Here is a 72,089-nt window from a genome sequence, read left to right as displayed (position 1 = left end):
GCCTCAGATATGGATGAATACCTGCGCAAGCAGTTCCTCCGAGGGGCCATTCTCACGCATCACATAGTGACTATGATTAGGTGCTCACTAATGGAGGGGCCTCCCCCTACATTCATGGACATCTTGGGGCTAGTCAAGGGACATGAAGCCTATACCAAGCTGCATACGTCCACAAAGGTCAAAGAACAGTTTACGAGTGACATTCAGGGAGACTCCGCTCGCCGGGTCAAGAAACCTGTCAAAGAAGAAGAGGAGCCACCCAAGTCGCCCTCAATGAAAGGCCGAACTTCGGGGAAATCTTACCCCACTTACCCAAGACGATTTGATCCCAAGGATATCGTCTGCTATGGCTGTGGACAGAAGGGCCATTTCTCCAGAGAGTGCCCCGAAGGAGTCAACCAAGAAAAAAAACTCCAAGTAAAGGAAGCTCGGCTAGGTCCATGATCTGCCGAATACAGACAGCAGAAGCCAAGCTATCCGAGGCCACCCCTGCGCCTCCTGAAGCTCCTACTGACCTAAGCCCCGACGATGGAACTCCACCAGGGGATGCTTACAGTCAGGAAGGCCCATCTGCCATCGTGCGTGTGGTATTAGAAGGGATCTCTTCCTCTGCTCTACTGGACACCGGATCCTAAGTGATCATAATATACAGACAATTCTATGACCAACACCTCAAACACTGTCCCCTGCGGTCAGCGGGACATATGAAGGTGAGGGGATTAAGTAACGAAGATTACCCCATCGATCGGATTGTGAGAGTTCAACTGGAGATACTCCAACTGAACACCGGCAAGAAGCATCCCATGCATGTGGAAGCAATGGTATGTCCGAAGCCACAAGGACAGTGTCAGTACCCGATCATCTTGGGAACGAATACTGATATAGTGCGAGCTGTAATCAGAGCATAATTGAAAGAGACCAATGAATTACCAATGGCCAATCCACTCCTTGACCCTGTACTACGGGAGGAGTGCAACCTGGTATATGCCTTAGAGCAGTATGGGGACCTCCACAATCGTCAACACGGACTGACGACCATTTTACCAGGGGGAGTGCAACTTATGGCCATCTGGTGCTGTTATCCTGATCAAGATGAGACTGAGAATCTTTTCTCTCTGGAGAGTATACCTGAGGAAGAGGTTCAGAGAGGGTATAGGGTAATACCCGAAGTGAGAGAGTGGACGACTAAAATTCCTCTACGAACCTACGTATATGTTCAGAATATCTCCCCATTCCCGATGGACTTTGATGCAGGACGAAGTTTGGGCCGCATATCCGGTCAGCCCTGTGGAAACAGTGCCACAGGTGAACGCCGCTGCAGTGGATAAGCAGTTAGTCAATCTGGATTTCAACTTCGGAGACTCGACGCTGCCAACTGAGTGGAAGGGTCGACTGACAGCCCAGTTGAATGAATGAAGGATGGTGTTTTCCACCAGTGAGATGGATGTGGGTTGCAGTCGCAGTGCCCAACACACCATTAGGTTGAGTGACACCACTCCGCTCCATGAACGCTCTCGTCGCATCGCCCCCAGGAATGAGGACGATGTAAGGAACGTCCTGAAAGAAATGGAGACCGCTGGGATTTTGACAGAGTTTCGAAGTCCTTATGCATCACCCATATTGGTGGTAAGGAAGAAGAACGGATCCATAAGACTGTGTGTCGATTATCGAACCCTGAATAATCAGACGGTACCCGACCAATACAACCTTCCTCGCATTGAAGAGATTCTGAATGCTCTAACCGGGAGCCAATGGTTCAGTGTTCTCGACTTACGATTTGGGTACTACCAGGTACCTATGAGTGCAGAGGACCAGAAAAAGACTGCCTTCGTCTGCCCCCTGGGTTTCTATCAATTTACACGTATGCCCCAAGGTATATGTGGGGCACCTGCTACCTTCCAGCGACTGATGGAGTAAACTATCGGAGACATGAACCCTCAGGAGTGTCTAGTCTACCTGGACGACATCATTGTCTTCAGGAAGACCCTGGAGGAGCACGAAGAGAGGCTGCTTAAGGTGATAGACCGTTTTGAAAATGAAGGATTGAAGTTGTCCCTCGACAAGTGTCGGTTCTGTCACACCTCGTGACTTACGTGGGACACATCGTGTCTGCTCAAGGAATTGCCACCGATCCGGCCAAAGTAGAAGCGGTAGTGAACTGGCTTAGTCCCGAGAATGTCACGGAACTGCGATCATTCCTGGGCTTCTGTGGGTATTACAGTCGCTTTGTGGAAGGGTACTCCAGTTGAGCTAAACCCCTGAACAATCTTTTGAAGATATATCCCAAAGATACAGGAAGGAAGGCCACGTCGGCCCGTCAACCGTTTGGCGATAAGTGGACATCCGAGTGTGAATAGGCCTTCCTGAATTTGAAGAAAAGCCTGACCGAAGCACCGGTGCTTGCATATGCCGATCCAGAACAACCATACGTTCTGCATGTAGATGCCAGTCTCAATGGACTGGGCGCCGTTTTACATCAGAAGCACCCCGAGGGTCTTCGGACCGTAGCCTACGTAAGCCGCAGTCTGAAACCCAGTGAACAAAAATACACTGTACACAAGTTAGAGTCCCTGCCTCTCAAATGGGCGAGCACGGAAAAATTCCATGATTATCTTTACGGTGTTACGTTTGAGTTAAGGATGGATAGCCATCCCCTCACGTACATTAATGCCTCTGCCAAATTGGATGCAGCAGGGCACCGATGGCTGGCTACTTTATGTAATTACAGATTCTCTCTGAAGTATAAGCAGGGGGCTTTGAACATTGGAGCTGACGCTCTATCCCGACGACCAGGACTAAGTGCTACTCCCAATTATGATGAGTGGGAAGAAATCCCGGGGCCAGGGATGCGAGCAATGTGTAGCATAGCTGCAAGATCAAGTGGCCTTCTCAGAACTACGGGTTGCAGATTTCTTAGGATGCCGGTCGCAGGCTATCCCATCCATCTACTGCGATCCCAAGGAAATGAATATAACTCACAACAAGGTAATACGATGGAAAGACCTAGTGGACTACCAAATGAGAGATCCGGTAATCAGCATCATTCGGCATCATGCTCCCAGAGAACTGATCGCGTTGCTAATGCGTGAGGTGGACAATTTGAAATTGACAATTGCTTGTTCTATAGGGTAGTACAATATCATGACTACCCTGATAGGCGACAATTGGTTCTACCCCAAAACTTAAGATATATGGTATTGAAGTCTCTACATGATGAACATGGGCATCTCGGTGTAGAGAAGACCTTTGGGTTGGTCAGAGACAACTTCTTCTGGCCCAAAATGCGAGAAGCGGTAGAACAACACTGCCGCCCTTGTTCCCAGTGTATACAACGCAAGGCCTTGCCTACAAGAGCAGTGCCGATGGGCAACCTAAAGAGTTCTGGCCCAATGGACCTAGTGTGTATGGACTTTCTGTGCATTGAGCCCGATAGCCGAGGAATATGTAACGTGCTGGTCATCACGGACCATTACACCCGGTATACTCAGGCGTTCCCCACGAAAGACCAGAAAGCCATCACAGTGGCAAAAATACTATGGGAAAAGTACTTCGTTCACTACGGTCTTCCAAACCGGCTTCACAGACCAAGGTCGAGATTTTGAGAGCACTCTGATCCGGGAATTGCTCAAAATGCTGAATATTGATAAATCGCGGACGACTCCGTACCATCCTGATGGAGACGCTTTGCCAGAACTATTTAATATGACCTTGTTGGACATGCTCGGAACCCTGAAGGGTGAGTAGAAAGCTGAATGTAGTCAACACGTGGTGGCCTTGGTACACGCGTACAACTGTACCCGCCATGAGTCAACTGGATTCTCCCCATACTTCCTTATGTTTGGGCGAGAGGCGAGACTGCCAGTAGATGTACGTCTTCGAGTGTCAACAATGCTACGCATTCACAATGCTACCCATTTCAAATATGTGCAAAGACTTAAGGACAGTTTGCAACAAGCTTACCAACAGGCTGAGAAGTCTGCAGCTAAACTGAATGCCGGCAACAAAAGACGATACGACCATAAAGTCAAATATCGGGAGCTACGTCCTGGGGACGCTGTGTTGCTTCGTAATCTGGGAGTTCCAGGAAAACTTAAATTGGCGGAACGATGGAGAGATGGTGTATATGAGGTAGAGTCACAGATGCCTGGCCTCCCGGTCTATCGCATCAAAGACACCGAAGGCCGGGTAAAGGTTTGGCATCGTAATCATCTTCTCCCCATTCCACAGGTGGGAGACGAAGAAGCAGAAATACTGGCCTTACCGCTGAACGGTGAGTCCGATTTCTCAGAGATTGGTCAAGAGACTGTAAATAATTACTGTACACCATCTCTGAAACTCCTGAAGCCCCTATGGAAGGACCCTCTCAAAGGGACTATTCCACTGAAGGGGCATCTCCCGGAGGAGCTATGGGTAAAGGGCCCCGTAGGCCAACGCCTACTAAGGTGGCACAAACAGGCCAGCCTTTGGATCCAACAGAGCCTGTGCTTTGTGCCAAACAGAGACTGTTCAGTGACATTTCTCTCCTCAAGGGGAGAGGCTGAGCCTCATGGCTGTACCTATTACTCCCCAGAGGGAGTTGCTGAAGAACAGCTCCATAGGAGCCAAAGAGTAAGGTACCCTCCAAACCGGGTAACCTATGACCAAATTGGGGCACCCCATTATGAGGCTTAGCAGTGGGCTCGCAGCAAAGTGTATTCCGGCATTGTGATGTTCAATGAAATGTACAATCTGATATAAAGCTGATAAGTGAAAGATCGTATTTGATTGCTGCATTTTTATGATACAATGATGTTGTGCCATTTTCATTATATAACTGCTGTATATAGTTACCTAAGTCATGTGTCCCAAGCGAGAGTGTTGGGGTTTTTACCAGGGGGAGGATGTAGCCAGGTCCCCCTCTGCTTTGTGGTCCCCCCCCCCAGGTACTCACCGCGGCGGTCGGGAGCAGAGCGGCCACTAGCGGGGAGGTGCGGGGACGTGTGCGTTCAGGGCGCGCACCTTCAGTAGCGGGTGGGCGGTTTCTAGGTGCGGCGTACCGATGGCGATCATGAGCAGGGATTCCAGGTGGCACCCATTGCAGGGCGCCACCATCTTAGATTGCCTGGCGCATGCGCAGTTAGGGCAGAAGTGCGGAGGCCCTCGAACAGGTCGCGCATGCACAGTTAGAAGCACACGAAACCCACCAATGAGGAGCAGGCTCTGAGCAGGGACTACAAGTCCCATGAGCCTAGGCCACCCCACCTGACGCCAGGGAACCAATAGGGGGTTAGGCTCCTCTTAAGCAGTGAAAGAGGAAGCCGTCATAGAGCCCACTCAGGCAGTCGGCGCCAGGAGAGGCTAAGGGGAAGGAGGTGAGGGTGCAGGGGTCAGTGACCCACTGCACTAGGCCAGCAGCCCCCTAGGCCCCAGTTAGCCCTGAGCCACACAGTAGTTTGAAGTGCTTCAGGGACAGGCCCCAGGTTAGGGAACCTGCCCCATTATATATTACAGTGCTAGTTAGGGACACAGCGGATGCTGCGCTCCCCATCCAGAGGCTTGGGATCAAGCCTACTCCGCAGAGAGAGCGGAACTGTACCAAGGGTGGATGGCCCTGACCGATCGTCTCACTGGAGGAACCGGACGTCGCCAGGAAGGTCGTCGGATCCTTTGCGAAGATCCGTTAAACGCCCAGGTGCCGTCGCACTGGGCAGGTATCGTTACGCACGTGCACCACACGAGTACTCGCACATAGTGGCTGCGCTGACCACGGGACAAGGGGGGTTATAATGTGGACATGGTGTGGGGGTACACGGTGGTGGGAGCGGGGTTACGTTATACTTTATCCCAGTGCTAGCATTGAATGTGATTTGTATAGAGTATAAGTTATGTGCACATGTTTAGTAAAGCCAGTCCTGTTTTACATCAGTGTGCTTATCGTGATTGTTTCCTGTGAGGGCCTCCTCCCACTCCGTTGGGATCCCTCCCAGGTGGAGGCGTTGCACCACGAGATAGTTATATGTATGTACCCCAGGCTCCCCGAGCGGAGGCTTAGGCTCCTGAGAGCTACACAGGTAATATACAGTACCAGTAGCGTCTGTATTCACAGGGAATACCCGTTACATGTATATAACTTTTTATAGCTATTCTGAGAATGAATAGAGCGGCAATAGAAATGTACTGTACATTATTTTTACATAATTGCTTCATATATATTGTACAATAAATGCTGCTTCTTCCTGCACTGCTTTTCCTGCAGCTACTGTCCAATAGCTGCAACGTTTCCAGTCCAACAGAATATCAAAATTAGCCTATTATCTCTGAATTTATATTTATAGCAGAGTCACTAAATACTGCACCGACACACTTTATTCGAGCAAATACCCAGTATGTACCTGGCAGATACCTGGAATGCGCCGCTCCTCACCTCTGACAAGCCCCGTTGCGTTTGCCTTCCCAGCCTGGGTTCATGCCTGGCTGACGGGCGGCTGATCTGTTAAATGATAATGATTAGGATTTAATAGGCTGCAATGCTTCGCGTGTCTACCAGATGGCATAAATTCATGAATTGTAATGCAGTATATATATATATATATACTGTGCAGTATTGCAGCCAGCGGGAATAAAATGCTTCAATCCCTGCCTGGAAAATAACCCAATGCACTCGGGCAGAAAACAGTCACAAACCTCAATACACCCGGGTATAGCCGAATTCGTGGGACTAGCAAAGCTCGAATAAAGTGTGTCGCCAGTGTAGCAGTAAGCAAGCAATCTCAAACATGTCATACAGACTTCACCTCTCAGTTTGAGATTTCCACTGCAACTGAGATCTCAAAAGTATGCTACTACTGATCAAGAAGCTTAAATTATGATTATGCTTATTCATGGAAATCTGTGTGAATGCATTTGTATACAGTATCAGGAGACGCAAAGTCTGTTGGTAAAACTGCTGACTCACATTTGCAGGTGACTGCAATAAATAATACTGTAAGTGTGCACTGCGGTCCCTTGTGGCTGAAAAACTTAATGAATAGCTCAATAAGTTCCCCTTGAATATACTGTACAGTACTTTCCACCCTGGCAGCAAAATGAACTAACATCAGTATCATGTTTAAGGAGTTAAATCTAAATTACTGACACACTGGAGTTGTTCATTATACTGCAAAAGTGCAGATCAAAGTGCTATCACATGGAAAGTTGCAAGAAAATGTCAGTGCTATAATTCCCACGATCGCCACTATTATAGTTTAAAGAATAGCCCCCCAGACACGCTTCAGTATTTTTTAATACGTTTTTAAAGTTTGTTTTGAAACAAGCCGAGACATGGAAGGGATTTGATTTCCCCTACGCACTCACTTTTGAGTGATATTACTACAAATTTAAAGAGCAGGAGTTTTCACAGAAAAAGCGCCTCTTCTCTCCTCACTCCTCACCTTCTCTTTATCTGCTAATCATCCCTCTGATGGGGACAGGGTGGGCTAAAGGCCAAGTAAACACTTTAATGCCAAAAGAAACAGTGGAAACAGATTTCAAAAAGCATCTGTCGCACCCAAAATCAAGTATATGTTTTTCCCTCTGTAGAAATGTGAAAAAATATCCAAAACGCATTTGCAAACATCTGTTTATTATTTCCCTTCATTGTGAAACATTTCTCAAGCCTGGAAATCCTAAAAATTAGAGACGGGCCTCGGATTTCAGCGGATCAATTTGAAAAGGGGCGATTCACATTTTGCGGGTTTTTTTATTACTATTACCAATACACTCCTCGGATTCCACAACCCGTGGAGGGATTTGTAAAATCTAGCCACAGATTTAGAAATACGGTGGCGGATAGTTAAAACTCCATCAACAGATTGCAGAATCCGTGGATTGGATTGTACAAATCCATCTACGGGAGGTACAGATGCAGAAGCCGTTATTTTAAGGCATCACTGCGCCATTTCCGTGTGTGCTGCTGTACTCCACGTGGCATGAACACGGCCAATCGCCCCAGGCACGTGAGTATATCACGGTTGCTTTGTTTGAATTTTATAGATTGTGTGCAATTTATATGCAATGAAATTAATGAATTGTAATGTGTACAGTACTGTGCTACTGTGTTACTGTGTCAATTTCAGGTGTTTAAGCCAGAACACTAAAATGCCATTTTATGCACTCGCGTCTTAAGGCGGTACGGTTGGAAGTAATCCCACGCCATCACATGGGTATTCCGAGGTATAAACCGCGTGATTTCATAAAATTAGGGCCGCTGCATCTGTATCCAATGGCGGTTTTTGATGAATCCGTGCGGATTGAAACCGCCTGAATATGTTTGCGGATTTTACACTGTGAAACTAATTTTGGAGGTTACATCTGAGAAAATCGAGAAACTGATTTGGGCGGATTCGCCCATCTCTACTAATAATGTTGCCTAATTGGCAATTTTTCAGATAAATATTGCTAGACATATGTCAGCATATACATTTATACAGAATGTAACAGCAAAATGTAGTGTAAATGAAAGAATGGAGGGGCTAGCAAGGGCCAGGGGTTATGTGAGTTTCAACATTTGCTTTTGAGTCTTGAGTACTACAGTATTAGGTGATACCTTTTTATATTTGGACTATCAATTGATATTACTGTATAAGTCACGCTTTGGAGAGTTCTCTCTCTTCCTTGGGACGGCAATACTGATTTACAAAGATTCCATGAGTTTAACACAGATGTAAAAAAACAAGATAAATATCAAGACAGAAGATGTGGAGAATTCAAGGCAAAGGTCATGGTAAATAAACAGACAGGACAATAAATGGTTGAAAGGAATTGTGAGAAATGTAAAAAATGTGGAGAGCATGCAATTACTTAAATAAACCCCACAAATAATGTTGCTTCCGGCTTCAGGGTAGCTCACAGTGAACAAATTGTTTCTGCTGCTGGAATCTTGTGCCTTGTCACTGTACCAAAAACAGTAAGACTTCATACATTTGTACTTTGTCTCTCTGTCACAACTTGGCACCATTGTCTCTGGGATGGTGTTGGATGTGGTGAAGAATGAGGAGATTCCACAAGCAGGGAGATGGGTGGAGAAGCAACAGAGTCACTTCTCACAGCAGGGATGGACGTGTATCTCACCTGGGCCTGGTGTGCTATGGTTCATGGGTAGCAGGCGACAGATGGGTTCTTCAGCGTGGGATGGTGGTGGCTCTTTCACAATGACCTGTAAAAGGATCATCATGTCATCGCTGATGCAGCCTCTCGCAAAATTCACAGTGCTTGTTCTGAAAATGTTTCTGAAGAGCACTCATCCACAGATGTACTCCACTCTTACCCGAATGCTCTGCTACACAAAAAAGCATGCAGAGGACCATCTCAGAGAAGCTCACTGAGTCATGGCTGGAAAACTGGAAGTATATCCACACCATTCTGGTGGCTCCTCTGGTCGGGCCATTGCATCCCTGTGATGCCTGCGAGCTAAGGGAGAAGTCTGGAATGCCAGGAGGGCAAGCCTGGGGACTTACACCATGAATTTGACAAGAGGCCTCACCACATCTATGGTGCTTCTCGCTAAGCACATCAGAAGAGCCATCATCACCAACACCAATTTCCACCTCAGCTTTTCCAAATTCTACTGGGGCACTCCCTGGACCACACAGTCTTACAGCAATTGCAACCTCCTAACTCCTTCAAGGCCTCCCTGCTACCCAACCCACTTCTCCTGTCTGCTTTTCCACCTCCTGAATCCCCACATCCCAACAACATGACGTTTCCTGTACCCAAGAAAGAGGTGCAGAAGTGGCTGTAGTGGTGCTGGCATAGCCGACTGAGGTAATGCAGCTAAAACCAGATCCATGAACACAGATTCAAAACATGTAATGGTGTTCCACAACATACTACAACTGGACCCTGCTCAGACAAACCCAATACAAAACAGCCAAAAGAAGATCTAAAATCAATTCTACTACCTGCTTCCTCTAAAACAGAGCTACTTTCAACAACAACCTGTGCCCCTGACAAAGACTGAGCAGGAGCAGACGGTTCTTGCGGAACGCTCACAACTGTTATTGAAATAGCTAAAGTAGCGTCTCCATGCAGATCATACATACTGCTTTTTTTAATTTTCTATCAGCTATCGTGCTTTAAAAATTTAAGCACGATACCAGGGTGGAAAAAAAAAACTTGCTCGATACAGCAGTTTTGTGATCGGCCTTAACAAAATGCTCTTCACTTGTTAGTGAATCCCGCCTCTGGCTTAATTTTTTAAGTATGATCACAAAATGTCTATGCAAACGCAAAAGCTCACTGCGTAGTGCATAGCCCACCCATATATCTAATTCCGCATTAAGCCCATCTGGTATTAATGTTTTCAATTTAAAAATCCAAAATGTTTCCCTTTGTGAGAGAATTTTGACAATGTCTTCACCTCTCCAATTATTATGTACCCATTCGATCACCCTGTATTTAGACTATGCTATAAGTGTTCATAAAAAAACTTGACGGGCCACTTAAATTGCCTGTTTTTTTAGTGTTGCTATCACGGTATTCAGAAAGCATCTATTACCTGCGATAGCAAATTTCCCAAAACGGGCAAGAAGCCAGTGGTGAGATTATCGCCTCTCTGAAAAGGCCTTATGTTTTGAATGTGAGAGGAGAATGTGAGAGAGGAGTTAAGTGTGACCCCTAGGCAGCGTTATTGCACTACTGGGTGAAGGACAGAACTTACAACAGTAATGTGGAAGGAGGTAGTGGGGCCATGTTTGGGATGAAATATGAGGAGCTCTGTTTTTGCCATGTTAAGGTTAAGTCGGCGGAGGGCCATCCAGGATGATATCGCAGAGAGACATTCAGAAACTTTAGTCCGGACAGCAGGTGTACGGTCAGGGGTTGAAAAGTAAATTTGTGTGTCATCAGCCTAGAGGTGATATTTGAACCGAAGAGATGTGGTTAGGTCACCTTGAGAGAGTGTGTACAGAGAAAAGAGAGGTCCCAGAACAGAGCCCTGGGGTACCTCCACAGAGAGATCAATAGAGGAGGAGGTGTTAGAAGAAGAGACACTGAAAGTACAATGTGAGAGGTAAGAGGAGATCAAGGATAGAGCTTTGTTACGAATACCAAGAGTATGGATAATGTGAAAAAGAAGAGGGTGGGCCACAGTATCAAATGCTGCAGAGAGGTAGAGTAATATGAGCAGTGTATAATGACCTCTGTATTTGGCAGCATGGAGTTCATTAGTTATTTTAGTGAGGGTTGTTTCAGTGGAGTGAGCAGTGCAGAAGCCAGATTGAAGAGGGTCTAGGAAAGAATAAGTGTTGAAAAAATGGAGCAAGCAAGAGAATACAAGATGTTCAAGGATTTTAGAGGCAAAAGGCAGGAGGGAGACCGGCCGATAGTTAGAAAGACAGTTAGGGTCAAGCTTGCTGTTTTTGAGTAATGGTATGACTGTTGCATGTTTGAAGGAGGAGGTTAAGGTACCAGAGTAGAGGGAGGAGTTAAAAATATGTGTGAACATAGGGATTATAGTAGGAGCACGTTTTACTAATTTGTGAGTAACAATTAGATTAAGATCATTAACATTAATATAGTTAAAACATTTATTCAAATTCTCCTCATACTCCTTCCAAATAAAAACCACATTGTCAATATATCTATGCCATGAGACCAGGTCCGCACCGAGTGAATTGTTCTAGATAAATTCATTTCCCCACAATCACATAAAAATATTTGCATAACTAGGTGCGAAGCTGGGGCCCATGGCAGTCCCACACTTTTATTGATAAAAGACATTGTTAAACTAAAAATAGTTGTGTTTCAATATAAAATCAATCCCTTTTATTAAAAAAAAAAATGTTCTGTAGATAAATTAACATCTGCTCACAATTCCTTCTTAATAGCTTTGTAGCCCTTATAGTGATTGATGAAAGTATACAACAAATTTACACCACAAGCTGCTAAAATATAGTTCTCTTGCCACTCTCTTTTTTTAAATGGATAAAACTTGTAATGTGTCCCTTAAATATGATTTTATTTTAACAACGTATTTCTGTTAATAAATATCAATATACTCAGACAAATTTGATGTCAGGGAATCTATGCCCGAGATTATTGGGCTTCCTTTGGGGTATGAATTTTGGGTACAAAAAACAATTATCGGTTTCTTTGTCCACAAATAATCTAATTCCGATTGATTTAAAACACCCTTCATTTTACCTTCCATTAAGAAAATTTTCAATTCAACTAAAAAATCCTGCTGAGTCTACTGAGACGTGAAGGATAGTGGGTAATTATATCCCTTTGAGGAATGAGCGACCATAAATGACTGCATGTGAATGTCAACTCTGATGAGGATCTAGGCTGTTGTGCAATCGCACAACAAATATTGCCTACATTGTGTAATTAAGGTGCACCTTCCGGACCAATTTTGTTGCTTTGGAAGGACCTATCCCTTACAGAGAGACATTACAATTTACAATCTTGGAGGGACTGATCCCCTAAGAAAAGGGATTCTAAGTGAAATTCTTTAGCCTACTAGCCTTTTTTTCCCCTGGAAACTTATCCAGGGCTCATTTACTCCCTCACACTATCCATTCTCTATTTATATATAGGAGAACTCTCCAATATCATACAGATTGACATGCACACAGCATGGGAATCATTTACTGCAATTCATTTGTATTTTATTTACTATGTGTATGCATTAATGTATTTTATTTAATTATAGGCTTTAACTAACTTCTCAGTTCAGCCACAAAGGTTTTTGGTTTTAATAAATGTTTTTGTAAATTTATACAGGCTGTATCCTACTGTTCTCAACCAATCCTCTTTTATCCCACTTCCTACCATTTCCATTAGGAATTAATATGGGTACTTTCTATGCGCCTGAGTTATTCCCTTTCCACTATTCTTTGGGGTCTGAAAAGCCCCCCTATTCTCCCTGACTGCAGTATTACATGGTCAATTGACCAATTTTTTAAACACTATCAGCATTTATAATTAAATATAGTAGTACACATTAGCGCCCTTCGTCCCTTTCACATTGCTATAAGCGCACCAGCAATACTGTTGTAGTGCTACAATCGGCTTTCCACAAAATTCAGGAAAGAAGAACCGAATCACGACTGATAAGCGCAATACAAATCCAGTCATGCTACAGTACAGTACCATGCCCACATGGCCCCATCCAGATTCCTCATGATGAAAATAGCAGCTATAAGAATTCAGTCTTTGGCTAGAATGAGACAGAACTGTATCAGTGATCACGCCCTTAAAGATACAGCGCTAGTTGTCTGCTCGTTGCAGCAAAGGGAGGAGGCACACAACTACAAGTCTACCGACTACTAAATTGAGATGCCACGGGGTCAATCAGAGTGGATAAAACTCTGCCCAGGTTGATCCACCCGTGATCATGGATTCTGAACCTGATGCAGTTGGTCAGCCTAGTTTCAGGGAAGAAAAAATTGCCTGATGCATGGTAAAACTCATGGAAAGACTCATGGCCATGTGGTTAAAAGAAGAAAACTTGGTGAAATGGAAAGAGGAGCTTGAGCGTGAGCGAAGAGTCCTCCATGGAGGTGAGGAAGCTAAGTATATAATGGAAAGACTGTGCTCAGGAAAATTCCACTTCGAGTGACTAAAGCGCGCTGATTTCAAGCACCTTCTTGAAGCGACACTAGAGAAAGGGCTCCAATATCAGTGTGACTAAGGGTTCTCTTCCTCCATCCACTCTCATTCGAGCCACATGTACATCACGAATGAGAGTGGAGGGATGGGCTTCAGCCATGGCTAGCCTCAGTTACCCACAAACAGAGGAGATAGATAACATGGCCTTAACCACTCTCTAAATGAGGCTTCAATAGAAAGCCTGTATTTCTAGGGAAACGTCTGAGGAATTCGGTCTCCATCTGGCTCATTAGACAGGTAGAAAAACCTCCTGCTTAAACTGCAGTGAGATCACTTGAGCACAGGGAACTGTGTCAAAAGAAAAATACATTGTCTTGAGCACAGAACTGTGCTACTAGCAAGATATGAGGACCCAGACTTCTATTCCAGGGCATAGCAGACCATGGAACCCACCAGAAGCCCCTCAATAGACAACCAACCAGACTCAGAGACTGGCATAAAGGGGTCTCTGGTTATTTGTATCTCTTTGAACATTGTGGTTATAGGTTGGAAGGAGGCTTATCCTCCCAACCCTGCAGATAGGGACTGAAAATTAGTTTGCCCTTACAAAGGGATAGGATGTTTATTTACTTGTTTTTCTTACATTGTTTAAAGTGATGGGCTGAATAAAGCTATGGTTTAATTTCCCCAAATCTGTCTCCCTGGTTGTTCCTCTGCACATGTCTATTACATTTCTCCTATAATTTTAGTAATTTACGTGGTTGTCATTGGTTGGAGGGCATGTCCATCAATATACTTATGTGTGTTTATAGGGGTATAGATTAGCACAGCCTAACGATACTGCAAAGGACTAAGGCAGCTTCAAAACACCATTTGGCAGCCGGGGGCCATCTGTCATCATGGGGCCATAACATGTACGCAAATACCAGGAAAGACACTTGGTTTAATGATTGAAATGTCCGCTCTAGCCCCCTTGAATTCGTAGGTGACCGAATACGGTCATATAGTACGATGATGTAGATACCCCTCATGATGTAGATACCCATATTCGAGCATCGATATTGGAACAGATCAATGACTGCTTCTTACCATAAGAGCTGCTGGGGACTGCAAGCGGAGACGAGGACTGAGAAGGGGACGTCGCCGCACCTCATCTTAAAGGTTAGTGTCGGTTTCTTGATGTCCAATAAAGTGAAAGATTAATGCTATGGGGTCCCATTCAGATGGAGGGGAACCCAAATCATGAAACCTCACAGACTGCAACATGTAATGTTTTTGGTACCGTGGACGGGACGCGAATTTCAGCATGTCGGTCACCAAAAACAGTAAATCTGGCTACATCTGTAAATCTGAAATGGGTACAGGAATGTCTACTACTGTACATGTGTAGCTCCTAAGTGTTAAATATATTACCACCCACCCACTCACATTCCCTCCCTGCTAACCCTTTTCTTCTTTTAGTTCCACTTCCCTCTGTTTAAATTGTATCAGTCAGCCTCTCCTACACTCTTTCCACTACACTTCCGGTTACCTCAGTCGGTCCTTTTCCCCACCAACTTTTCCTGTACAGCCCTTTCTTCCTACTGTAGGCCTGCACTAGAAACAAAAACAAGATTTTGTCTTGCTAGTGCCATGGTCATTGACATATTAGGTTCGGCCATTGTTTAGGTTGTTCTGAGCTGTGAAAGTCAATGGGAAATTGGATCTTGCAAGTTAAACAGTATGTGAAATAAGATGTGCTTGGAACTTGAAACCTAAGAGCACAGTGGAATTATCTCCTAATTTATGTGATAATAACTACATTTATATTTTATTACTGTCCATAAATGTTCTGCTCAGAAAATTTTAAAACAAAATATATATTATGTGAACTTAGAGAAAATTGGCATAAAACAAATGTTATTAACTTTTTTAAAGCAATCAAGTCAACGTAATGGTGAAAGTTTTTATATGAATAAAATCTGCCTCTAAAGATAATGTGCCATTAGGTTGTCAAAATAAAGAGCAAGAAATAAATATGAAATCAATGCTCCTCCACCAAAGTGAAAAATACACTCAAAGTTAAAATGTATAACTCTTTAGAAGTCATACTAAAATTGTTCATTGATTTTTTTTATAGTATATTTGGCTCATTGCTTCAAATTAAACATTTTTTTCCCAAACATATTGTAATCATTGGACATTGGCAATCTTGAAAGGGGTTTAGAGCTCACTGAGCAGGCCCTTGCTTCGACTAGTGGTGCAGATGGTGGCGCTGTTAGTGAGGAGCAGGTAGGTAGCTGGGTGACAGTTAGAAGGGGAAGCAGGGGCAATAGGGAGAGGCAGGTCATTTCTGAGCTGACACATCCCAATAGATTTGCCATGTTGAGTGAAGATATTGGGAATGTTGGGGCAGAAACGGCAAGGCTGGGGGAGACTAATTCCTCTAGCAACCAGGGGAATAGTTCCTCCAGTACAGTGGGGACTCAGGATACTCAGATACAAAGAAAGATTGTGGTGGTAGGGACTCCATTATTAGGAAGGTAGATAGGGCCATCTGTTGCCGGGACCGAATGAACCGAACAGTTTGTTATCTCCCGGGTGCTCGGGTTCGGCACATTGCGGATCGGGTAGACAGATTGTTGGGGAAGCTTGGATTGACCCGGCGGTCTTGGTACACGTTAGCACCAATGACAAAGTTAGAGAAAGATGGAGGGTCCTAAAAAATGATTACAGGGATCTAGGCCAAAAGCTTAAGGCAAGGACCTCCAAGGTAGTATTTTCTGAAATACTACCAGTGCCATGCGCTACCGCAGGGAGACAGTCAGAGATCAGGGAGGTTAATGCATGGCTAAGAAAGTGGTGCAGGAAGGAGGGGTTTGGGTTTTTAGAGCACTGGGACTCGTTTTCTGAGAGGTGCCATCTATATTCTAGGGACGGATTGCACCTCAATGAAGAGGGATCTTCTGTGCTAGGGGGGAGAATGCTAAAAAGGTTGGAGGAGATTTTAAACTAGGATGGAGTGGGAGGGGAATGAAACAGATAATGAACTAAATGGAATAGATGATGATACAAGGTGGTATGGAGGTAGAATGGGGGCACGTGCAAGTTTGACAAGCAGTGAGACACCCATAGTAAATACAGATAATACTAGAAAACTTCTAAAGACTAAACAAAGTGGGAGCAGAAAGGAAGGAGCAGATAAGATAATAGTATAGGCTGAAAAAAAACCTGAAATGCATGCTTGCTAATGCAAGAAGCCTGACAGATAAAATGGGGGAGCTTGAATTAATAGCTGCAAGGGAGCAGTATGATATCATAGGCATTACTGAAACATGGTGGGATGAAACTCATGACTGGACAGTTAATTTAGAGGGTTATTCTCTTTTTCGGAAGAATCGAACAAATAGAAGAGGAGGTGGAGTATTTTTATATGTTAAATCGGATCTAAAACCTATTATAAGGGATGATGTTTATGAAGGGAATGATGAAAATGTAGAGACTTTGTGGATAGAAATTAGCAGTGGAGGTAAAAGTATAAAGAAAATGTTTGTGGGAATATGCTATAAACCACCAAATATCTGTGAGATTGAGGCAGCTAAAATAATTTTGCAAATGGAGAAGGCATCAAAACTGGGTCATGTTTGCATGATGGGGGATTTTAATTATCCAGACATAGATTGGGGCAATGAGATTAGCGTTACAACAAAAGGAAACAGTTTTTTTGGGGTGCTTAAAGACAATTATATGACCCAAATTATTGAGGAACCAACCAGGAGAAGGGCAGTTCTGGATTTGGTCATATCAAACAATGTAGAAGTAATAACAAATATTCAAGTCCTGGAACATTTGGGTAACAGTGATCATAACATGGTCTCATTTGAAATAAATTATCAAGAAACAGATTACTTGGGTTCAACAAAGACCTTAAACTTTAGAAAGACAGATTTTAATAAACTGAGATCTAATCTAGTAGTAATACAATGGGATGATGTTTTTGCAGGGAAAAATGTAGAAGATAAATGGGCAGTCTTTAAAACATTGTTAGAAAAGCACACTTATCAGTGTATACCCTTAGGTAAGAAGTATATAAGAAATAAGTCTAAACCAATGTGGCTAAATAAACAGGTAGGGGAGGAAATGAACAAGAAGAGGAAGGCGATTAGATTCTTTAAGTCAGAAGGGACAGAGACATTGTATCAGAATTATAAGGAATGTAACAAAAATTGCAAAAGGGCAATCAAATTAGCAAAAATGGATAATGCAAAAAGGATTGCAATAGAAAGTAAGGTCAACCCTAAAAAGTTCTTTAAGTACCTTAATAACAAAAAAATGAGAAAAGAAAATATAGGACCCTTTCAATGTGAAATGGGTAGGCAGATTATTGGAGATAAGGAAAAAGCAGAGGTATTAAACAAATTCTTTGCCTCTGTGTTTACCAGGGAAGAATCAAGTTCAATAGTAGTGCCGCAGGAGGAAGCCACAACCTCCATATTAATAACAATTGGTTAACTGAGGAAGACGTTCATAAGCGACTTGAAAAAATTAAAGTAAATAAGGCACCTGGCCCCGATGGCATACATCCAAGAGTTCTCAAGGAGTTAAGCTCAGTAATAGCAAAACCATTATATTTAATATTCAAGTACTCCATTTCCACAGGCTCAGTACCACAAGATTGGCGTAAAGCAGATTTGGTGCCTATATTTAAAAAGGGAGCTAGATCACAACCGAGAAATTACAGACCTGTAAGCCTGACTTCAATAGTAGGGAAACTACTTGAAGGTTAAATACGGGATAATATTCAGGAATACCTAATGGAAAACAAAATTATTAGTAATAGTCAACATGGATTTAGGAAGGATAGATCTTGCCAAACTAACCTTATTTGTTTCTTTGAGGAGGTAAGTAGGAATTTAGACCAGTGTAATGCAGTTGATGTGGTCTACTTAGATTTTGCAAAGGCTTTTGATACGGTTTCACACAAGAGGTTGGTGTACAAAATAAAGAAAATTGGACTCAGTAATAATATATGCACCTGGATTCAAAACTGGTTAAAGGACAGACAACAGAGTGTTGTCATAAATGGAACTTTTTCAGGTTGGGCTAAAGTCGTCAGTGGAGTACTTCAGGGATCGGTACTGGGACCCCTGCTTTTTAACTTGTTTATTAATGACCTTGAGGTTGGGATCAAGAGCAAAGTCTCCATCTTTGCTGATGATACTAAATTGTGTAAGGTAACAGAATCAGAGCAGGATGTAATTTCTCTTCAGAAGGACTTGGAGAGACTGGAAACATGGGCAGGTAAATGGCAGATGAGGTTAATACAGATAAATGTAAGGTTATGCATTTGGGATGCAAGACTAAAAAGGCGACTTACAAATTAAATGGAGATATATTGGGGGAATCCTTGATGGAGATGGATTTAGGAGTGCAGAAGGATTTAGGAGTGCTTGTAGACAGCAGGCTTAGCAATAGTGCCCAATGTCATGCAGTAGCTGGAAAGGCAAACAAGATCTTATCTTGCATCAAACGGGCAATGGATGGAAAGGAAGTAAACATAATTATGCCCCTTTATAAAACACTTGTAAAATCACACCTTGAATATGGAGTACAATTTTGGGTAACAATCCTAAGAAAAGACATTATGGGACTAGAGAGAGTGCAGAGAAGAGCCACCAAATTAATAAAGGGGATGGACAATCTAACTTATGAGGAGAGGCTAGCTAAATTAGATTTATTTACAGTAGGAAAGAGGCGTCTAAGAGGGGATATGATAACTATATACAATATATTCGGGGACAATACAAGGAGCTTTCAAAAGAACTATTCATCCCACGGGCAGTACAAAGGACTCGGGGCCATCCTTAAAGGTTGGAGGAAAGGAAATTTAACACAGCAACAAAGGAAAGGGTTCTTTACAGTAAGGGCAGTTATGGAATTCATTACCCATGGAAACTGTGATGGCAGATACAATAGATTTGATCAAAAAAAGGTTGGACATCTTCTTAGTTGGGAAAGGTATACAGGGATATATCAAATAAGTATACATGGGAAGGATGTTGATCCAGGGATTAATCCGATTGCAAATTCTTGGAGTCAGGAAGGAATACATTTTTCCCCTTAATGGGTTTTTTGTTTGCCTTCCTCTGGATCAATAAGTAAGTATAGATATAGGATAAAGTATCTGTTGTCTAAATTTAGCATAGGTTGAACTTGATGGACCTACGTCTTTTTCAACCTCATCTACTAAGTAACTATGGGCTCTATGCAGTAAGCGCCGGAAAAGTGCAATCGCCAAGGATTGCCGATAGGCCTTATTTTGGCGATTTGCCCTCGCAGTATTCAGTAAGGGCCGAATCCATGCCGATCCCTGCCGAATCACTGCGAAAGCAAAACTGCCGATGAGCCTGTGCCGAAACAGGCTGGCTCCCGATAACCTGCCGATAGGCCGTTTCTGCCGATAAGTGTTTGCAGCAGAGAGAGACCAGCCGCTCTCTCAGTGCAAACATCGGCAAAATCTAAAGTATTTATGAACAACTTTTATTCATAGTGTACATGTGCAGGGGGTCTCCGGAGCTGAACTGCATTGATTTCAGGTCCGGGGACCCCCTGCTTCTCGAGATACAGGCCCCTTTATGAGGTGCCGGTATCCCTCTGGATTTAAAGGTCCCGATCACGAGACCGCGGAATATAAACAAAGCAGAGGGATACCGGCACCCCCTAAAGGGGCCTGTATCTTGGGAAGCAGGGGGTCCCCGGACCTAAAACCAAAGCGGTTCAGCTCCGGAGACCCTCTGCACATCTACACTATGAGTAAAACACATATATAAATAAACAATCATTCCTTACCTTTGCGGCTATGTGCTACGGTAACGAAGCAGCATGAATGTATTATTAATAATACTGTACAGTGAGCAGGGGGTCCCCTGAGCTGAACCGCGTTGCTTTGTGGACCAGAGACCCCCTGCTTCCCGAGTTACAGGCCTCGGTATGTGTCATTGGGTGGCAGTGTCGCCGCGATCTTTATAGTACCCCATTCGCGCCGTGTCCGCTATAAATATGGCGGTGACACTGTAACCAATGCCCCAAACCGGGGCCTGTAACTCGTGAGCCACAAATCAATGCGGTTCAGCTCAGGGGACCCCCTGCTTCCGCACAATATTATTAAAATACATAAATGCTGCTTCATTAAAATAGCATATAGCCGCTAAGACAATGAAGGGGTTAAGGCAGAATAGCATGTTAATTGGGGACATTTGCCCCCAATAAACATAGCAATAAACAACATATACCCCCTGTGTATTTAAAATACATAAACAACAATAAATACATTAAATACATATAGCACTCACCCATTTCCGGCAGCCACGATGAAGGCCATCCTCATCTTCATCCTGCCCATGCCCCCTCTGCTGCTGCAAAACAGACACAAGAATGAAAATATCCAATGTAATGTCCCCTAACCCCTTAATCACGATAGCGGTTATTAACCGCTACAGTCATTAAGGGGTTAACCCACCCTCACCCACCACACGGGATGCCTACATACCCTCCCACAGGGTTATAGGGGTTGTTGGGGTTATATATATATATATATATATATATATATATATATATATATATATATATATATATATATATTTATTTATATTAATTTATTTATTTAGATATATTTATTTATTTATTTATTTAGTGTGGGGCTGCTGTGTGTGATTATTTTTTATTGTGGGTAGCAGGTGTGGGTGAAGGGGGTATTAGCCCCAACGGTGGTTGTTTAGGGCTTGCGAGTGGGTAGCGGGAGGCCTTAACCCCTTCATGACCGTAGCGGTATTAACTGCTAAGGTCGTGAAGGGGTTAAGTACACCCGCGAACCCCCCGCAAGCCCTAAACAAACAACAAGGGCCAATTACCCCCTACACCCACCCCCGCTACCCACAATACACCTGCACGGCGGGTTAACCCCTTCATTGCCTTAGCGGTTAGCCGCTAAGATAATGAAGTGGGCTGTACATGCATTTTTCCTGCCTCGGATGCATGCCGGGGGCCTCCGGTGCTGGTATTAATGGGTATCAGCTCCGGAGACCCCCGGCATCAATCCCAGGCAGGAAAAAGGCCTGATTTTTCCTAGTGTCGACCTTGCCGATGCTTCTCCTCCACCAACTTGCCAACTTTAGTTGGTGGGCTGGATTGCTGAAAAACTCTCCATTCTGGAGTGCCGATCAGCAGCGAAAAGCTGATCGGGGCTACTTGAATTCAGCCGAGTTAAAAAAGTGCCGATAAGTGTCTTATCGGCACCTGGCTGCCGATAAGTTTTTATCGGCAACAAAAATTGCCGATAATTCCCACTTATCGGCGCTTACTGAATCGGGAGGGCAAATTTGCCGAAAAAATGGCGATGAACAGCATATCGGCGCTTACTGCATGAGGCCCTATGTAACTATGTATTTAAATAATGACATAGGTACATAGTAGGTGAGGTTGATAAAATGCATACGTCTATCAAGTTCAATCTATGCTAAATTTAGATGACAGATATTTTATCCTATATTTGTACTTACATAAATAATTAAAAACATGCTGGAATAAAAGAAACACAATATTAGTCGACTAAAATAGACACCATCATTACTTGCATAAAAAGATGTAACTAGAAAAAAGTAGGATAAAGAAAGGAAAACAGAGATACAGAGATAAATGATACATCCCCTAGGTACAGAGGGGTTGGTGAGCTAAAGATTCAATAAAGTGCCCAAATATCCACATCCTCATTTAACCCCTTAGGAGACAAAGTATCTAACTTATGTATCCAATATGTCTCTTTAGAAGACAATGTTTTAACTCTGTCCCCTCATCTTCTATTTACAGGAATCAACTGAATCCCCTTAAAAGTGAGACTTGACGGATCTTTATTATGGTGTATCAGGAAGTGTCTAGATACACTATGGGGCCTATGCAGAGAGCAGCGAATTTTAAAATTGGCGAATTTATTAAAAAGTAGCTTTTTTGGAGAGTTTTATTCTCCATATGCAGAAATGTGCGAATTCTGCTATGTTTAACATGAATGCGTGTGGCGAGTTTAAATTGGCGAGATGCGCGCTTCAGAAATGTGTAAAAAAAAATTTGCGCCTTTTTTTTCCCTTTGCAATGGCCGCGAGCGGCAGCTTCTTGCCAATTTTTTCTGGCGAGGCAAAAAGGAGACAATCGCGCCATTTTATTGGCACGAACAGCCGCTAGATGCCGTTCGCGCCTCTCTGCATTAGGATATTTTTAAAACTGGCGAGATGGAGGTTCTCGCCAGCCGCGAGGCGAGTTTTAGAAATAGAAAAGAAAAATTGGCGCGTTTTTCGTAACTCGCCATTTTCGGCTGTTTTCTGCGTGATTTTCTCCAAAAAATGGCGAATTTCGAAATAGCGCTGCTCTCTGCATAGGCCCCTATGTCTTTTTATGCAAGTAATGATGGTGTCTATTTTAAGTCGACTAATATTGTGTTTCTTTTATTCCAGCATGTTTTTAATTATTTATGCTAGGTTTTGTCTATATGTAAGTTTATATTAAATAGGTATTGTTTTGTTTTGTTTTTTTGTTAATAAAGTTGTTGTTTTAAAAGTAAACTACACATCTTCCCTATCACGCAGACCATTACCTATTATAGATGATTGGTCTATCCCAAATTGGTTGACCAATAAGGTATCTATGTGAGGTATTTAAGACCTCTGGGTAATGGCCTAATTATTCTCTGAAGAAGTAGTTAATTCTACGAAACTAGTTGGATGTAACATTCTATTGCCTTATATCTGCTTACATTGGCCTTTGTCTATGTATTGGCCTGTACTGTTTTTATTTCATCCTGTGTGCTGTTTTGGACACTTGTGAGAGACTTTGTAAGACTGTTCAAACTTCCATATTGAATCCACCACTGCTGCATCGTGGCACGCTGAGGGCACCCCAGCAAGCTGCGTTTTAACCTCTGTGCAGAGGAAACACCTGCCGAGGTACAGGAGCAGCTTCATATCGGCCAGGAAGCAGGAGCGATTTCACCGAGCCCCAGTACCAGCTGCTGAACCTGGCTGCATGAAGGGAAATCCCCTTGGGAGTGAAAAGACTGATGCCCTGCCCCAGAATCAACTGAGCTGCAGCAGCAGAGGGAAGCAAGCACCTGAATCTACAGCTAACAGCCGCCGAGTGGTAAACAGTGTGATACACACTACATGCCTTTTACCAACTTTTTTCATGTGTATTACCCCCTTTTTAATTCTATAATATATCGTTGAATTTGCTTCACTATTTGGCGTTGTGCGCTGTTTTCTTTTGTTTCTATATTCATGTATACCTTTCCTTTCTAAAAGATAACCAACCTTTTTTAAAGATATCTATTGTATGGGGGGGGGGAGTGAAGTGTGTAGTTGGCACAAGGAGGGTGGTTATGCCTCCATGTTTGAGGGGCGGAGGAGGGGTTGACCCCTTGATTACCTTTGTGGTTAGTAAAGTATTGCATGGCAATGTTTTACTAGATACTAAAGTAACCAAGAGGGTTAAGTAAAGTCTTTGAATATTGTAACTTTATCACTTTTTTATGACCATTAATTGCCCATGTGGCTATCTAGGCCCCACTGAGAATGCCTTGGTAGCCACAGTGACAATCAATTTATGGTAAATATACAGTATTTTTAATGTTCTACTATTTAAAGAAAAATTGTGTGTATTGTTTTTTTTTTAAGAAAAGTACAAAATCACTATTAGCCACAATTGGCTAATAAGGATATTGCAATATATAGGATCTACAATAATAATATGTAGGTGGATCAAGGGATCGTCTGAGAGCTTTAAAGATGGATGGCTAGTATGAGTATTGGATGTCTCAATATATAGGTGAGATAATCCTCAGGGGAAATAAAGAAAACAGCCTATGGTGCAGTTATTCTGATAAATGTATACGTTATAAAAAACAATAAAATGTGAACGCGCATGTGGCACATAGGATATACGCATTGAACGAATAGCGAGAGATAGGGACACACTCGCATCAACGCCATAGTTGGGATACTTTCCATGGTTCCGGTCATCACCCACAGTGCAGCTGCACAGTTGGTAGGAAGGTGTCCTGTCGATAGCCGGATTCCAGTCGCGTCACGTGATGTGAGAAGTGCTTCCACAAAACTTCCCTCTTGCTACAACAATGCTGTGTCCTGGTTCCTCCGTGCAAATTATTGTTTCCTGATAAAGCCTAGCAAAACGCTTTGCAATCTGTTCCTGGGAGGACTAGAGATCCAATTACTGAAAGCCGAGTGACTAGAGAGGGTATTTCCACCCTAACTAGAGCCATCACAGGAAGTGCCGTATGCGGATGCAGAGGAGATAGCAAGCAGAGACCGGCAGAGTACCCGAGAGCAACAGTCCTCTCCAATTAATTTTACTTATGTTAAAACATGAGTGAAACATTCGAGATCTGTTTCTGTGCAATACACATTTCGTTTGATATACTATACCATTGTGAGCACTTTTTGTTATTTGAGAAAACATTGGATTTAAATTGGATTTAAAGATATATACTTCAGAAAAGGATCCATCACAGTGCTCCTATCAGAGAGAGGTGGATCTCTGATATGCCATTTTTTTCTAGAAGAAATCTGAGTGAGACCAAAACATCTTTTTTTGATAATAGTTCACTTTCTCTATTGGCTACACTATTATCTGTATTTCTTTATTTCATATATTTACCACGTGATCAACAGGCGCTCCCCTTACCTGGAAGAGAACATATTTATAGCCAGCCTCGTTCCTTAAAATTAAAAATAGACAAGTGTCTATTTTAGAAATCAGATGCTCATAAAAACTACAAAACATTCACTACACGAAGGACTTCACTAATAATGCACATGAAAAGACACAAACCTAAGTTAAAGATTCCACAATCACAGTCCAACTGTATTTCCTGACATTATATCCACAATGAATCTCAAACATTGTTATGACAACTGGTTCCCTTTCTACTTGGTGTGACGGTAGGGAGGGTTTGGCCCGGGATTAACGGGGTTACCCCCAAGGGCCCCCCTCTAACCTCGCCAGGGAGACAAGGGGTTAACTGGGCTGAGGCCCAGAACTGTGACTTAACCCTTGTTAAATAACATGAAAATGCTTATTCCCCTGTGTAAATGTATTCTCCCCTGTTCCCCTGTCCCATTGTAATGTCTGGGTTAATCAGTACCTGCATAACACACACACTGGGTCATCAGGGGTTAACTGTGTAAGCCCAGTGGGCTAACTAATGCGTTATCTGTGTATTCCCTTTGCCTCATGGGCCTGCAACTGCCTGTGTCAGCGTGTAAGTGGATTGCCTTGTATGGGTGGCCTCTTATGAGAAATAGCTGCAGGGCAGGGATGTCTGGAGCATGAGGGGAAAGGGGGGATATTTTAACCTGTTTTGCCTGCCAGCGAGGTATTCTGAGCTGGTATCTTAGAGAAGAGAAGGTTTTAGAACCCCACATGATAGATGCAGATGGGGGACATATATTTTTGATATTTGTGGCTCACTGGGGCAATTTTACAATGCGCATCCCAAATGCTAATAACCTCTGCCTGCCTTTGTAATGCGTACCAGGAACCAAATGGTCTTGACACCTTAAAGCTGGGTTACCTCTGTATGCTAAATAGGACATCCTGCTAGATTTGAGCCTGGCTTCACAGGGGAATTGTTTATGCGAGGAGCTACCAGCCTGCTTCAAAAGGTTTTATTGATGGGGCCAGGGGGGAGGGGGCTACCCCCAACAGGATATCAAAAGTGAGTAACTTTAATAAATATAAGAATATTATTAGATGTCCTTGGCTGAACCAGCTAAGAATTACATAAGTGTATTGGCGGGAGTCAGCCGATCTTTGAGAGTTTAAACACTGTATATGTACCTGCTGCTAAATGCCAGATATTAATATCTCTATTAATGTTCATATTACAATGTAATGTTGGGTCTCCCTACGAACGTCAGGTGTCACAGAATGCAGTAATATATCTCACCTGACTGTATGTTTTACTGAACTCAAGTTATGCAATGATTTGCAGTAAATTTGAAATTTTGGTTGAATCCTGAAGAACCCCTGTTGTGATGAGCAGGAAAGGAGAATTTACAAACCTGATCATCAAAGACTAAGTGGCTAATTGCTTATGCTTGGCCCAACGGACAAAAGGAATTAACGAGGGTAAGTGTAACTTTTCACACTGACCATGGAATTCCAACCCTAGCTTCAAAAGTTTCAAAGAGGATTTACTAGACGGCATGGAGCCGTAAACTGGGAAGGAGGAAGTTAAAATGATATATAAGTCAAAGCCACCCTCTACCCAAGTTGTTCATGTTCATGTTGTTCATGCTGTTCATTGTTCTTCATGCAAATGATCTTCATGCATGCATGTGACCTGCCTGTTTTGCTGTGAAGTCCACTGCAATATGGAAGAAGTGGCCAGTCTGTAATCCTGCTGGCTGTCTTGCCATAATCTTTACGTAAGTGTCTATATTTTGCCTGTTATTGTATAATCTGTTGTGTTCACCTTTATCAAGGAATAAATTCTATTTATCATATCTAAGTCTCGTCCCAGTTCAAACCCAGGTATATATATATTTATATATAGTTTTGGTGTCAATTACAGCCTGTCGCAAGCTCTCGTGACACTTGGGCCAGGGAATTTCAACTAGAGGTTTCAGGTTTCAATAATCTACATTAGGAACAGTAAAAATAGTATAATATGGAGCACAGCAAAAATCAAAGAACTGGAGGCAGGTTCAAATGTCCAAAAAATTAAAATTTATAATCACATAGTGTCTGTGAAGAAACTGAGGCAACACTCTGACGCGTTTCCCGCCGTAGCTGGTGCTTTATCAACTCTTTGATAAAGTGCCAGTTGCGCCAGGAAATGTGTCAGAGTGTTTCCTCAGTTTCTTCATGGGCACTATGTGCTAATAAATTTTTATTTTTTTGACATTTTGATCCTGCCTCCAGTTCTCTTTGATTTTTGCTGTGCTCCATATTATACTCTTTTTACTGTTCCTGATTTGGCTTGACGGGATACACGCGAGGATGAACTGAGTGGCTTCAATCAATAGAAGTGATCTGTGAGTACAGCGTTATTTTCTTCCCTTACTGGGCTCACTGCCTTGGGAGTTGCTTCAACTGTTTATGTGAATCTAAAGTTGCTGGGTTTTCCTATGCTGGGGTTTCCTTATGCTGTCCTAGCTATATGCAGGGCTCCAATTGGTTTCTATCCGAGTATACTTAATTTTTGATCTAGTATCCCAGTTTCTGATACAGATTTCATCCTGATCTTTATTAAAAGAATTATACATATCTTCCCCTTAAAGTGACTTGATCCCAAATATACAATAATCTACATTATACTCATTTATATAAAGTTCTGACATGGCCATCATCAGCTGTATGAAAAACACAGAGCAAATTAATACTTGGAACAAGCCCTTAAAGCTCCAATATGACCAAACTCAATAAGTGATGAGCAGGGGATTCCCTTTAACTGATATTCAAACTTACACTGCTTTGTTTGCAATTAAAATCATTTTTTTGTTTGTGTGTGTGTATAAAATTTTAGAAGTACACAACTCACACACGAACACAGAGTATAAGTTGACATGGTCAGTTCTGCATTCCACATACCCCCAGTGTTTTGTCTGTAGATGTCAAGGTGAGGCAGATAAGGGTGGGCATGTACAGTACAATGCATGTACAGTACAACGTGTATGGTGGGATGTTGCACCTCTTTGCTTTGCCTTCATCTTCACTGTGATGATTCTCTGTATTCTGAATGAAAGTCCCTTCCACTTGCTTAGCCTTTCCTTAATTTTCACTGTTAAACTTATTCGAACTTATTCAATGTTGGACTCTACTGTATATACCTGCAACATTTTTTTAATTATGTGCACACTTTGTATACCCTGTTATGGAAGATTCCAATGTAAAACGTGACTTTAATACTGTTAGTATGGGATCATATCTGGTGAAGAGGGAGATACACTGCTTGTGTTAATCAGTATTAATCCTTAATGTAAAACCCTATAGTGTCTCTATGCACTGGTACAACTATTCTTGAATTATATTAACCTTGTAGTTAACGTAACTACACTGTAATATCTCACATCTCATAATAAATATTTCTTCAACAACCACTGTCTATTGTTTTTTTAATATTGATACAATTTAAAGGCAGAGCAGGGGTGAGAGGTATTAATGTGTAAGGTGTGAGGCTGTGTAGACTGTTTCTATACCATTTATTACACTGTAATTTAGCACCCTTTTTTTATCCTTTGTTTGCATCAACATTCTACTGTCTGAATCAAGATTGTTAGGCAAATCCGCCTGTTGTGTCATTAAAGCGATGGGTTCTGTAATCTATGACGATTATTTGGCCACACATACTGGAGCTGTCTCTCCTCTCCCAAACAGACACAATAGTATGCCATTTAATGTCTTTTATTTTAGAATATACATGATGCAAGTAGAGCGGCTGTTTTTTGGAGGTGTTTTGGTGTATACTGATTAAAAAACATGTAAAAAAAAAAATATTTTAAATATGTGCTAACGCATACGTAAACGCAGAAATGGAAGCAAAGATGGCTGCGCCTGCAGCAGTAGCAGAGTCATTGTTGGTGCCGCAGATGTACACGACCCAATCCGCATTCCATTTAACCAGGATGGTGTTTGAGTCAGGGTTTGGGCTTCACGTGGCCCATCATGTGGCTGGTAACTGTCCTTTGCAAGTATTTTGTCAATGCCATGAAACATACAGTAATTGCGCTTGCATGTGCACCTCAAATTTTCTACATTTACATAATGTTTATTTATTGTTTAGGGTGATATAGGAGTCGTGCAGTACACTTTTACAAGAGTTCCATGGGATGAGCACCTGATCTTCTATTTCAACCGGTTCAATACCCCAATCTATCCCTTTTATTTTTTGGAGCAGAGGTGTAGCTCCTCCCACAACATGTGGATGATATAGCTGTGTTTTCATTTTAACGAGGATTTTCCCCCCATCTTTTAATGGTGCTGCTGGAAGGTTTCTCTCTGCATTACACATTTTTTTTAAAGCAGCAGAGGAAGACATACAGATGTAGCAAGACTAACTATTCCTGTGACTGCCAGAAACTAAGTGGAGTTCCTCACACTATATGGAAGATTGTGGCCACATAACCATGGCTGCCATGTTGTTGTTTGTGGTTTGTGGTTTCAGTAGCTTTTTAATTAATTATAGGTGATGCTAGTGTATAGTTAAGCTAAATTCCATGTACAGTACACTATTGAGGCTGTTGCTGCAGTCATGCACTGTATACTGTTATACTGTTATACGTTCTAAGATAAGCACCTGTTGATTTTTAAGACACCCATAACCACCTCTTTTTCCAATAAACTCTTTAAATTCTAGAAAAATAAAGACACCAGACACTAGACAGTCTTTCAAAATAAGACATATTTATTACAGCAAATGAAAGAAATATACGTACAGTATATCAGTGAATGTTATATTACAAAATGTATTATACAAGAACATAAATAACAAAGACTTCACAAACAAATATAATCTTCTACCAACATACCCTGACTGTCTTTGAAATTCCATCTGTAAGATTTTCAAATGGGAAGTGATTACTCTATACAGTAGCACAAAGGAAAAAAAAAACATATATATTGATTTGTGAAACAACAGACACTTTCCCATTCAAAATAGAAGCTCTGATTTTTTCCTCTCTGGGGATTAGTAAAAAAAAATTTTTTTTGGTAATGTTACTATATTGGCACAATTGAACCATAGAAATTCCTATCAGGTCCATTGACCTGTACATTTATTCTGCTTTTGTTTCTGTTTTTGTTTGTGTTTATAATGTTAACAACTAATAAAATTCACCTTTTACCAAATCTATCTCACAATACTCTTCCATCGTTCATCAACTTGAGGAATATTCCATCCACAGGAACATTCATAATTTCTTGTATGCTTATTAAAAGATAAACTAGATGTGAGTATATATCTGCATGGAGTATACTAGCATGCTGTGGACCAGGCAGACTATGCAATGTGTTTTCCTTTTTTCCCCTTTCAAGTAACTCCATAATTGGAGAAGAAAAGCATTTCCAGATTGACAGCTGAAATTGCACAAGGTCATTAAGACGAACATAAAACTCAAGAGAAGAAACGGGTTTGTTTGGACTCTTTAGAACTTCAAGCACTGTTAGCCACACCCCTTAGAAAGCTGATGGCGAAACGTGCTTGAGGTAATTGTTACAGACCTGCTAATTCACATGGCTAGTTAGGTGGGAGTTTTTTATTTTGCAGGTCTTTTATACAGCGTTACCCCTCCCCCTTTGTTTCCCTCCATATGTTTTTGTTAATAATGGAAGCTAAGATGGCCTTTGTTTATAAAGACTCTTATTTACATTGGGTACGTACCTGCCCCGAGGAGGTCAGCCTGCAGCTATTTGCAGTTTCTTTTTAGAAGAAATTCTGCATGTGGTTATGGTGAAGTGAAAATAAGCTTAAAAGCACAGAGTACTATTTTATGTATGAATATCTGCAAGCGTCAAACTAGCTGCTATAAAAACTACTCACGTGTTTGATGAGATTGATAAATACACAGGGAGAATATGCTTTAGGCTACCTAAGATGTTATATTTTACTGACAAATCCCTGGAGTCAATTGTAACATTTATAGCAGCAATATATTGCTTTGCAACATACTGTTGAAGTTTTCCTTCTCTGGCCCTTTACTATAATCCACCTTTGCTACATAGAGGCAGGGAATTACCTGAAACACTGAATACATATACTGTATTGTGTATGCAGTTTTCTATCACTTTTCTACTGCTCCAGAAAGAAGAGATATAAAGAGAGTGAAAACAGTGTTTGGATACAACTTGGGATTTGATTAAACTGAAGTTTTAAAAGGTGTAATTTGAAAATATTTTCACCCAAGTCATTTTCTGGACTGACTAATTGTTTCCCTGCAGTGATTATTGGAACAATTGATACATCAGATTTTTACCTTAACAAGCCATGTAAGAATATTAGTCTTGTGTTATGTTGTATCTTTTGTTTTGTCTTTCGGTATCTGTGTTTGTTCCCTTCACTCCTACCATCTCCACCTCTTTCCATTTTTATAAAACCTTTTTGGTATTTTGTTTGCAATACAGATCATTTTGTTTATATTTTTTTGTGCATATTTTTTGGTAAACATTAATAAAATAAAAAGTTTATTTTTGTTTACAGATGCGTGCAAGTCTTGTTTTCAGTACCAGGCAAGCTGCAGGACCCTGGTGCTGGAGGTTTATTGCTTTGGGGGACCGTGATTGGTACATATGTATGTTCTTAATGTATGGATTTCTCTTTGAACTCACTCTTTTGTGGGTTCTTTGTAAATGTGGTCCCTCTTTTTTTTCTCTACAGGGTGCAACACAGGGTATTTTCAATTTTGTATTGGTGATTTTAGTTCAACCTGCTGTAGTCATTATTTTTTCTTGTATATTCTTTCTTTTTTTTTTTTTACACCATTCACATAAACACCGATTGTAACTTACCATGGTGAGTTCTGCACAGTCGCGTCTTTTGTAAATGACAAGTCAAGTTCAGACAGACATGGGTGGGCATGATCTTCCAAAAAATCAGGGGAGCTTGTCTTGTAGCCATAAAAATAAAAAGAACATTACATAGTGCAATAATGTTTTAAATCAGTGATTTGTGCAAAAAAAGGCTAAAAAATGACTACTCACATTGAAGTAATCAAAATCGCGCAGTCATCCAACTTAAGGGGTGGATGCACCCTGTGTATTTGCTGCAGCCACCAGCCCCCAACCTCCAAGGAAAAAAGAAGAGACCATATAGTGCAGATGGTATTATATTAAAACAGGGAATACAAAAATGAAGGCTTACACTTCATATGATCGAAGTAGGCAGTATAGAAATGCGGATAACGGGTGCTCAGCTGATCGTGATCCTCTGAGTTCCTCGCTCTCCTCTGCTCAACCGGAAACACTCGCGTCCACGCCGTCACGTCACTTCCGGTGCAGTGGGAACCACCGGATCTGATGGTAGGAGTGGATCCTCTATGTTCTTCCTCCCTGGTGTGGGCTTATGAGGAGTGTAGGCACTAAATACACACGGCAGGGTTGTACATTTCACTGGCTTTCTATCAGTGAAATGTACAACTCTGCAGTGTGTATTTAGTGCCTACACTCCTCATAAGCCCACACCAGAGCGGAAGAACACCGAGGATCCACTCCTACCATCAGATCCGGTGGTTCCCACTGAACCGGAAGTGACGTGACGGGAACCCCGGCGTGGACGCGATTGTTTCCGGTTGAGCAGATGAGAGCAAGGAACTCAGAGGATCGCGACAAGCTGAGCACCCGTTATCCGCATTTCTATACTGCCTACTTCGATCATATGAAGTGTAAGCCTTCATTTTTATATTCCCTGTTTAATATAATACCATCTGCACTATATGGTCTCTTCTTTTTTTCTTGGAGGTTGGGGGCTGGTGGCTGCTGCAAATACACAGGGTGCATCCACCCTTTAAGTTGGATGACTGCCCGATTTTGATTACTTCGATGTGAGTAGTCATTTTTGAGCCTTTTTTGCACAAATCACTGATTTAAAACATTATTGCACTATGTAATGTTCTTTTTATTTTTATGGCTACGAGACAAGCTCCCCTGATTTTTTGGAAGATCACCTGATGCAAGACGAGTGGAACAGTCTTTTTCAAGGGTTGCAGTCTGTTTCTAAGGGCTTGATGCAGTAAGCGCCGAAAATGTGCATTCGCCAAGCTTACCGATTTGGCATTATTTTGGCGATTTTCCCTCTCCGTATGCAGTAAGGGCCGAATGTCTTCCGAATGAAGCCGAAAAACAATTCCGCCCACTCTCACGATGATTTGCCGATCACACACAGGTGTATCGGTGTGCATGGCGGGGTGCTTTTAGGTTCGCCAATTAAACTTCTTGCTGCATCTGCCGAAGCAACAATGTATTGGATGGAGCGGCCTATTTAAAGGCACGTGTACTGTTATTCATTCTCTGTGTTGTTGGGAGTGACAGAGAGAGATAGAGACACACAGAGCTGCCCGATTTACTAACTACATATTGACTGAGAGATTTGTTGTGTATTGTGACACGTTTGTCCTGTGTTGTTTTGTGTACATCTTTGTCTTGTTTTATATTTGTTAGTGTTCAGTGCGATTGGCTGTACATTTGTTTTCTGTTTTTTGTGAGTGCTAGAGGTATGGCCTCAAGGCGTGGGAAGAGTGATGCTGGTGTGAGTGGTAGTGCTAGTCGTGCGAGTATGCGTCGGAGTGAACGTAGGGTTCAGGGGAGTGATGTTGCTGGGAGTGTGAGTGCTGTGCTGGGAGTGCGAGTGCGAGTGCTATTGCTGGGAGTGCGAGTGTGAGTGCTGTTGCTGGGAGTGTGAATGCGAGTGCTGTTGCTGGGAGTGCGAGTGCTGTTGCAGGGAGTGTGAGTGCTGCTGGTGGCTCTGTTGCTGGTGCTGCTGGTGTGTCTGGTGGTGGGGTGCTTGCTGGGGGGCCGCTTTTGGAGTCTCTTCCATTGGAAGAAGGATTGTCCAGTCAGCAGCAGCCAAGTTCTGTGGCTAAACGTGCTCGGAAGAAACGCGTGGAGCAGCAACGTAATCCTTGCTTCAATGACAACGAAAACACAGCTCTTGTCACAGGGATTCTGGAGCACTATAACTGTCTGTATGGCCATTTAGTAGGTAAGTCTACCTTTGAAGAAAACAACCAGGGAAGCGCTATATTAGTTGGGATCAGGCTCAGCAGCCAATTTTATGTATAAACCACATATAAAACAATAGCATAAAATAGCATGAATGAATACACAAAAATATAATATATAAAATGAGTAACACAAGTCTCTGCCAGTTGGAGATTGTCCAGGTGATGTAAGTGCAAGTTAATGCCCCTGTCTGATGTGACAGACTCGGGCAAGAGTGACCTTTGAGAGGTATAAATCCAGAGTGGTAGCTGGGATGGAAAGCGCTACCAACTGTGCAGGTAATGAAGTGTGTAGAAATGGGAAGGTGCCGTAGGCATCAAATATGGAAAAAGCTCACCCAGACTTCAAACTCTTTGCGCTGGTGGCTCCTTTTGTTTCCTCCTTCACAGCCTCGCTGCAGAAACTCCGCTGCACAGCTCTCCTGGGCTTGCACACCAGGGATGGAACTACTCACAGGGCGCCGGGTTTCCGGGTATGACGTCACGGCCGGAAGAGTTTGAAGTCTGGGTGAGCTTTTTCCATATTTGATGCCTACGGCACCTTCCCATTTCTACACACTTCATTACCTGCACAGTTGGTAGCGCTTTCCATCCCAGCTACCACTCTGGATTTATACCTCTCAAAGGTCACTCTTGCCCGAGTCTGTCACATCAGACAGGGGCATTAACTTGCACTTACATCACCTGGACAATCTCCAACTGGCAGAGACTTGTGTTACTCATTTTATATATTATATTTTTGTGTATTCATTCATGCTATTTTATGCTATTGTTTTATATGTGGTTTATACATAAAATTGGCTGCTGAGCCTGATCCCAACTAATATAGCGCTTCCCTGGTTGTTTTCTTTATTGTCCTTATTCAGCAAGGTTTGGGTACCTTGCATTGGAAGCTGCTTATGTGTTTGGATCATTTTGGTTCCGTCTACCATTTTTTGTGCTATAACCACAATTAACCCCTCTCACTCCTAATGGTTCATGTCACATAACCTATTAATGGTATAAAAGTATATGTATTCATAGGATTTAACTACTCACATCATCAAGGTGTATTTTCGTTTCCATTCAATTTATTATTTAAAAAAAAAATTCTTTTTCCCCCCCCCCCCCCCCTTTTTTTTTTTTTTTTAATCACACTTGGATTTATTTAATAATCCATTTTACGGTGAGTGGTTTCAGGAACAGATCACCAGGCGCACGAATTTTTCTTTTGTTTGCAAGTCTACCTTTGCATTCATTCTTCAAATACATATTATCCTAGCTCATGTGAGGTGTCTTCATATCAAAATATTGGTCCATAATACACTGGCGACACAGTTTATTACACTGCGGCCAGATCCGCAAGCCGGGAGATTTCCCGGCTTGCTAGTGGCCGCCCCTCGGCGTGCCGCGCGTCATAGACGCGCGGTCACGCGTCTTCGGGAGCGTGCGCCCCCTGCACGCGCGTCCAGGGGCTCCCCGAGGGAGCCCTGGTGTCCCGCGATCGCGGGACAGCGGCAGGGGGTTCCGGGGGACCCGGCGGACCCGGCAGCGGTAGGGAGAGCGCCCCGATCGGAGGGCGCTCTTCCGCTGCTTCGGCGCGCGCCCGTCACTCTCGGGCGCGCGCCAGGCTACTGCTGCGGCACAGAACGGGCAAATGCTCGAATAAACTGTGCCGCAGCAGTATCTATCAATGTAACTTACTTCTCAAACACATATGTTAATCAAGCTTTACAACGACAAGAACACTTAGTCGTTCAATTTGTGCAAACGTCATACAATATTAATGCAAGCTTCCTTACATGTCTATGTTTACAAGTAAATGCTCATGTGCTACACATATTACACCTAAACCAGCATGTTTGGTATCTCTTGGAACAGCTAGCAGTTTAGGAAATTTATCGTTTTATTATTAAGAATTAACGTCATATATTTTGTATGTATTTCAAGCGCGGAGAAGTTCAGCATGCAAAAAAGAAATGTGGAATGAAATAGTAATTGCTGTGAATGCATGTGGGAATCATGTCAGGGACCAGTATCATTGTCGCAAGAGATTTGACGATATCAGGGCAAACTTTAAAAAAAAATTAGAAGCACAACGCTTGCATGCTTCTGGCACTGGAGGTGGGCCGCCAGCACAACGTCTCCTCTTAACACCATTGGAGGAGCAGCTGCGAGAAAAAATTATTCCTGTCGTCGTGGAGGGTTTGGCCGGTGACAGAGACATTGGAATTTATTCTTCTGAATTTCCACCAGGTGACAAATGTTACTGTACTAGGCGTGTCGTACATTACAGTTCTTTTGTATATTTCCGCTGCTACTTATACTTTCTTCCCAATATAAGCATACCTACATATATATGTATATATGTCTCTCTCTCTATATCTATCTATCTATCAATATATATTTATATTTCAGTGTCCTACTAAAAGCACTAATTAATATATATCGTGGCACTGACTGCTCATTTGCATGTCATTGCCCACAATCCTTTGCTGCAGTGGAAGCGCAGTATGCTGGCCGATGAAGGGGAACGACAGGGTTGCACACCTGTCTAAGCCATGCAAATGAGCAAACATTAATATGTACTGTTGCAGTACATACATATATATATTTTAAATTGATAGGTAATTTATGTAACACCTACAAACACGACATTACTGCCTCTTCAAATAATGCATCGAACATATTGCGTTCTACGGCCAACAAACATCACTTGCACTAACACATTTGCTTATGTTTAATAGAAGGTCCTACTTTGCTTCATGTCATATACAGAGAGCATAATTAGGGGCAGGTTGCATATGTTATGTAATTGTGTTCATAGGTAGCACACTTCAGACTACTATTTAGCTCATCTACCATTGTGTTAAAGCAGCTGCAATTAATATGTCATCACAGCATACACGTGAACACAGGGTGGGGTTGTGCACACAGCCAAATAACAGGGTCATGTTACGGTCAACTTTGTTGACACCATTTTCTGCTGCTTGAATTAATTGAAAGGTCAGGGTGATGTTAGCTTTTGGGGGAGGGACTACAGTTCTTAAAACCTGGCAAGCTAAACATAAGTTAATCACATTCATTGAAGATGGTAACTATGTACAATTTCACCCACCAAACCACTATGTATCAAAACGTACATAACACATTCGTTCACTCATATATATTGTGAAACTTCTATCAACACCACATTATCACACCAGTAGCATCTGTGAGCGACACACTGCATGTGTTGTGCAGTGCCAGCCACATTGAGCCTTGCAGCAGCTTCTAATAATGTAGCACACATATCTGGAACTAAAAACAAGAACATGTCCACTATTACGTACTTAATGATAATCATAGTGAACGTTGCTGTCATGGTAGTAATGTACATTATTATTGTTATATTACTGCACAACAAATGCAGTGTATGTCCAATAGAACAATTACTTTTTTAAACCATTACTGCATAAACAATGTATGTTGTATGGTAGTGAACAAAAAAGTCCCAAGTATACTGTCATGTACATTGTTATTACAATGAAGAGTGTTCAGTTTGACAGACACATCTTTTCATTTCATGAAGTGATGATGTTAGTTAGCCATAAATACTCAAGATACACAAAATCAATGTTCATTATGTACACATGTCAATTAACAACTTATGTTACTGTTCGATATAGTTGCTCCTGGAGGTCATGTGTCACCTGAGACTAAAAAAGTCTCTTCACCTGGGACATCCAGCTCATCTCACCTGGAAGTTGAGTGTATGAGGTGTAGGACATCTAATATGTTCATTTATAGATGTTATGTTGTTATGTTAAATGCCTTTGACATGTAATGTAAATCAGATCACTTATTGTCACTGAAAATGAAGTTTATAAAGAGAACATGTATTGTGTGATGTAAACTATCATCTAGGAGTTGTGAGTTTTGAACAACCTTTCATTCATTCTTATTTCACACTGAGTCGAAACATATTTCTTAAGTGAAGGTACATTTTAATGTGACGACATAAAACTTATATAAATATGTTAGGTGTTACACTGTGATAACAACTATCATTATATAGTAAACCAGCAGACATTAGCATGCCATTTCATCATGTGTTCATTTATTTTTAGAACCTGATGTTGCCAAAGATACAGAAATTCTATCAAGTGAGCATGAACATGTTCCCAGTCAAAGAGTAACACAGTCAATTCCTCCTGCAAGTAACACATACTCAGCAATAGCAGCTTCTGAAGAAAGAATTGTTAGAGCAGAAAATCGTTGCCATTCAAATATGATGTCAGTGCACGAAAGGATGATAGCTCAGCAGGAAAAGGCGATATCACTATTGTCACATCTCCAGAGAATCTTCATCCAAGTTCCTAAAAAAATACAAAAAATAAACAACACATTAGAAGCAGTAGTTCTTCAGCTAAGCCAAGCTAATCACTTGAGAAGGACTGCAACAGCACAAGAATTCAACTTTACCCCATCAGAGGATGGATCATTAAATGCTGCTAGTTTTTCATCCCAGCCATCTGATCTTCATTCCCCACTTCGGGATGATACAGGTACATTAGCTGAAAGTTCTGTGCATGTCCCTCTCAACATCCAACCGCTGCCATCTGTTGACAATCAGGAACTGACACCTACAAAGGAGGCACCAAAAAGAAAGTTAGACAAATAATTACTAATAACCTGGTTTTGGAAACAAAGTAAAAAACAAAAACACGAAACGGAGCAAACATCAGTTGTACACTGTGTACCATCTGGTTCACAACTGCATATGCCCACACCCCCTGCCCCTGAAGTGTCACTGGCCAATCCCCTGCCCCTGAAGTGTCACTGGCCAATCCCCCTGCCCCTGAAGTGTCACTGGCCAATCCCCCTGCCCCTGAAGTGTCACTGGCCAATCCCCCTGCCCCTGAAGTGTCACTGGCCAATCCCCCTGCCCCTGAAGTGTCACTGGCCAATCCCCCTGCCCTTGAAGTGTTACTGGCCAATCCCCCTGCCCCTGAAGTGCCACAGGCCAGTGAAACTGGTTCAGTTTCGGTTAAAGTTGTTGCCAAAGCTAAAAGGCAAAAACAACAGACAACAAGCAGGCCTGTGACTCGGTCTCAAAAGGGAAAAAAACAATAAATTTTCACATTAAGTAAATCTGTATTTTGGCTTGTGATGTTTAATTTACATTATGTAATGAATATTGTATGTATGATCAAGACTTGTTGTTTCCAAACATTCAAGTATGTCCTTGTACACGTGAAGGTTTGGAAATGTTCACAGTCTGAATGAACGCATAATGTAAATAATATTTATGTATTAATCATCTGTTCAGTAATGGTCCAACACTACACAGTTTAAACGTTTACAGTAGCCGTTATTCACTTAGCTGGTTAACATAGTATCTGTGTGTGTTTGGTAGGTTATTTACGTGGCCATTGCATGTTAATATTATTCACATTCAAAATTAAGTAACTATCTATATAACTGCTTACATGTTACATTTCAGTTTACAGCAGAATTAACTGTAAAAGATTACTTACCTTCACCTTCCTTCAAGATTCTTAATGTTGGCATGTCATCATGTATGACTACTGGTTACAATAACATATATGTGAATGTGTATTAATATATATGTAGTATATATGGATATATGTACACACACACAGTATATATATATATATATATATATATATATATATATATATATATATATATATATATATATATATATATATATATATATATATATAGGTTCCTTACCGAGTAGATCCAGAATCCCAAGATCACGAGGCAAGAAGGAGACAGCACACTCAAAGGTACAAAAAGCAGCGTGTATTCAGTAGAAAAACCGGCACATAAACCTGACGTTTCGGTCCTTGACACAGGACCTTTCTCAAGGGAGTGCTAAAACATAATGACACCTGACAAACATATAAACCCACCACCCATTAACAAACAGATCCCTGATAGGCTAGACCATGATGTAAGACAGCTGTGAGCACTAGCTAATCAATTATGACATCAGCACTGAACGACAGTGGTCTCAGATGGCGTCTCATATATCATGCTGATCATTACTGCCTTAGGTAGCAGTGGCGCGCGTGCGCAATGTACATCGCAACTAAATAAATAAGGGGAATACCTAGAAGGCACAGGCATTCAATGCGTGTGTTAGTTTGCACAAAAAGGTCAACAGAGCATATCTGTGGAACATATCCTAACAATACATAATTGAAATAGCAGCTGTAGAGACTAACATTCAAATACCGGCGTCAACACTGGGAAACACCATGTCGGATGGCGTCAAACGTAACCAGTTAACCACCACTGCCAAACAACAATGGCGCGCATGCACAGCATACGTAACTGCAATGAGCTATGGAGAAATATCCTTAAAGACGCAAGCGACCAATGTGCACACAGTGCTGGCTCAAATAGGCAACCTAACACATGGGCAAAGCATCGCATATCATACCTAATTAAAGCGTCAAAAAGACACAAACAGCAACTTCAATCGCAATGTAAATAAAGCAAGCATGATAACGCATGCATGGCTAGCATGAGTTTAAAAAGCATAAATATAGAACAGGTGTCATAACATCAGGTAACCATAGTTAAGGAGGGAAAAATAACAAAATGAAAGGGACGGGAAGGGAAGTGTTACCATGGAGTCCCAAGACACATGGGGAGTGAGTGCATAAAAATGAGACAGAAAGACAGAGGACTGGACACAAGATGAAAGCAGAGGCATACTAATAAAGCATCACTATTAAATACAGTGGACATAAGGTGGATAGGGCAATAGAAAGGAGAATAAGCAACAAAACAGAAGAAAAATAGAAAAAAATTGCAAAAAATTACAGACACAACCAACAAAGAGCTAATGTGGTAGAACCACAAAAATGCAAAAAGTGTAAAAAATGCAGAAAAAATTGCAAAGATAATATAATGCACCAATACAAAAACAGAAAGTCAAAAGCAAAAAGCAAAAATGGCATAAAAATAAAGACAATGTGCAAAAAATGTCCCAAGTGTCAAGTTGAGTTTTTTTATCATATTAGATGAAGCATCCTAAGCGAAAATCTTCATTGAGACCGTGTGGTGACATTGTTCTTAGTTCATAAATCATTTTGGCCTCCAGTTGAAGCAGCAACTTATTCCTATCACCCCCACGTGAGGATTTATTGGCTTGTAGGATAGGCATACACTTCATTGTGGATAAACCATGCTTATATTGCCTGAAGTGACTTGCCACTGGAAGGTGTTGTAGGTCATCACCGTTGTCAGTATCCAACAAAGCTTTTCTAATGGTGGACCTATGAACGGCCATCCTTTCCTTAAATATCCGGCTTGTTTTCCCTATATAATAGAGTCCGCAGGGACATCTGATGAAATAAACTACAAACCGTGTCTCACAGTTAAAGTAAGATTTGATGGGAATTGGATACCCATTGTGTGGGTGGGAGAATGATTGTCCAGTCTGCATGAAGCTGCAATTGATGCAGCCATGGCATTTATACGTGCCAGGTTTCCTCCTAAGCCATGATGGAGTCGGTGTATATTTGCTCGATGGATCAGCCTGTACCAATGCGTCTCGAAGATTTCTACTACGATGATAACACATACGTGGCGGTGCTTTGCACAATTGGCCAATTTGATTATCATTGCTTAGGATATGCCAATTCTTGCGAATATTTCGCTTAATGTAATTAGAAGCTGTTGAGTAGGTACTGCTGATGTTGATGCATTGATCTCCATTACTGGCTGTACGTGGTAGAAGGAGAGATTCCCTCTTAACGGCCTGAACTCTTTTTAAGGCCGCATCAATCTCCGTTCTAGGGTAACCCCGATCCATGAACCTTTGGGCCATTTTGAAAAGTGAGGCTTCAACAAGTGAGGGATCACTGGTGATACGCTTGACCCTCAGCATTTGTGAATAAGGGAGGCCACGTTTGAGTGGCTCAGGGTGGTGGCTGGTGGCATAGAGTAAGGAGTTTTTATCAGTGGGTTTTTGGAAGATCGCAGTCTCCAATTTGCCATCCTTTTTATAAATCATCGTGTCCAAGAAAGTGATACTGTCCATGCTTTTAGTGACAGTGAAACGGATCGTGGATGGAATCAGATTCAAGTATGTAACAAACTGTGAAAGCTCTCCCTCTGAGCCTCCCCAAATGAGGAAGATATCGTCGATATAGCGTACATAGTGCTTAATGTATGTTGAAAGGGGGGCATCACCTAGAATATGTACTTGTTCGTAGCTGTTCATGAACAGGTTAGCATACGAAGGTGCCATATTTGATCCCATCGCCGTCCCAGTGAGCTGTACTGTAGATAGAAATCACGTTCAAAACGAAAGAAGTTCTTATGTAGAATGATATCTACTAGCTGCAAAATATATTCTGTGGGAGGACCATCATGGTTGGTGATCATGGAATAATGCTCCCGAATGGCATCCAATCCTTCCACGTGTGGGATATTCGTGTAAAGACTGGTGACATCCAGTGTCACCAGCAACATATCAGACGTGTCAAATGTGATCTTAACCAGTTGGTTAATAAAATCTGTAGTGTCTTTAATGTACGATCTCATATTGACCACCAACGGTTGTAGTAAGTGATCAACGTACTGGGATAAGGGTTGACACAAGGACCCCATCGCTGCTATGATGGGTCTACCAGGTGGATTCTGGCTAGATTTGTGTACTTTTGGGAGTACATAAATAACTGGTATCACTGGATGATACTGTGTTAGGAAGGATCCGATTTCTTCAGAAATCCATGCGTTGCTAACTCCCAATTGGATAATGGAGTCAATTTCACGCTTATAGATCATTGTAGGGTCACCATAAAGTTTTAAGTAGTAATAAGGGTCCCCAAGTTGTCTCATGATCTCATTCCTATAATCAATGTAGTTCAAAATCACAATGTCCCAACCTTTGTCAGCAGGTTTTATTATGATATCATCATTAGCCTGGAGTGTTTTGATGGCTTGTTTTTCCTCAACAGACAGATTGGAAAAACTCCTCTTATGGTTCTTGATATGATGTCTAGTTTCACTACCTACTAATCCCATAAAGGTCGTTATGCTGTGATTAGTGACTACTGGGTCGAAAGAACTCTTGTTCTTGAATTTATGTATAGCCGTGTTAGATGAAAGGATGCTGGAGTGTGCTGTCTCAGTCCTGGAAAAAAAGTCTTTAAGACGTAGTTGTCGATCCAATTTAAATAAGTCTACTTCCCAGTAAAATGGATTTTGACAATTGGTCGGCACATATGAGAGGCCTTTCTGGAGGACACTTAGCTCAGCTGAAGTAAGTTGATGGGAGGAAAGATTAAAAATTACCTCCTCCTTGTGCGTCCTCTCCCCCGCTTTGAATCCCGTTCCAGATATCTTCTGCTTCCTGCCCCCTCGCCTGATCTTTCTCCCACGTCTGAGTCTGGTATCGGTGGTCTGAGCGCCATTCCAGTGCTGTCTCCTAAAAAAGGATCCCTTGATGCATTCTCGGGTGTATCAGAGGCATCTGTATCACTGGTGATATAACCTGTGTGTTGTTTTTGAGATTTTTTTGAACGTGAGTAGCTTCTCTTATAGCCACCACGACCAATCCCTGGTTCACTAAGCCCAAGGAGCCACCTATAGACACGTTTATCCTGATAATCACCTTTCACCTGCTTGAGTTTTTCACGTTTATATGCGGTGAGGGTATCACGATAAGAGTCAAGTGTTGTTTGTATTTTGGTGGTCCAATCGGTAGATGTATCGGAAGCTAATGTAACAGCATGTTGGTCTGTAATGATTGCTATTTCGTTCTTTAAACGTGCCATTTCTTTGCTTGATTGTTGAATAACTAAAATCATGAGGTCAAATGAACATTTATTAAGAATACCAACCCATTTTTTGCAAAATTCAGGGTCAGTACGACCTATTGTGGGTTGGTTCTTAATGCGAAATCCCCTTGGGATCAACTTTTCTCTGTGGTAGTGCGACAGAGTGACCCCATGTAGATAATAGTCAACATCCCTCATTTTCAATTTAGACATCTGGTGCCTTGTCACACCCTAATGCCTCCTCAAAGGTATCAGTAAACCTTATTTTTGCAATCTCGGCCTCACTATAGCTGACACTCTCTGAGATAGATGATAAAATCCCGGACATGTCCGTAAAGTCCTCCATCTTTATTAAAATCACTATGTAATAAATATAGATGAAAATCTGAATGGTATCAAAAAACAGAGGCGGTTTCCTAAGCAAAACAGAAACCACCAGGGTAATTGAATCGGGTGCACATCTCATAAAGTCATGACATAAAAATAAACAGATGGCACACACATATGTGGTAAAAAGGTGCTTGTCCCATACAGGTAAAGTATAGATAGGTTCCTTACCGAGTAGATCCAGGATCCCAAGATCACGAGGCAAGAAGGAGACAGCACACTCAAAGGTACAAAAAGCAGCGTGTATTCAGTAGAAAAACCGGCACATAAACCCAAAAATAAGGTTTACTGATACCTTTGAGGAGGCATTAGGGTGTGACAAGGCACCAGATGTCTATAATGAGCTTATTAAATTGAAAAAGAGGGATGTTGACTATTATCTACATGGGGTCACTCTGTCTCACTACCACAGAGAAAAGTTGATCCCAAGGGGATTTCGCATTAAGAACCAACCCACAATAGGTCGTACTGACCCTGAATTTTGCAAAAAAATGGGTTGGTATTCTTAATAAATGTTCATTTGACCTCATGATTTTAGTTATTCAACAATCAAGCAAAGAAATGGCACGTTTAAAGAACGAAATAGCAATCATTACAGACCAACATGCTGTTACATTAGCTTCCGATACATCTACCGATTGGACCACCAAAATACAAACAACACTTGACTCTTATCGTGATACCCTCACCGCATATAAACGTGAAAAACTCAAGCAGGTGAAAAGTGATTATCAGGATAAACGTGTCTATAGGTGGCTCCTTGGGCTTAGTGAACCAGGGATTGGTCGTGGTGGCTATAAGAGAAGCTACTCACGTTCAAAAAAATCTCAAAAACAACACACAGGTTATATCACCAGTGATACAGATGCCTCTGATACACCCGAGAATGCATCAAGGGATCCTTTTTTAGGAGACAGCACTGGAATGGCGCTCAGACCACCGATACCAGACTCAGACGTGGGAGAAAGATCAGGCGAGGGGGCAGGAAGCAGAAGATATCTGGAACGGGATTCAAAGCGGGGGAGAGGACGCACAAGGAGGAGGTAATTTTTAATCTTTCCTCCCATCAACTTACTTCAGCTGAGCTAAGTGTCCTCCAGAAAGGCCTCTCATATGTGCCGACCAATTGTCAAAATCCATTTTACTGGGAAGTAGACTTATTTAAATTGGATCGACAACTACGTCTTAAAGACTTTTTTTCCAGGACTGAGACAGCACACTCCAACATCCTTTCATCTAACACGGCTATACATAAATTCAAGAACAAGAGTTCTTTCGACCCAGTAGTCACTAATCACAGCATAACGACCTTTATGGGATTAGTAGGTAGTGAAACTAGACATCATATCAAGAACCATAAGAGGAGTTTTTCCAATCTGTCTGTTGAGGAAAAACAAGCCATCAAAACACTCCAGGCTAATGATGATATCATAATAAAACCTGCTGACAAAGGTTGGGACATTGTGATTTTGAACTACATTGATTATAGGAATGAGATCATGAGACAATTTGGGGACCCTTATTACTACTTAAAACTTTATGGTGACCCTACAATGATCTATAAGCGTGAAATTGACTCCATTATCCAATTGGGAGTTAGCAACGCATGGATTTCTGAAGAAATCGGATCCTTCCTAACACAGTGTCATCCAGTGATACCAGTTATTTATGTACTCCCAAAAGTACACAAATCTAGCCAGAATCCACCTGGTAGACCCATCATAGCAGCGATGGGGTCCTTGTGTCAACCCTTATCCCAGTACGTTGATCACTTACTACAACCGTTGGTGGTCAATATGAGATCGTACATTAAAGACACTACAGATTTTATTAACCAACTGGTTAAGATCACATTTGACACGTCTGATATGTTGCTGGTGACACTGGATGTCACCAGTCTTTACACGAATATCCCACACGTGGAAGGATTGGATGCCATTCGGGAGCATTATTCCATGATCACCAACCATGATGGTCCTCCCACAGAATATATTTTGCAGCTAGTAGATATCATTCTACATAAGAACTTCTTTCGTTTTGAACGTGATTTCTATCTACAGTACAGCTCACTGGGACGGCGATGGGATCAAATATGGCACCTTCGTATGCTAACCTGTTCATGAACAGCTACGAACAAGTACATATTCTAGGTGATGCCCCCCTTTCAACATACATTAAGCACTATGTACGCTATATCGACGATATCTTCCTCATTTGGGGAGGCTCAGAGGGAGAGCTTTCACAGTTTGTTACATACTTGAATCTGATTCCATCCACGATCCGTTTCACTGTCACTAAAAGCATGGACAGTATCACTTTCTTGGACACGATGATTTATAAAAAGGATGGCAAATTGGAGACTGCGATCTTCCAAAAACCCACTGATAAAAACTCCTTACTCTATGCCACCAGCCACCACCCTGAGCCACTCAAACGTGGCCTCCCTTATTCACAAATGCTGAGGGTCAAGCGTATCACCAGTGATCCCTCACTTGTTGAAGCCTCACTTTTCAAAATGGCCCAAAGGTTCATGGATCGGGGTTACCCTAGAACGGAGATTGATGCGGCCTTAAAAAGAGTTCAGGCCGTTAAGAGGGAATCTCTCCTTCTACCACGTACAGCCATTAATGGAGATCAATGCATCAACATCAGCAGTACCTACTCAACAGCTTCTAATTACATTAAGCGAAATATTCGCAAGAATTGGCATATCCTAAGCAATGATAATCAAATTGGCCAATTGTTATCGTCGTGGTAGAAATCTTCGAGACGCATTGGTACAGGCTGATCCATCGAGCAAATATACACCGACTCCATCATGGCTTAGGAGGAAACCTGGCACGTATAAATGCCATGGCTGCATCAATTGCAGCTTCATGCAGACTGGACAATCATTCTCCCACCCACACAATGGGTATCCAATTCCCATCAAATCTTACATTAACTGTGAGACACGGTTTGTAGTTTATTTCATCAGATGTCCCTGCGGACTCTATTATATAGGGAAAACAAGCCGGATGTTTAAGGAAGTGATGGCCGTTCATAGGTCCACCATTAGAAAAGCTTTGTTGGATACTGACAACGGTGATGACCTACAACACCTTCCAGTGGCAAGACACTTCAGGCAATATAAGCATGGTTTATCCACAATGAAGTGTATGCCTATCCTACAAGCCAATAAATCCTCACGTGGGGGTGATAGGAATAAGTTGCTGCTTCAACTGGAGGCCAAAATGATTTATGAACTAAGAACAATGTCACCACACGTTCTCAATGAAGATTTTCGCTTAGGATGCTTCATCTAATATGATAAAAAAACTCAACTTGACACTTGGGACATTTTTTGCACATTGTCTTTATTTTTATGCCATTTTTGCTTTTTGCTTTTGACTTTCTGTTTTTGTATTGGTGCATTATATTATCTTTGCAATTTTTTCTGCATTTTTTACACTTTTTGCATTTTTGTGGTTCTACCACATTAGCTCTTTGTTGGTTGTGTCTGTAATTTTTTGCAATTTTTTTCTATTTTTCTTCTGTTTTGTTGCTTATTCTCCTTTCTATTGCCCTATCAACCTTATGTCCACTGTATTTAATAGTGATGCTTTATTAGTATGCCTCTGCTTTCATCTTGTGTCCAGTCCTCTGTCTTTCTGTCTCATTTTTATGCACTCACTCCCCATGTGTCTTGGGACTCCATGGTAACACTTCCCTTCCCGTCCCTTTCATTTTGTTATTTTTCCCTCCTTAACTATGGTTACCTGATGTTATGACACCTGTTCTATATTTATGCTTTTTAAACTCATGCTAGCCATGCATGCGTTATCATGCTTGCTTTATTTACATTGCGATTGAAGTTGCTGTTTGTGTCTTTTTGACGCTTTAATTAGGTATGATATGCGATGCTTTGCCCATGTGTTAGGTTGCCTATTTGAGCCAGCACTGTGTGCACATTGGTCGCTTGCGTCTTTAAGGATATTTCTCCATAGCTCATTGCAGTTACGTATGCTGTGCATGCGCGCCATTGTTGTTTGGCAGTGGTGGTTAACTGGTTACGTTTGACGCCATCCGACATGGTGTTTCCCAGTGCTGACGCCGGTATTTGAATGTTAGTCTCTACAGCTGCTATTTCAATTATGTATTGTTAGGATATGTTCCACAGATATGCTCTGTTGAACTTTTTGTGCAAACTAACACACGCATTGAATGCCTGTGCCTTCTAGGTATTCCCCTTATTTATTTTTGCTTTTGACTTTCTGTTTTTGTATTGGTGCATTATATTATCTTTGCAATTTTTTCTGCATTTTTTACACTTTTTGCATTTTTGTGGTTCTACCACATTAGCTCTTTGTTGGTTGTGTCTGTAATTTTTTGCAATTTTTTTCTATTTTTCTTCTGTTTTGTTGCTTATTCTCCTTTCTATTGCCCTATCCACCTTATGTCCACTGTATTTAATAGTGATGCTTTATTAGTATGCCTCTGCTTTCATCTTGTGTCCAGTCCTCTGTCTTTCTGTCTCATTTTTATGCACTCACTCCCCATGTGTCTTGGGACTCCATGGTAACACTTCCCTTCCCGTCCCTTTCATTTTGTTATTTTTCCCTCCTTAACTATGGTTACCTGATGTTATGACACCTGTTCTATATTTATGCTTTTTAAACTCATGCTAGCCATGCATGCGTTATCATGCTTGCTTTATTTACATTGCGATTGAAGTTGCTGTTTGTGTCTTTTTGACGCTTTAATTAGGTATGATATGCGATGCTTTGCCCATGTGTTAGGTTGCCTATTTGAGCCAGCACTGTGTGCACATTGGTCGCTTGCGTCTTTAAGGATATTTCTCCATAGCTCATTGCAGTTACGTATGCTGTGCATGCGCGCCATTGTTGTTTGGCAGTGGTGGTTAACTGGTTACGTTTGACGCCATCCGACATGGTGTTTCCCAGTGCTGACGCCGGTATTTGAATGTTAGTCTCTACAGCTGCTATTTCAATTATGTATTGTTAGGATATGTTCCACAGATATGCTCTGTTGAACTTTTTGTGCAAACTAACACACGCATTGAATGCCTGTGCCTTCTAGGTATTCCCCTTATTTATTTAGTTGCGATGTACATTGCGCACGCGCGCCACTGCTACCTAAGGCAATAATGATCAGCATGATATATGAGACGCCATCTGAGACCACTGTCGTTCAGTGCTGATGTCATAATTGATTAGCTAGTGCTCACAGCTGTCTTACATCATGGTCTAGCCTATCAGGGATCTGTTTGTTAATGGGTGGTGGGTATATATGTTTGTCAGGTGTCATTATGTATTAGCACTCCCTTGAGAAAGGTCTGTGTCAAGGACCGAAACGTCGGGTTTATGTGCCGGTTTTTCTACTGAATACACGCTGCTTTTTGTACCTTTGAGTGTGCTGTCTCCTTCTTGCCTCGTGATCTTGGGATCCTGTATCTACTCGGTAAGGAACCTATCTATACTTTACCTGTATGGGACAAGCACCTTTTTATCACATATGTGTGTGCCATCTGTTTATTTTTATATATATATATATATATATATATATATATATATATATATATATATACAGGTAAACACAGTTATAACGCGCCTCGTTATACCGCGATTCGGTTATGACGCGGTTTTCCCGTGGATCCCGTTTAAAAAAAAAAAAATTACATTTAAAATTTTCCTTTTTTTTTTGCACACTGCACACACTGCACACACTCTCACTGCACACACTGCACACACACTGCTCACTGCACACACACTGCTCACTGCACACACACTGCTCATTGCTCACACTGCACACACTGCTCACACTGACACACACTGCTCATTGCTCACACTGCACACACTGACACACTGCTCATTGCTCACACTGCACACTGCACACACACTGCTCACACTGACACACACTGCACACTGCACACACACTGCTCACACTGACACACACTGCACACCTTTCACATTGCACACTGCACACACACACACACACACACAGCAAGGTAACCCAACCTCTGCGGTGCCTCTTCAACATTAACCCCCTCACAGCCAGGGGAAAGGGTGTCTGAGCATCCGGTGTGTCCCCCTCCCCTCTCACTGCCTGTGTGCTCCTGTGTCAGTGCCCTGGATGAGCCCCCGCAGTATGCCCGGGCTGTGTGTGTTTTTTTGCTATACCGCGGACGGAGTAGGACATTCCGGATCCGTGAGTTATTTCATTCATTATAATGCTGAGCCTAGTGTGATAGCAGGTTATTTGGTTGATTGTGGGGTTTGGACAGTTCGGCACCCTGTGGGTCCTTCGGAGCTGTTCATTCCCTTCTCCTCACCCCCTCTCGGTGCTATTAATCCACTACTAAAATGGCTCGCAACTCCAAGTTTATTCCAGAACATTTATACAGCTCCTGGATTGACAATGCATTGATTTATGACGGATAATATATAGCAATATTGCTTTCCTTTGCTTTTGGTCTAGAGCCCCGGTTCAGGGATCATCTCCCATTCCTTACTGTCAGTATTATATGACCTGAGTACCAGCCGGAGCAGAGACCGGGGCGCCCGCTGCACACTGCACCATGAGCAGAAGCGCTCTGTGCCTCAGTGGCTACAAGAGATAACAAGCTAATATGTCGTTTCAAATTAATTTATTTTTAATTTCTAGTGATGCAAGATAGAAAGACGCGTGCTGAAACGTGCCCTCCCCTGTGACGTCACAGACAGTCGTTTGTCTTTGCAAAATCTAGCAGACCGTTTGTGACAGGCTTTTTATTCAATACTCGTTTTGGTTCAAAAATCATCAGGGGGGATACAGAGCCATATTAAACCTAAAAGGGTCAGTCGTTTGTTTAAGGACTCGGCACTTCAAAATGGAGTCCTTAAAGGAGGTCATATCAGTGGTACTATTTGCCGCACGACACAGGAGATTCAAACTGTCATTTTATTTCCCATGGAAGGAATTGAACGCTGATACCTTTACTGGTAAGTATCTCCAAAACCAGGGCATCCCTGGTGCTGAAAATGGTATATAGTTCAGCTCTGGCAACCCATTGGTTTCCATCCTTTAAGCCCTCTGGTACCACAGCTCCTCTGATAAATCGCCATCACATGATCGGGGTGTCACTTAATCCGGAAACAGAAGAGGAGTCCTTATCTTCCATTCGCACAGCGCTATCGCCCCCCGGAAACCAAGCACGAAAATGGCACAACATAGCCACTACATCATGGGACATCATGGGACCCCTGGAGTGCCACACCCCATAACGTAGTAGCTATGTTCCTGGGGTTCCCAGAGGGTAAAAGATTCCTTCAGTGTATTGTACTGTGGGGCGTCTGTTTTCACCTCGTTGGAACCGGAGGGACATCCCCCTCCCATCTCCTGTCCCACTGCCTGTCCCGCGGTGACAGGGGGAAGCGGGGACTGGAGGGACATCCCCGCTCCCATCTCCTGTCCCGCGGCCTGTCCCGCGGTGACAGGGGGAAGCGGGGACCGGAGGGACATCCCCGCTCCCATCTCCTGTCCCGCGGGATGAATATGCGCTAAAGCGGCGGCCATTTTTTTCCCGCGACCCCGTTAGTAACGCGGTGGTCTCGGGGTGGACCCCGAGGACCGCGTTATAACAGGGTTTACCTGTATATATATATATATGTATATATATACATATATATATATAGAGAGAGAGTGAGATTTTTATGAAAAGATACATATGATGCTTTCTTGTTGTAACACAGTATTGTAATAAAACAGGCCTTGTGTTAGTGACATATACATGTTCTCACACTTTATAACAATATGGGCCTAAGATTATGAAGCACATAATTCACTCACCTAGATTAAACTTGTAATATGTTTTATCCAAGGCCTACTTACTTGCATCAATAGGTTCAGTGTAGAACTATATTAAATATATATATTATATTTTTTTAACACTACATGCCTTGCTGCCTCAGAAAAGGCCTTGTTTGCTCTTAACGACTAATTGGACACAGGTGACTCTAATAGGCCCTCAAACATACTCACCCTGTAATGTTTAACCCAGTGTTTCCCAAACTGTGCGCCGCGGCGCCCTGGTGCGCCGCAGCTTGGCTAGAGGGGCGCCGCGATCAGGGCTGCCAGCAGCAGGAAACAAGGGCTGCTAGCTAATTTAAAAAAAAAAAAAAAAAACCTCCGAGGGGAAGCGGAGGAGCGGTCACGTGACTGCTCCCATCCAATGGGGCTGCAACCTGCCCTGCATTGCAACTACAGAGCCACCGGCATTGCAACTACAGAGCCACCAGACAGAGGCAGCACCAAGGTGTGTGTGTGTGTGTGTGTGTGTGTGTGTGTGTATATACTGTATGTGTTGTGTGTGTGTATATATATATATATATATATATATATATATATATATATATATATATATATATATATATATATATATATATATATATATATATATTATATACATATATAATATATACAATGAGGGTCTGCGCTCGTGTGTGGAAAGCCAGAAATACTGGATATATAAAATTAATTGAACTGGTAATAGATCATAAATACATCAACATATTATTAATGAATTAATATAATGATATACCAATACAATATATCCTAAATATTGAAATTAATTAATATACCAAAAGTGCACTGTGAATGTCTGATATAAAAAAAAAAAGCTAAAAACAAACAATTATATAAAAAAATGTGTGTGGTGCTGTGAACTTTGCCTTAATCTGCGCAATGCAGATAGTCCTTTAGAGTCCAACAAATTAGTCCAATAATTGGGGAGTGACAGTAGCACTATTAGGACCAACAGGCAGCTTCTTAAAAGGGCACAACGACCTCCCTCTCCACCTGCATAGAAAAATATAAGAAAAAAAGCGCCAAATCCTAGTGCATTACTGTGCAAAATCGATATATTTAATTCCCAAAAATCTCAATAAAAATGAACTCACAAACATAAAACATTTAAAAGCATTGTATGAGTAATACTCATGCTCCTAGGACCAGGAAACGCTGCTTTGCTGCTGTAGTCCCTCTGTGACTCCACTTGAACAGAATGCTGCCTCCGTTGTTCACTGCCTGCAGGAACTGACGTATCAGGCACTCCACGATGGTCTCTCCCCCGGTGCACACCAAACAGTTGATCTTTAGTTCCCACCGGGGACGGTAGATGCCGCGGACCAGCGGATGACGTCACGGGAATCGTCCAGGATACCAGACATCCCACAGTGCGGGAACACTCCTCACAACGCAGAAAAAGAAGCAGCGAGGAAGAAGATCTGGGCAGCGTGAACAAAGAAAGAAGGAAGGCAGACTAAGGACATTGATGCCGGAGAGTCACGGTATTTTCAACCTATCAAGTTTTGTATTGTCAGCACATCATACCGCACTCCTCTCTAAAGGTCTTTCCTTTGCACCTAGTAGTTCACCTAAAAAATTCAATTTATTTGTAGATTTAAATAAATATATTAGGAAGGTCACACTTATGAGATTTTTCACTATGAAGGGCAGAGAGAAGGAGGAGATATTCAGTTCTCAAGAGATGGATTGTATTAAAGCCATGACTTCACTCCTGGCAGATGGCTCTGACTTAGCTGACTTTGATGCAAACTGTGGCCAAAATTTGGACATCTTTACACAACATACTACACATCTGAATGATGTTGTACTGGATACTGTAGATAATTTGGAAGATCCAGTATTGTCTTCCTCCACTGTTGCTGAAACTACCTCTGTAGAATCTTCAATAGGTAATATTAAACATTCACCTTTTATCCCAAAATCTACCTTCTTTCCCTATCAAGCTAAGGGGGGGTTCATTGATACTTTTTACACACTGGTACTGAAAGACTTTGAATCCCTCTGTCAAAACACACCTACATTACATAATAGGAATTTACACAAAAACGAACTACAGGCTCTAAAAGAGTTGAGCAAAGAGAGTGAAATTGTAATAAGACAGGCAGACAAAGGGGGCGGAATAGTGCTTCAAGATAAGAGTGTATACATAGCAGAAGCAAATCGTCTGTTAGGTGATGTGAAGTCATATATACCTCTAAAAAGAGACCCAATGGACATCTATCAAAAGGATCTCAAAATATTCCTCCTACTGCACCGACACACTTTATTCGAGCAAATACCTAGTATGTACCTGGCAGATACCTGGAATGCGCCACTCCTCACCTCTGACAAGCCCCGTTGCGTTTGCCTTTCCAGCCTGGGTTCATGCCTGGCTGACGGGCGGCTAATCTGTTAAATGATAATGATTAGGATTTAATAGGCTGCAATGCTTCGCGTGTCTACCAGATGGCATAAATTCATGAATTGTAATGCAGTATATATATATATACTGTGCAGTATTGCAGCCAGCGGGAATAAAATGCTTCAATCCCTGCTTGGAAAATACCTCAATGCACTCGGGCAGAAAACAGTCACAAACCTCAATACACCCGGGTATACCCGAATTCGTGGGACTAGCCGAGCTCGAATAAAGTGTGTCGCCAGTGTAGATGCAAAACATGAGGGAATCATCACACAGGCAGAATTTGATTTCTTATTCAAACGAAACCCTAGAACACCGGTGTTCTACCACATACCCAAGATACACAAAGATACCATTAACCCACCAGGGAGACCTATTGTCTCTGGGGTGGAGTCTATGACGTCCAGCGTGTCCCAGTATGTTGACCATTTTTTACAACCTATGGTGGTCAAGTTAAGATCACATATTAGGGACACGCTGCATGTTATAGACTCAATCTCAGGGATAACTTGGAAATCTACTTACATTTGGGCCACATGTGATGTGGCCTCTCTGTATACATGTATTGGTCATACAAAGGGAGTGGCAGCAATAGCACATTATTTGGAAAAGGACAATCTTATAAACAAAGCACAGAGAGAGTTCATTTTAAATGCTATCCTGTTCATTCTGGAACATAATTATTTTTTATTTGGAGATGATTACTATCTACAGATCTGTGGAACGGCTATGGGCACCCGCTTTGCCCCCAGCTATGCAAACCTATACATGGGCCTATGGGAGGACACTCATGTGTGGGGTAATGCTAGGCTGGGGGCTGGCTTGGTGTACTATGGCCGTTTCATAGACGACCTGATTTTTATCTGGGACGGTGAACAGGAGGCATTGAGTGAGATTCTAACAGCATTTAATGACAATCAGATGGATTTGAGGTTTACTTTTGATATAAATAAACACAATATTAACTTTTTGGATTTAGAACTAATGGTGAACAACAAGAACGAAATTGTAACAAAAACATTTTTCAAAAAAGTATCCACAAATGCATACCTACATTCTAATAGCAACCACTACCACAAGTGGTTGGAGAACGTCCCCAGGGGCCAATTTCTCAGAATCAGGAGGAATTGTTCTCTTGATTCTGACTACTTGGTCCAGGGGGACGCTCTTGTAAAAAAGTTTGTGGCCAAAGGTTACAATCACCATAAGGTCCTGGAAACTTTTAAACAAGTGGGTAAACTAGATAGACAAGAACTTTTAGACCAGTCAAAAGGCAATATAATTTCAAGAAAAAATAAAAAGAGGCAGACAAGGGACAAGAATGAGATCACTGTCCCTCAATTTATAACACAATTTAATTGTTCTTCACAAAAAATTAAAAATATATTAAACAAACACTGGGGGATTTTGCTTAATGACCCAATCATAGGCAAAAATCTACCACCCAAAATACCGGTGATATTTCAGAAGGCAAGAAATATAAAATCAATCGTGGCACCCAGTAGACTGAAAAAATTCAGAAATGCTGTACAAACAAATAAGAACGCTAAAAATGGTAACTTCCTGTGCAATCGCTCAAGATGCCTTACATGCAAACACTTAAAAAAGACTGAGAGTGTTACATCCCACTCAAATGGATCAGTACATCAAATAAAAGGCCATATCAACTGTCTGTCCACTCACATTGTATATGCCATTACATGCCCCTGTGGGCTTCAGTATATTGGTAGAACCAAAAGGGCCCTATGTATAAGATTCCTGGAACATCGACGCAATATAATTCATGGGTTAAAAACACATAGTTTATCCAGACATTACGAATTGAAGCACAGTAAAGATCCGTCCTCACTAGTAATCATGGGGGTTGAGGCTATAAATTCTACACTTCTGAGTGGAGACAGGCACAAATTGCTCAATCTGAGAGAAACATACTGGATCTACGAATTAAATACACTGAGTCCAGAAGGCCTAAATGATTGTATTGATGTCAGCACAGTCATCTAAATTGATCTCTGTCTATCTTTTGGGACGGATTTTTCTCCTGTTTTTCTTTTATCTTTTTCTTTTTGATCCTTGTCACTATAGGATAGGCACCTATACAAGTCTGGTGACCACGGAGGTCTGGGTTGAACATGGTCACATGTTCCCTTCGTGATCGCCAGACACAGGTGATTATTAACACAAATTCACCTATTATGGTGTAAATAATTTATGATAGCACATAATTATTTAGTTTAGGGTTCATATTATTGGTAGCACATATATACACATATAGCACAGTGTCATACCAGGACACATTCATTAATATTTGACATTTCTCGTATCACATACACATAGAATTCTCACATTCACCTTCACACCCCCCACCTACCCCACCCCACCCCCCCCCCCCCTACCAAGGAGTGTTGGGAGTAAGCTGAACCATGCAATCTTGCTGGGCTGACGATTCAAGTGACCTAGGATACATGCCCGGTCTAAACTTCCTAATATATTTCTTAACTCCATATTATATTCTTTATGGAGTTAAATGCTGCTCTTTTCCACGCGGGTTCTATTTTATAATCCAAATTGGATTTATATACAAAAAATTTATAGATACTTTAACCTTCATCTTATGGGACACCGACTAACACTCAATTAATATCCCAAATGGTTCTGTAATATCAAGAGTAAAACCACTCACAAGGGATTATGGTTTCAATCTTCATCCATAATAATACCAAGTAAAATATAAATAATGTACTAAGATAAAAATCCACTAGTATTTAAGAGACTATTATGTTCTCTCTTGTTCATTAATTGATCTACCCTCTCTAAGCCACATTTATATTGTATTAAATAAATATCTAACTCTTCTGTTCATTGGGGTATTTAAGATATCTTGAGATGTACCCTTATAGTATATTTAACTAAAACAAATAAGGACATTGACTATAAAATAATTTTTGTTTTATAAGAATAATCTTTTGTTTAACATATGAAATGTACAATTGTTGCTAAATATCATTTATATTGAGGTGTTGGCAAATACAGTATATTCTCTTGATATCCTTAGATACACCCTTGTAGTCCGTATAATAACATAAATATAGACAAGGACATCAACTACATGTTTGTTTTAATAATTTTATTTTATAGTCTAACTGGTATTCATCAGTATTTTATATATATTTCTTTGTGCTGGCAAGTAATCAGTGATGTGGATGTAACATTAGGTGTTCACATGTGTATTGAATTGGTTCCACTTACAATTTAGATTGCCAACACATTGTTTTTTGCCTTTCAACTAATTAAGCTAATTGGATTTGGGAGGTATATAATATGAGACACCACACACCCAGAGTCCATCCCCTGAAGAAGTCTGTAAATCAGATGAAACGCGTAGGGAAGGTGTGCAGTGGACTTTCCAACGCTTGCTATTGAACTGCTGAGAATCTCTACCGGTCCGGTATCCTGGACGATTCCCGTGACGTCATCCGCTGGTCCGCGGCATCTACCGTCCCCGGTGGGAACTAAAGATCAACTGTTTGGTGTGCACCGGGGGAGAGACCATCGTGGAGTGCCTGATACGTCAGTTCCTGCAGGCAGTGAACAACGGAGGCAGCATTCTGTTCAAGTGGAGTCACAGAGGGACTACAGCAGCAAAGCAGCGTTTCCTGGTCCTAGGAGCATGAGTATTACTCATACAATGCTTTTAAATGTTTTATGTTTGTGAGTTCATTTTTATTGAGATTTTTGGGAATTAAATATATCGATTTTGCACAGTAATGCACTAGGATTTGGCGCTTTTTTTCTTATATTTTTTTATATATATATATATATATATATATACACACACAACACATACAGTATATATATATACACACCACACATATATACACACACACACACACACACACACACACACACACACACACACACACACACTGACAGCTACCAAGTGACAAACACACACAGTGATACCCGCCTCCCAAGCGCGCTTGCTGTCTCCTCTGCCAGGACAGCAAAAAGCTCCTAGTAGAGTGAGCGGCAGCAAGCAAGAGCGAGCAGCAGCACCTAAGCGCTTACTATGTCCAAGGCCGGAGGAACTATAGCCGCGCTGATTACAGATGCAGGGGCTTTGTGCATCTGTTCAGCCCGGCTCAGCGACGCTGAGTGCCCGACGCTGAGAGAGGGAGGCCCGGCGCGCACGCTGGAGGAGCAGCACCGGGAGACAGATGTCTCCCAGCAGCACTGCAGCCTCACACCCCCCCCCCCCCCACCTCCCTCCCCACAGCACACCGGCCCTCCCTCCCCGCAGCACACTGGCCCTCCCTCCCCACAGCACACCGGCCCTCCCCCCACGTGGCACAGGCCCCCGTGCAGGGACCGGGCCGTTCAGCCATACCCTCCCCCACCCCCCCGTATCTGTGTGTATTTATTTGTGTGTGTGTGTGTGTATTTATGTGTGTGTGTATTTATTTGTGTGTGTGTCTGTGTGCAGGGAGCTGCCTGCACGGATCTCCTGCCTTTCCTCCCTCCCTGAGAGAGAGTGAGAGAGTGTCTGTCTGAGAGAGTGAGAGAGAGAGTGTCTGTCTGAGAGAGTGAGAGAGTGTCTGTCTGAGAGAGTGAGAGTGTCTGTCTGAGAGAGTGAGTGTGTCTGTCTGAGAGAGTGAGAGTGTCTGTCTGAGAGAGTGAGAGTGTCTGTCTGAGAGAGTGAGAGTGTCTGTCTGAGAGAGTGAGAGTGTCTGTCTGAGAGAGTGAGAGTGTCTGTCTGAGAGAGTGAGAGTGTCTGTCTGAGAGAGTGAGAGTGTCTGTCTGAGAGAGTGAGAGTGTCTGTCTGAGAGAGTGAGTGTCTGTCTGAGAGAGTGAGAGTGTCTGTCTGAGAGAGTGAGAGTGTCTGTCTGAGAGAGTGAGAGTGTCTGTCTGAGAGAGTGTCCATCTGAGAGAGAGAGTGTCCGTCTGTGAGAGAGAGTGTCCGTCTGTGAGAGAGAGTGTCCGTCTGTGAGAGAGAGTGTCCGTCTGTGAGAGAGAGTGTCCGTCTGTGAGAGAGAGTGTCCGTCTGTGAGAGAGAGTGTCCGTCTGTGAGAGAGAGTGTCCGTCTGAGAGAGAGTGTCCGTCTGTGAGAGAGAGTGTCCGTCTGTCTGTGAGAGTGTCTGTCTGTGCGAGAGAGTGTCTGTCTGTGTGTGTGAGAGAGAGAGAGGCCAGAGAGAGAGAGAGGCCAGAGAGAAAGAGAGGTCAGAGAGAGAGAGAGGTCAGAGAGAGAGAGAGGTCAGAGAGAGAGAGAGAGGTCAGAGAGAGAGAGAGAGAGGTCGAGAGAGAGAGAGGTCAGAGAGAGAGAGGTCAGAGAGAGATAGAGAGAGAGAGGTCAGAGAGAGAGAAAGAGGTCAGAGAGAGAGAGAGAGGTCAGAGAGAGAGTGAGGTCAGAGAGAGAGAGTGAGGTCAGAGAGAGAGTGAGGTCAGAGAGAGAGTGAGGTCAGAGAGAGAGTGAGGTCAGAGAGAGAGAAAGGTCAGAGAGAGAGAGATAGTGAGGTCAGAGAGAGAGAGAGAGAGAGATAGTGAGGTCAGAGAGAGATAGTGAGGTCAGAGAGAGAGAGAGAGAGAGAGGTCAGAGAGAGAGAGACTGAGGTCAGAGAGAGAGAGAGTGAGGTCAGAGAGAGAGAGTGAGGTCAGAGAGAGAGAGTGAGGTCAGAGAGAGAGAGAGTGAGGTCAGAGAGAGAGAGAGTGATGTCAGAGAGAGAGAGAGAGTGAGGTCGGGGAGAGAGAGAGTGAGGTCAGAGAGAGAGAGAGAGTGAGGTCAGAGAGAGAGAGAGAGAGTGAGGTCAGAGAGAGAGAGAGAGAGAGAGTGAGGTCAGAGAGAGAGAGAGAGAGAGAGAGTGAGGTCAGAGAGAGAGTGAGGTCAGAGAGAGAGAGAGTGAGGTCAGAGAGAAAGAGAGAGAGTGAGGTCAGAGAGAGAGAGAGAGAGTGAGGTCAGAGAGAGTGAGGTCAGAGAGAGAGAAAGTGAGGTCAAAGAGAGAGTGAGGTCAAAGAGAGAGTGAGGTCAGAGAGAGAGTGAGGTCAGAGAGAGAGAGAGGTCAGAGAGAGAGAGAGTGAGGTCAGAGAGAGAGAGAGAGAGATAGTGAGGACAGAGAGAGATAGTGAGGTCAGAGAGAGATAGTGAGGTCAGAGAGAGAGAGAGAGAGGTCAGAGAGAGAGAGACTGAGGTCAGAGAGAGAGAGAGTGAGGTCAGAGAGAGAGAGTGAGGTCAGAGAGAGAGAGTGAGGTCAGAGAGAGAGAGTGAGGTCAGAGAGAGAGAGAGTGATGTCAGAGAGAGAGAGAGAGTGAGGTCGGAGAGATAGTGAGGTCTGAGAGAGAGAGAGTGAGGTCAGAGAGAGAGAGAGAGTGAGGTCAGAGAGAGAGAGAGAGTGAGGTCAGAGAGAGAGAGAGTGAGGTCAGAGAGAGAGAGAGAGAGAGTGAGGTCAGAGAGAGAGAGAGGTCAGAGAGAGAGAGAGAGTGAGGTCAGAGAGAGAGAGAGAGAGAGAGAGTGAGGTCAGAGAGAGAGAGAGTGAGGTCAGAGAGAGTGAGGTCAGAGAGAGAGAGTGAGGTCAAAGAGAGAGTGAGGTCAGAGAGAGAGAGAGAGTGAGGTCAGAGAGAGAGAGAGAGTGAGGTCAGAGAGAGAGAGAGAGAGGTCAGAGAGAGAGAGAGAGTGAGGTCAGAGAGAGAGAGTGTGAGGTCAGAGAGTGTGAGGTCAGAGAGAGAGAGAGAGAGTGAGGTCAGAGAGAGAGAGAGAGAGAGAGTGAGGTCAGAGAGAGAGAGAGGTCAGAGAGAGAGAGAGAGAGAGAGAGAGTGAGGTCAGAGAGAGAGAGAGAGTGAGGTCACAGAGAGAGAGAGAGAGAGAGAGTGAGGTCAGAGAGAGAGAGAGAGAGAAAGAGAGAGAGTGAGGTCAGAGAGAGTGAAGTCAGAGAGAGAGAGAGAGAGAGAGGAGGTCCGAGAGAGAGAGGGAGGTCAGAGAGAGTGTGAGGTCAGAGAGAGAGAGAGGTCTGAGAGAGTTCTGAGAGAGTTCGGACAGAGAGAGAGAGAGAGTGAGGAGAGAGAGAGAGAGAGAGTGAGGTCAGAGAGAGAGAGAGAGGTCAGAGAGAGAGAGTGAGGTCAGAGAGAGTGAGAGTGTGTGAGAGAGAGTGAGAGTGTCTGAGAGAGACACCAACTGCGCACTGCAACTGTTAGGTATGTATATACACCTTTGTTTTTACTTTGGGCGCCGCGTAAAAATCCTGATCGCCTTGGGGAGCCTTGAAAAAATTCTGATTGCCTTGGGGAGCCTTGAACCGAAAAAGTTTGGGAACCACTGGTTTATCCCTTGAAATAATTCTGACCAATATAACAATCCCTGTTTACATATAAGGCCTTCAATACAGTAATATACACACACACACAGAAACATATTTAATGTGTGCTTTTAGAGACATATATATATATATATTTTTTTAGGATACATATTTAACTTTTGTACTGAGAGATATATATAGATATATATATATAGATATATATATATAGATAGATAGATAGATAGATAGATAGATAGATAGATAGAGACAAACAGTGTGAGCCAGACACAGAGATGAACACAGAGAAAGAGAGACATACAATGTAAAATTGGAATGCAGACAGAGATAAAAACATACCCAGGTGTGTGTGTCTCATTATAGCTCAGTGTAACCAGTATTTTCATTATGCTACCACTGTAGAATATTTCACCCACATTGTTTTTTTTTTTTGTATCAATTTTTTTTATTGGTCATTTTCACACATTATTATACATACATTTTGCCATGAGCCCATGACATTTACATTCTGTTACATCGTGACCAACATCTTTTTCCTCATTTTCTTGAGGTGGGTGAAGAGATGAAGAAGAGACGAAGAAGGGATGGAAAGGGGAGGGGGCGGGGGAGGAGGGGGGGGAGGTAGACTAACAAAGGAAAAAGGGGGAGCGGGGTTTGGGGGGGCGGGGGGACAGGGACGAGGCCCTTTTGGGTTCCACTCCTTAGGTTACCTGCGGCTATGTTCAGTTCAAGGTTTCCCCTGTTTGGCCTTCTTATGGTTTATCTCCCTATCCAGGGGTCCCAGGTATTCTGGAATTGGGGCATCTTCTTTTGGAGCATAGCAGTGAGCTTCTCCATTGTCATCACCCACATTGTTTTTTAATTAAAATCCTACACTTGTTTTGAGAATGTAGATAATGGTAAAAACAATATGACATTCACAGTGAAATGGCTATCTAAACCACAGAATGTGTGCCAATATTTCTACACATTATAATTGGGGGGGGGGTAAAAAGGAGTGTTACATTCAACTTGTATTGTGACCTTCAAAAAACCCACAATGATAACATTTAATTAATTTCAAATTCAGCACAAATAACGGAGCACTCAACTTACACACACATCATTTGAAGATCAGCAATGGCACAGCATTCAACATTTAGCAGCCATCTGCACAAATCGTACAAATATATGATTGCCGAGGCAATCCAATCGACTGAAGCAAACAAAGCTAATGTTGGTCAGATCTATGACTTGATCAGAAGCAAATATCCTTACTACAATGACCCTTGTCGAGCTGCTAATTTTAAATCTTCAGTACGATTCACTTTAACAACAAATGATCGTTTTGAACGTGTCGATGATAACCTACATGAAAGATATGGATTTTGGCATATTGCCCCACAATTTAAAATTACCATGGAACATGGAACATATCTTCTGCTAAATAGCATATTTTTTCCTAATAACAGTAGCAATGGATCCGCAACAAGTGTCCCGTCTGAAACTATACCTGCTGCAATAGCTGCACCCTCCATTCCTGAAGGCCAGATGCAAGATGAACATAACTACTCACATATGTTTCCAAACCTTTTTGGACAAGACCAATATGAATGGGAAAACAACCACTTACCTCCTGACATCTTGTTTGAAGAAGGCAGTGGCGATTCCGATGAGCGCCTCATGGAGATCTGTGACATACAGGATTCAACGGTTGCCTCAACCATGGATGAAAATGCAGTGTCTTTCTGGAGCGAACAGTTGCAGCCAAACCAAGTGTTACTTCTAGAAGAATGGTAAATACAATAATCGTTATGTGTTGACTCACCGTGTAAAGTTATACTTTTTGTATATCCACCATTTGTACGCCAAATGCGTGGATACAGCGTAATATTGCAGACAGCGTAACATGTAGCGTGCACAAACACATTTTTTCCTACTACAATATAATACATCATGAAGCATTAGTACACATTGGTAACGGAATAAATATACCTAGTTTCCTATCTCTTAGAACATATCATTGCAACATGTTAGCATAACAGTAACACACACACACCTCATTGTTTATCATGCAAAATCTAAAAAAAAGACGGTCTGCCACATATGACGTGGGACCCTTGTCATGTCCCATGGCGTCTTTAAAATGTTTACGGATGTAAGCCCCGCCCCCAAAGGACGTGCGCGCGTGAAAACTTATTGGCTGTGGGCGTTTGTTATTGTTCCGGTCAGTGCACTGTGTAATGCTTGCGCGTCTGTGTTTGTGGGCGTGTACAGCGCGGTGGGCCCACTATGCACCGTCACGCAGAAGGTGCAGCCGCGCCGTGCGAAAGGGTTTTTCACAACGCAATACAATAGAGTTTAGTCCTAGCGACGGAGGCGTGGCCACGCCCCCTCCGGCGGTTCACTCAATGAGGGCGAACCAGGCGCGTGACGTAATGGCCATGCCCCCGCAAATCCCCGACCACGCCCCCTCCCGTCGCAAGCTCCCCTCTCCCTGTCAGAGCGCAGATCGCGGTTAGCGCTGTGACACGTACCGCTCCCCCGCCGGGCGCGCGTGTCACAGACATTACTGGGACCTCAGCCTTAATTAAGTGGGAGGAGTGTTTGCGTGCACTTAACGTTGCCTTAACATGACGTCACACATCTTTTAGTCGCTCATTGGCTGATCGGCCGTTGGTTCCGTCCACAAACGTCCGTTAAAAAAGTTTTAATAAGTACGTGTGTAGAAGTAATTTAGTTTAGCGAAAATTGTATTTCTTAAAAATATGATATGCTTAATGCTAGTAACAACATGGGACATGTATTCAACGCACAGCATAGACATTGTTTAGCGCATGCGCTAACACTTAGTCCACACAATCGTGTATTGCGTGCGCAAATTAAGATGTGTGTGCACATTATTATGTATACAGGCAATGGAAAGATCATATCCATAGTTATGCCAGCAACGCCATTATAAAAAGGATACATAATTATGTTTCATTTTAACCTTGCACTTTCAACATATACGTGAATTAACCGTGGATATACACTATCATATAGAGATGTGTAACGCGTTGTCATGTCTACACATATATAAATGTGCCATCTGTGACCATCATGTGTTTGCTGTATTTCATAGATGTTGCAGATGAATACATGGGATCAATGTATCATTTCAGAAGAGCGAATCGTTATATGAGATGATAGTGAGGAGGAGCGACCAACTAATATACTACATATGCAACAATTTTTATAATGCTTGCTGCGCATATTAACAAACAATACAGAATGTGATCCGGTTATGCATATATTTCATAACCACTTAATTAACATAATGATGTTGCTAAACAATGCATTTTTCAGATTTTATGTGTGTTCTTTATTTTGTAATAACATTATATGTCATGCTCTGTTAAATATAGAACAACCATTCCCACTCTGCAAACACATTTGTGTACTATATTGTATAATGGAACGTATGCCTTCTTCTTTTCAGGACTTGGTTTTCTTTCTGGATATCTTCAATAGTCCTCGGCTTACAATGTGGATGTCTCCCTCGGAGTGAACAGATTGAAAAACAGTGGTTTAGAGGGGAATACAGACAGTACTGATCAAGTCCAATTTTTTAGCTCTAAATGCATATATATATATATATATAAAGGCAGTAATTACTGCCAGCACTCACACGGGCTAGTGTGAGTACAATCCTAGGGGAAGGTATCTTTTTATCCAAATCTGGTCTTTACACGTAGTGATCTATAGGTGTAATAAGGGTCCAGTATTTAGTGATATATATAAATCAAATAATACTCACACGCCCTTGTGTGAGTAAATACACATCAAGGTATCTTTATCTTGAAAGTCTCCTTTTCTTCTTTTCAGGTTTGTGAGCTTCTTCCTGGTTTTCTCTGGTGGTCTTCAACTTTCAGTGTGGTAATCCCCCTCGGTGTGAACAAATTGGAAAACAATTGTTAGTGGGGAAACATCAACATAATTTTGTGATAACCCACTAGAAAAGCCCAAGCAGATACGTAAAAGCAGCAAAAATGCTGCAGGCACTCACACGGGCAATTTTGACCCAGCACAGCCACCGTCAAGGAGTGGATCTGAGAGGAGGCAGCACTATATCCGGACGCGGAGCAAGTTAGCTGCGCTCCAGGAGACCCACGAGCAATTTCCTTTAGACGGCTGGCTTTTTCTTTTTATGTTTCTTTTTATGCACCTTTTTCATTGTTTTTATATATATTTTTTAATAAATTTTGCTGTAGTCCACGAAAATTGTGACAGTGTTCAATTCCACATCTACACCAAGGAGGGGCCATCTACCTACACTGGCCCACTTGGAGATTAACACTATCAGTATCACAAAGAAGTTAAAGATACCCTGATGTGCATTTACTCACACAAGGCCGTGTGAGTATCATTTTTATTTCTATTTTTATTTTTATAGATCTATACATATCAGATCATTATCACCCTCATAGGGCACCAGACTTAAAGACACCAACAGAAAAAAAAGATACCTTCCCCTAGGATTGCACTCACACTTGCCCGTGTGAGTGCCTGCAGCATTTTTGCTGCTTTTACGTATCTGCTTGGACTTTTCTAGTGGGTTATCACAAAATTATGTTGATGTTTCCCCACTAACAATTGTTTTCCAATTTGTTCACACCGAGGGGGATTACCACACTGAAAGTTGAAGACCACCAGAGAAAACCAGGAAGAAGCTCACAAACCTGAAAAGAAGAAAAGGAGACTTTCAAGATAAAGATACCTTGATGTGTATTTACTCACACAAGGGCGTGTGAGTATTATTTGATTTATATATATCACTAAATACTGGACCCTTATTACACCTATAGATCACTACGTGTAAAGACCAGATTTGGATAAAAAGATACCTTCCCCTAGGATTGTACTCACACTAGCCCGTGTGAGTGCTGGCAGTAATTACTGCCTTTATATATATATATATATATGCATTTAGAGCTAAAAAATTGGACTTGATCAGTACTGTCTGTATTCCCCTCTAAACCACTGTTTTTCAATCTGTTCACTCCGAGGGAGACATCCACATTGTAAGCCGAGGACTATTGAAGCTATCCAGAAAGAAAACCAAGTCCTGAAAAGAAGAAGGCAACCGACCAAGAGAACACTAAGACAAGTAAACCTTGCTGTGAGAGCATTTACACAAGGCCGTGTAAGTGATTTAATATATCTTTCAAGCACACCCACAAATATCTATTTAGATACTCTAGATACCCCAAATTCTTCAACCTGTGCTCCCCCTTTTTTCTCTCTATATCCCTGTACAAATAAGGATGCTGGATAAGGATCCTATTGGGGTCTGAGCCATAGGACAAGAAGACGAACCAGAGGGGACCTTTGTCTATAAGGTTGTAAAGTTCATTATCACATTGCCCCTGTTCTTAAGAACTCAATCAGGGAGCGCCCGGGTTTTTCTCTGTTTCATAATGGAACGTATGACTGTATTAAGTATGTTAAAGGTACATAAAACCACGTACCCATTATATGTGAAAGTAGACAAGTTAAATGGGGATGTTTTTACAATGTTTTTTAATAGCGAAATAAAATTTTGTACCCAACTTGTAGTGCTTACCTATAATGCATGATCTTATGAATATTAGGTACAGATCATGTAAACATGAAATTTTCTGTGTATCTTTGATTTGCAAAAGTAAATATAGTTTTGTGTGTTTAGTGAACGTTCAACACATACAGAGTAAAGTGAGTCTGATGATATAAACTAACATAATAATAATTATTATATCATTTGACGTTGTTAAACATGCATCATACACAAATTGAGACACACACAAACAGTGGTGCTTCAAAGTGTGCCTATGCAAATGTCCACGTGATTGACGTTCATATGTTGACATTACTTGTAAATGATCATCATAATAATGTTAAAGTTACGTGAATGACATTAAAAATATATATTAACAAGATTGACATTGGGTAGAATGAATTATGACAATTGACTATTAAATATTTAAAATATTTTGCATGGTGTTAACATTTAGACACTTGTAACATGTAGGGCAAATCAACACACATGTGTGACTTATACATACACATGTGACAATTTAAAATTAATCTAAAACATTAATTTATACAATAACTAATCACATACATTGCTAAGTACAAGATGTACCAAACATTGGTGTGTTTACAGGCAATCATGCATGGAGTGTTATGATCACTCATGTGCATCTGTGGTTATTCACCTCCCATAATCAAAATAATAGCAGCATTTATCCCCTTCTCTACACCCACCACTATATTACATTAATGGAATTTGTTAGGGTACATACATTAAATGTGATGTTATGTCACAAATGTTTGACTAATACAATGCACATGAACCATCAAGTGTAGCTAAAAGCATGTACATTATACAGAAACAACATGTTTGTAAAATATCATTGTTTCAAATATGTTGGGTTGATACATCCTATAAGTATACGTATATAGAGGTTGACACATATTATGACAGATGTAAGTTCATATACATACCATGAGCAGTCATTGAGGACATATACCTATTAAATAAAAATATAAATATATCAATATCAAACATAGACATGACATCTTCATTAAGGTAAGCAACACACCAAAGTGTGTATTTGTTGTTAAATATGAAACGCCATGTATATTTGGTAACATATTATATGAAAAGCACACTGGTGTACACATCATAGTGATGCACATGTCACAGTGTAACAATAACATTGTATGTAACCATAGTGCAGTAAGGAATGACTATGGCCATACTATGTGTATTGTCTTAGCATAATCAACAAGACAATGGTATGAAATTATTCATTTGTAACACTTGCTGTATTCACATACACACAACAACTGTACATTCTAAGAAGAATTATATAACCTGTGGATGAATGACATACCGGTGCCACATGCATTTGTACACACAGCAGAGAAGAGAAAGGTGTGCGACCCATATTCGTCTGTTTCCAAAGAGAATGGTATTTGAAAAAAATGTAGGTTTAAATTAACATAATTAATATATGAAAATAGTAATATGAACATATATGTATTTACTTACATGAAAAAAAAGTATTTATGACATTCTGGCGTGTCTCTACACCACTGGCTGTTTGATCATTGTCAGCTGGGACATTGATGGGATGCTCCTCCTCCAAAGCCTGACCTATGTCTGTTTCTACATTATGTCTGAGTGCCACATTGTGCAAAATGCAACATGCAATGATAATATCAGACACTTTTTGAGGGTTATATTGAAGTGTCCCACCAGTTCGATCGACACACCTAAATCTTGTCTTGAGAAGCCCAAATGTCCTCTCTATAACGGATCGCGTAGATATATGGGCAGCATTGTATCTCTCCTCTGCTTCAGTTTGAGGGTTTGGCACTGGGGTCAAGAGCCACGGCCTGATTCCGTATCCTGAGTCACCTATAATCAATGGAGCAGACATAAGGTAACATTAGTGATAACATTACAACATACAATAATTCCTATAAAAAAATGAGTTTTGTGTTACAACATCCAAATATGTACTCACCCAGCAGCCAACCAGGTCCAAAATAGCCTTCTTCGAAAGCATGGAAGACTGATGAGTTCCTCAGGATAGAGGAATCATGACTGGAACCAGGGAATTTGGCTACCACATGCATAATCTTCATCGTGGCATTGCATATCACCTGTACATTCAGGGAATGGTAGTGTTTACGGTTGCGGTAAACATGCTCACTCTTACTAGGCGGGATCAAAGCAACATGGGTGCAATCGATTGCACCCATCACACATGGTATCCCGACTATGGCATAAAAGCCATTCCTGACTTCCAGCCACTCTGTCTGCTCTTTAGGAAAATAAATATAATTCCTAGCGCGTCTATTGAGTGCATATAGAAACTGGGTAAAGGCCCGCGAGAATGTAGATTGCGAGACCCCGCCCACTATGCCCACAGTTGTCTGGAATGACGCGGAAGCAAGATAATGTAATGAACACAGCATTTTAACAAGCCCAGGGACTGCACGACCTCTGGCTGTCACAAAATCTAAATCTCCCCTTATCTTTTCATAAAGAGAGAAGATTGCTGCTGAACTCAAACGATAGCGACTTACTATCTCCTCCTCACTCATTCCATCTAACAAGGTTCTCTCCCTGTATACACGAGGATGAGCCACAACTTGTCTCCTCTGTCTTCTCCTCTCATCTCCTGTCCCTCTCCCTGTTCTGTCCGCGTGCCTGTCCCTGTCACTGTCCCTGCCTCTGTCCCTCCCTTGCCCTATGTCATTCTCTTCATCATCAATCCACTCCTGCAATAAAATGTTCCCCCGTCTCCTAAACAATCGCATCATTTTGAGGTCTGTAGTTGTGAATGAGCAGGTAATTTCTGTCCTTTAAATAGCTATGTGATGATGTCAGATGAGTTGGTAAAGTGCTACGTGTTACATTAACATATTCAAGTACTTTGCTCCCAAGCTGTGTCCATTTGATCTAACAAGTATTATTTCTGTGTATTCAGCAGCCAATCCTGATATTTCACAATGATGTAACGTGAAGCTTTGTACAAGCATTCATTGTAAAGTATTAGTGCAATGTGTAATGCATGTACCACTTCTGAACGCAACACTCAGTCATATAATTATGATAAAACCATGACATTGACGTAGAAAAAGTTTGTTGCAACATGTCTAATTTGCCATGTTAGTGTCACATGTTCACATCAATTAATTGTTCTGTGCATATGCATACATTTCTGTCATGAGGATAGTTGCTATTGAATAAGTTTGAAACGTGTAACAATGAGTAACTATTGTAGATGTGTATATAAGTTAGTATGAAGTGCTTGTAATGCAACGTTTACAATGTAAACATGCAATGTGATTGAGTGTCCAATAGCGGACGTCATCAAAAAAGGGAGGACACAAAGTACCTGTAAACATGAGAAGAAAGATGTTCATTAATGTTTGATGATGCGTTACACATTACAAGCATTCTGAAATGTATAGCAACCTGAATATACGGTGGATGTGTTAGATGTGTGACATGTGTAACATCATGTAATAAATGGTCGCACAGTTCAGTAAGATGTGTGATATGATGTGAGGTTCTCCTTTAAGAGTTGAGTATAGGATTTTCCATTGACACATCATCACATGATGAGTAATGTGAGAGGCAAATAATGAGAACATATAAAAGTACCATGTTATGCACATAATACACGTAAGGTGTGACACAATGTAGTGAATGACCCCCACACTGTAATGCTTAACACATTTGTATTGTGAGCAATAGAATGTAAACACTACTATAATGTTATACGTCCCTGCTCCATTGACTCCATTGATGTACAGATGATTTTTTTTTCCTAAGTGCCGTTCCGGCAGCCTTAGCGATCGTTCTCCCCTCCAACTTGCCAACTTTCGTTGGCGGGACAAATTGCCGAAGAACTCTCAATTTTGTAGTGCCGATCAGCACCGATAAGCTGATTTTGCTACTTGAATACAGCCGATTAAAAAAAGTGGCGAAAGGTGCCGAAAAACGCCTTATCGGGAAGCGAACGGCGAATTTTTTTTATCGGGACTGAAAAATGCCAATAACATAAACTTATCAGCGCTTACTGAATCTCAAAGCCAATTTTGGCGGAATAATGGCCAAAAACGCATTATCGACGCTTACTGCATGAGGCCCTAAGTCTTTTATTCACTATTTGGTTATTTAGACACTATATTGTTATTTAAGCACGAATATCACTATTATTGTTTATTATTCACATATGAGTGGTTATATTGTGTATTTTACATTTAGGGTGTGTTAGAGCGCTATTGTCACTTTTTTCACTTTTCAATAGGTGGGCATGATGCATGTACAAAGTGTTGGGGGGGATGTTAACCCGCTTTGGCTTACACTTGATATCAATTTTACTGGTAATAGCACAACTGTGACTGGATGCCCATGTAGCTGGAAATTACATTGACATTTACTACCATACTGTACATGCAACACTTTAAAAAAAAAAAAATGCACACCTTTATACTGTATACCCTTTTCTGGAAGGTTCCAGAGTGC

At 41.9% G+C, this 72,089-nt stretch overlaps 1 long non-coding RNA gene across 1 annotated transcript; it reads right to left on the bottom strand.

Annotated features, from left to right (window-relative positions):
* Positions 1-38,364: 38,364 nt before the first annotated feature.
* Positions 38,365-52,618, bottom strand: LOC142494394 (uncharacterized). The gene is made up of 3 exons (XR_012801413.1): positions 52,514-52,618; positions 38,766-38,926; positions 38,365-38,659 (listed from the first exon to the last, which is right to left on the bottom strand). It is a non-coding gene; the product is annotated as an uncharacterized LOC142494394 (long non-coding RNA).
* Between the last annotated feature and the right edge of the window lie 19,471 nt (positions 52,619-72,089).

The sequence above is a fragment of the Ascaphus truei genome, chromosome 5 (assembly GCF_040206685.1).
Source record: "Ascaphus truei isolate aAscTru1 chromosome 5, aAscTru1.hap1, whole genome shotgun sequence".
NCBI classification, from domain to species: Eukaryota; Metazoa; Chordata; class Amphibia; order Anura; family Ascaphidae; genus Ascaphus; species Ascaphus truei.
The sequence above is the reverse complement of the archived record's forward strand: the minus strand, read 5'-3'. Positions and strand labels throughout refer to the sequence as shown.